At 35.8% G+C, this 72,089-nt stretch overlaps 6 protein-coding genes across 11 annotated transcripts; 3 read left to right on the forward strand and 3 right to left on the reverse strand.

Annotated features, from left to right (window-relative positions):
* Positions 1-201: 201 nt before the first annotated feature.
* LOC113359176 lies at positions 202-2,757 on the forward strand. The gene is made up of 4 exons (XM_026602851.1): positions 202-1,083; positions 1,183-1,413; positions 1,744-2,038; positions 2,120-2,757. Exons 1-4 carry the CDS (start codon positions 202-204, stop codon positions 2,755-2,757), a joined length of 2,046 nt encoding a protein of 681 aa, XP_026458636.1.
* Positions 2,758-4,988: 2,231 nt separating this feature from the next.
* On the forward strand, positions 4,989-5,465 carry LOC113359177 (monothiol glutaredoxin-S3-like). The gene has a single exon (XM_026602852.1). It carries the CDS (start codon positions 4,989-4,991, stop codon positions 5,463-5,465), a length of 477 nt encoding a protein of 158 aa, XP_026458637.1.
* Positions 5,466-17,682: 12,217 nt separating this feature from the next.
* Positions 17,683-22,760, forward strand: LOC113355602. Of its 6 annotated transcripts, XM_026598503.1 has the most exons (14): positions 17,684-17,773; positions 17,939-18,041; positions 18,764-18,800; positions 19,122-19,396; positions 19,484-19,558; positions 19,670-19,728; positions 19,814-19,949; positions 20,161-20,260; positions 20,457-20,523; positions 20,829-20,927; positions 21,242-21,331; positions 21,548-21,702; positions 21,962-22,063; positions 22,328-22,760. In XM_026598503.1, exons 4-14 carry the CDS (start codon positions 19,138-19,140, stop codon positions 22,476-22,478), a joined length of 1,293 nt encoding a protein of 430 aa, XP_026454288.1. In that variant the 5' UTR covers positions 17,684-17,773; positions 17,939-18,041; positions 18,764-18,800; positions 19,122-19,137; the 3' UTR covers positions 22,479-22,760. The 6 variants fall into 6 exon arrangements, with proteins under 6 accessions (XP_026454290.1, XP_026454288.1, XP_026454285.1 ...); XM_026598505.1 differs by lacking the exon at positions 18,764-18,800 and having other exon boundaries at positions 17,683-17,773; XM_026598502.1 differs by lacking the exon at positions 17,684-17,773 and having other exon boundaries at positions 17,907-18,041.
* A 472-nt stretch (positions 22,761-23,232) lies between these two features.
* On the reverse strand, positions 23,233-28,275 carry LOC113355603 (protease 2-like). Its single transcript, XM_026598506.1, has 11 exons — positions 27,663-28,275; positions 27,268-27,554; positions 26,951-27,145; positions 26,442-26,788; positions 25,616-25,907; positions 25,334-25,492; positions 24,534-24,899; positions 24,296-24,361; positions 24,160-24,208; positions 23,849-23,972; positions 23,233-23,656 (listed from the first exon to the last, which is right to left on the reverse strand). Exons 1-11 carry the CDS (start codon positions 28,027-28,029, stop codon positions 23,572-23,574), a joined length of 2,337 nt encoding a protein of 778 aa, XP_026454291.1. The 5' UTR covers positions 28,030-28,275; the 3' UTR covers positions 23,233-23,571.
* Positions 28,276-29,045: 770 nt separating this feature from the next.
* Positions 29,046-32,037, reverse strand: LOC113355604 (SUN domain-containing protein 2-like). Its single transcript, XM_026598507.1, has 2 exons — positions 30,868-32,037; positions 29,046-29,581 (listed from the first exon to the last, which is right to left on the reverse strand). The coding sequence occupies exons 1-2, from the start codon at positions 31,900-31,902 to the stop codon at positions 29,264-29,266; spliced, it is 1,353 nt and encodes a 450-aa protein (XP_026454292.1). The 5' UTR covers positions 31,903-32,037; the 3' UTR covers positions 29,046-29,263.
* Positions 32,038-51,241: 19,204 nt separating this feature from the next.
* Positions 51,242-57,964, reverse strand: LOC113355606 (transcriptional corepressor LEUNIG-like). The gene is made up of 19 exons (XM_026598508.1): positions 57,880-57,964; positions 57,385-57,757; positions 57,087-57,184; positions 56,887-56,996; positions 55,679-56,071; positions 55,508-55,593; positions 55,326-55,413; positions 55,161-55,236; positions 54,728-54,777; positions 54,131-54,451; positions 53,826-54,020; positions 53,463-53,699; positions 53,280-53,367; positions 52,979-53,088; positions 52,725-52,874; positions 52,477-52,632; positions 52,133-52,249; positions 51,764-51,970; positions 51,242-51,629 (listed from the first exon to the last, which is right to left on the reverse strand). The coding sequence occupies exons 2-19, from the start codon at positions 57,414-57,416 to the stop codon at positions 51,486-51,488; spliced, it is 2,658 nt and encodes an 885-aa protein (XP_026454293.1). The 5' UTR covers positions 57,417-57,757; positions 57,880-57,964; the 3' UTR covers positions 51,242-51,485.
* Positions 57,965-72,089: the final 14,125 nt, after the last annotated feature.

Here is a 72,089-nt window from a genome sequence, read left to right on the forward strand (position 1 = left end):
AAACTAGAGTTTTTCTCTAAAGCCTTGCATTGATTTGATTCTGTCATCAATTCGATAGCCTTGCATCGAATCTGATTCAATTCTTCGATTCAAGAAGTCAGGTCTCTGGAAATTTTAACCTAAATTTCTAGATTGAGCTGAGTTACCGTTGATACGCTGCGCCAGGTTGGTATCAGAGACAGGCAACATTCTGTTACTACAATGCCAAGACCTCGTCGAGCACCAGTACGTACTGAAGCAGAAATCACTCGTGACGCTATTGCTGAGCTACAAGCCCAGATGGCTTCCATCACAACCGCGCTCCAAGCCCTTCTTGTTCAGCAACCAACACCCGCAGTGCGCGAACATGTTGAACACGCTAACAGTAACAGGGATGAAGTTGATGACGAAGAAAACCCGTTTGCAGACGACGTTAACCCCTTTGCTACTCTACACAACAACCGTACCCTAGCACCAGATAACGTACAAAATGCAACAGCGCTTATTCATTGGGAATCGGGTTTCAAAACCGAGATACCAGAGTTTCATGGAAATTCTTCAGCTGAAGAACTGCTCGATTGGATAGTCACGGTAGAAGAAATTCTAGAGTTCAAACGAGCTCCAATGGATCGATGTGTTCCTGTTTTAACAATGCGTTTTCGTGGAAGAGCAGCTGCATGGTGGACACAATTGAAGACAACTCGTGCACATCTCGGAAAACCAAAGATCATGTCCTGGGATAAGCTTTTGTCGAAACTTAAGAAAACATTTTTTCCTTACAATTATGATCAGCTTATGTTTCAACGTCTCCATACCATCCGCCAAGGCACCCGTTCTGTAGCTGATTACTCTACCGAATTTTTTTTACTTCTTCATCGTGTTGATGTACAAGATTCTGAGCGTCAGTTGGTAGCACGATTTACAGCAGGGTTACGGCAACAGATTCAACACACCATCAATCTTTTCAACCCTCTGACACTTTCCGAAGCACACCAACAAGCTTTGACCATTGAAGCACAAACAAAATCATCATTCTCCTCTTGGTCTAGTATTCGTTCTTTGCGTCCAAATACACCTCAGACAGTACCAGACGATGCTGCACCTGTCAAAACAGATTCTTCCATTGTTCCTGCTCTTGACCAGCGACAAACTCGACCAAACTCAATTTGTTGATTTTCTTGTGGAGATATAGGTCATCGACAGTCTAATTGCCCCACTAGAAACAGAAGAGGCCTCCTCCTTGACACTGCTGGTAATGACGTTAAAGTAACTTACGATGAGGAAACTGCGGAGCCACAAGATGAAGTGGAGGTTCTTACAGCTGATAGTGGACCAGCATTAATGTTAATACGTGTGTGTTTATCTCCGCGTGGAACAGATATTAACCCTCAACGACATAATCTTTTTCATTCAAAGTGTACTATTGGAGGCAAGGTGTGCAACTTCATAATTGATTCTGGAAGTAGCGAAAACGTCATTGGTGAGGAAGTTGTAAACAAACTTCAATTATCAACAGAACTACATCCTAACCCCTACAAGTTGGCATGGTTGGATCGGAAAACCGATGTACTCATAACTCGACGAGCATTAATTTCTTTCTCGGTGGGTGATTCATATAAGGATCAGATTCATTGTGATATTGCTCCAATGGATGTTTTCCATCTACTCTTAGGACGCCCTTGGTTATTTGATCTTCGAGTACAACACGATGGCTATCATAATACCTACAGTTTTCGTTACAATAATCACAATTTCACCCTATAGCCTTCTTTGCCCGAGAAACAACATACACCATCAGCTCCAGTCCTCCTCTTGCAGCAAAAGGCTTTTGAACAAACACTTCGAGAGGAAGGATATGTTCTAATATTGATCAATTCGGTTGTCAGAGAGTCTTTACCATCACCTCCAGAACATTTTCAAAGACTATTGGAGGAGTTTCAGGATGTTTTTCCCAATGAGTTACCACCCGGCCTTCCTCCCCTCAGAGACATCCAACACCATATTGATCTAATTCTAGATACTGTTCTTCCTAATCGAGATCATTATCGTATGAGTCCGAGTGAGCATGAAGAACTTAGACGTCAAGTTTAGGATATTGTGTTGAAAGGATATTTACGTGAAAGTCTGAGTCTGTGTGCAGTCCCAACTTTTCTTATACCAAAGAAGGATGGATCGTGGAGGATGTGTGTCGATAGCCGTGCTATAAATAAAATTACAGTACGCTATAGATTTCCCATTCCCCGTCTCGACGATCTATTAGATCAAATTGGAGCTGCAACGATTTTCTCTAAACTAGATCTTCGAAGTGGTTATTATCAGATACGAATCCGTCCAGGAGATGAATGGAAGACGGCTTTTAAAACTCGAGAAGGACTTTTTGAATGGCTTGTCATGCCCTTTGGCTTGTCCAATGCACCAAGCACTTTCATGCGCGTTATGAATCAATCTCTTCGGCCCTTCATAGGTAAGTTTGTAGGCGTTTATTTTGATGATATTATCATATTTAGTAAGTCTTTCACAGAACATCTTGAACACTTGAGAGAAGTACTTCTTGTTCTCCGTCGAGATCAACTATTTTCCACACTAAAGAAGTGTGAGTTCGGCTCTCCTGAGGTTCACTTCCTTGGATACATCGTCTCATCAGAAGGGCTAGCCGTCGACCCAGGCAAAGTAGAAGCAATCAAATCTTGGCCTACTCCTACTACTTTATCTGAAACTCGAAGTTTTCATGGTCTAGCATCTTTTATCGAAGATTTGTGCCGCAATTTAGCAGTTTGATGGCACTTATCACTGATTGTATTCGTCATGATAGTGTCTTCACTTGGACTACCGAAGCAACTACAGCTTTTGAGATCATTAAAACAAAATTGTTATCAGCACCTATACTAGCTCTTCCAGATTTTACTCAAGTTTTTGAGCTACATAGTGATGCTTCTAAGTTGGGCATTGGTGCTGTCTTGAGCCAACGCAACAGGCCTATCTCCTTCTTCAGTGAAAAGCTGGTTGGAGCTCGACTACGTTATAGTACTTACGATGTGGAATTTTATGCAGTGGTTCAAGCAATCAAACACTGGAGACATTATCTTTTCCATAAAGAATTTGTTCTCTACACAGATCATGATGCCTTAAAGCACCTGAACAGTCAAGATAAAGTCTCAGCTCGTCATGCATCCTGGATATCTTACTTGCAACAATTTACGTTTGTTATCAAACACACGTCAGGTGTTTCCAATCGATTTTCTGATGCCCTGAGTCGTCGCCATTCTTTGCTGAGTGTTCTTCATGTCTCAGTTCCGGGATTTTCTACCTTTGCTAATTTGTATGAGTCTGATGACTTCTTTGGTCGAGTTCTTCTTGACGTTCAGAATGGTCTTTCTCGAGATTTCACTATGCATGATGGCTTTTTGTTTCGAGACAGTCGTCTTTGCATTCCAGACTGCAGCCTCCGTCTTAAACTTGTTGCTGAAACACATAATGAAGGTCACATTGGTCGCGACCGGACGTTGCATTTACTTTCTCAGTCTTATTTTTGGCCTGCATTGAGACGTGAGGTTGAGCGTTTTGTCGAACGTTGTACAGTTTGTCAGACATCAAAAGGTCATGCCACGAATGCCGGTCTCTACCTTCCTCTCCCTATTCCAACACAACCATGGACGGACATCAGTATGGACTTTGTGATGGGTCTTCCTCGTACACAAAAGGGTTTCGATTCAATCTTTGTCATTGTTGATCGTTTCTCCAAGATGGTACACTTCATTCCATGTAAAAAGACATCAGATGCAGTCCAAGTCGCAACACTTTTCTTTCGAGAGGTTTACAGACTCCATGGATTGCCAACTTTCATCGTTTCTGATCGGGATTCTCGGTTCTTAAGTCATTTTTGGAGGTCTTTATGGAAATTACTAGGAACCAGCCTTGACATGAGCTCCGCTTATCATCCTCAAACGGACGGTCAAACAGAAGTGACCAACAGATCTTTGGGGAATTTGCTTCACTGCCTTGTGGGTGATTCTATTGAAACTTGGGATTCAAAACTTCCTCAAGCAGAGTTTGCTCATAATCATTCACTAAATAGAAGTTCAGGGTTCAGTCCATTTCAGGTCATTTATGGTCTTCTCCCTCATGGTCCTTTGGATTTATCTACTCTTCCAGACCGTACATGTCTTCATGGTGTAGCTGATGATTTTGCAGACAACATTCATAAGGTTCATACGCAGGTTATTTCCAATCTCGAATCATCCTCCTCAAAGTACAAAGCTGCGTCTAATTCTCGTCGCCGTCGTGTTCTCTTCAAAGTAGGTGATCAAGTTTGGGTATTTCTCATTAAAGATCGAATGCCGGCTCATGCTTATAATAAACTCAAGGCAAAAAAAATAGGTCCTCTCACAGTCGTGGAACGAATTAATGACAATGCTTATCGCCTACAACTTCCAGCAAACATCAACACTTCGGATGTCTTCAATGTTCGTTATTTATCATATTTTGTTCCACCGGACCCAGTTCCAGATTCGTGGTCGAATCCTTCTAACCCGGCGGGACCTGATGCAGCATCTTGATACCTTTCCTAATTTTGGCCTTTTTTTTAGATTTACTTTTCTTTTATGATTTCCTTTTTTTAGATGCTCGATTTTTAGGAAAGTTAGGTTATTATAAATAAGGGATTGTAAGATAGTTTTTAAGAGATATTAAACTAGAGTTTTTCTCTAAAGCCTTGCATTGATTTGATTCTGTCATCAATTCGAGAGCCTTGCATCGAATCTGATTCAATTCTTCGATTCAAGAAGTCAGGTCTCTGGAAATTTTAACCTAAATTTCTAGATTGAGCTGAGTTACCGTTGATACGCTGCGCCAGGTAGGTAAATCTTTATCTAACGAATGACATGACCACACTATTAATTTGGGGGCTAAATTCCATCCCAAATGTCTAAAAGAATATTTTTCAGTTCACCGGCCTTCTCACACGTACGCACACACTTGTAGTTGTTCTTCAGAACAATGCAGCACCCAGCATGTACCTCAACAATGCTACTTTGTCATCTATAAATAACTCAACATTCAAACTTCATTCTCACCATCGATCATCTGAAACACTTCCAAGCTTCTTGTACTACAGTTACATTCAAATCAAACTTCCTATAACGAGACGCTTCATATCATACATTTCGAAACAACCTAATGAGAGAGTAACAAGATTAGCATCACAAAGAGCTGTAGTTATCTTTAGCAAGACTACATGTTGTATGAGTCATACTGTCAAGACCCTTTTCTATGATCTCGGAGTAAACCCATCAGTTCATGAACTCGACCAAGAACCCAGAGCAGGAAAAGAAATCGAGAAAGCGCTTATAAGTCTAGGATGTAATCCGTCGGTACCTGCCATATTTATCGGTGGTAAGCTAGTTGGTGGAGTTAGTGAAGTTATGACTCTTCATCTCAGTTGCTCTCTCGTTCCATTGCTAAAGCAAGCAGGAGCTATCTGGCTTTGATTACTATACTATTTAGTATTTACTAAAGACTTTGATGAGTACATATACTATATAGTATATATTAAATGTTGACCTAGCTAATATATAATTAAGTTGGTCAGTTAATTTCATGCTAATAGCTTTGATAATTGATGATCACATTATTAGTATAAGAAACGCCTTTTTGTGTTTCTAAATAGCAAGAGGCACCTATTATGTATTCTCTTATCTATTTCATGTTTTTCTTCCTAATATCAGTACTACTTTTGATATATTGTTTTGGTCCGGTCACCTTTTATGGCATTCGTTTTTTTGGTACATAAACATGGATTTTAAGATTCTAATACTGTAGATTTCAAATCAAAACCTATGAGTAGGATACAAAATTATGTCCAGGCAATCACGTTCAAAAGTATTGCCAAAATACAAATCTTATTATTTGTGTCCAAATAAACTTGGGGTCATTAATTTAAGCTACAACAACAGCAAAAAGGAGAATTGCAGATGTGATACAAGTTGGAGCGGAATTTTCACTGCCCCCAAATCAAAATACACTTCAGCGTACAGATTTTTCTCAGCTTTCCTTAAAAGCTGAAAAGACACTTGCGGCTTGCCCATTGTTTAAGGTGCTCTTTTGGTATTACCTTTCTTGGTAAATTTTTTGGAGTACATGTTTATGGTTTTTGTTTGTTGGTCTTATTGGATGTCATTTGATTAGGTTCCATTGTGTTGTGTTGCATAGTTCTGCTGCTTGTTTGGAGGCTTAGGTGGTTAAATTGCATGACTTTAAGGTAAAGCTGGTACATCGAAATAAACTATTTAGTTGTCATCGAGCTGGAATAGGTGCGATATGAGGCTTGACACTGACAGCATGAACATTCTTTTGTTGGTTGCGTCATTTATTCGGTTTGCTTTTCTGTTTACCGACTTGTCTTCAAGGTTATATGCTCTTCCTTGGTAGGGTGTAGCGGCCAAGAAGTGTAGTTTCATTTGTCAGATCTTGGCATATCGTTCTTAAACCAATTTAAGCCCAGTCCATAACTTTGTGATATCGGGCTCGAGAAACTAACAGCTCCTCACGCTATTTCTTTTCTCAAAAGCTGAGCAGTGAGCACAGACACTTCAAAATTATTATCGTATGTTCCTCCTCTCTCTTGGGATGTATGGCTGATGCATAGATGCGCACACACAGACCTTTAATACATAGTGTCAGTCATCACTTGCATATGGCGCGCACAAGTTTAATTTTATTTTTTCGAAGCAGCACAAATTTAATATAAACATACACAAGTGATGACGAATGCACAAATTTAATATAAACATACACAAGTGATGACGAATGCACAAATTTAATATAAACATACACAAGTGATGACGTATGCTTGAATATAAATAAGTTTTTGCAGTAATAAAGTAACCAGTTATAGGAGCGGCATGGTTTATTAGAGTGACGGCATTTTAATAGGACAAAAATGGTCATTACATGATCAATCAAAATGTCCCTTATAAAAAAAATAGAAATGACAAATTTATCCTCATAATTGATAACTTAGTTTAATGATGATGATCAAGTTTAGTGTTAATGACTAATTTCACTTATATTAACTCAAAATCAAAACCAAAATCAGATTTTTAGAGTTTAAAAAAAAGTGTAGAGGAGAAAGTCAATCTCAATCAATTGAAGAAATTAACCAACAAAATGAAGAACCAGAACCTGAAAATGATCGGGTATACTTCTAAATTAGTCCCAACTAGCTTTTTGTTGCTCAAAGTTATCTAAAATACGTAAAAAAACTCATTTTTTTTACATTTTCAGAGCTAATTACGGTTGGAATTTTGCTCATAACCAACCGTAAATCGAAGTTACGGTTCGTAAAATATGAACTACCAAGCGTAACTGGTTAAATTTGAAGAAAACGCAATCGTAAAACTAGTTACGGTTGGTAACTAAATGTTCGATACCAACCGTAACTCAATTACGGTTGGTAACCAAATACTCGATACCAACCGTAACTGAGTTATGGTTGGTAACTAAATGCTCGATACCAACCGTAACTGAAGAAAATTCTCAGATATAAGAACATACGGTTGGTAATTGAACTATTACCAACCGTAAAAACATCAAAATATCCAGTTACGGTTCGTAATTGAGTTAAAATCAACCGTAACTCACATAAACCCAGAAATTTCAATTTCAATTTTCATCTAAAACCCTAATTTTTGATAGAAATTAAACTTAAATCGAACAAAATAAACCGAATTTCGAATCGTCGATTAATCGAAGACGATGAAATTTTGAGTTTTAATGGAGGTTACGGTTGATGGGAGGAGGAGAAGAGAAGAAGAAAGAAAACAAATTTTCAATTTAGCTTTGATTTAGGTTAAAAAATGGAGAGGGTAATCTAGTTAATTGACACCCCCTATAGGACATCCCCTAACCAACTAGAGGGACATTAACTGCCGCCCCTCTAATAAACCATGCCGCCCCTATAACAAGTTACATAATAAATATCAATTTTTCACAAAAAAAATTTGATCAAAAATGCTTGCACTATTTAGTATCTACATTCATACGCTCAGAAAGTATTTCCTAATTATTTTTTTTAATAAGATTGATGCAAATCGTTATTTAAGGCATGCTTCGCCCATGTCACATTTCATGTCAACATGGTAATGTCATTTTGCACAAGGCTGCTAATGAGGATACCGATTTGTTTGGAATGTACTAACCCAAAAACAATTGCTTTTTTTATCTTATATGTATATTGCTACACCCTCAAGAAATTAGGTACCTCTATTAGCAATCTTAAATTTGCAAATTACCTTGGTTTTCTTGTTTCCTCGATAGCCTCGACAACTACAACTACGATCACTACTTGGGAATGGTTCCATCTTGTACAAATATAAAATAAACTGAATTTCTGATGGTAGAAATATGGGCTGAGGTAAACTAAAAATATGGGCCTTTCTATATTCAAAATGATAACTTGGATCTGCCCAAATCTTTTAGACCATTTCTTAGTCATGGTTCGGGGTTTAAACTCCTTAATTTGGCATAAAATACCGCATTTTTTTTATAAAGATTTTAAATCAAAACATTAGTGACACTTATAGCGAAAATCGTTAAATCATGAATCGTTTTTCATTTTTAAGAACCGAATCATATGTTGAATTTAGATCGAAGATTCATGGTAAATCTCTAAATACATATATACATGTTGGAGTTGTAAATTAATAACTTTAAACATATGTAATTAGTGTTATAGATATGAATAATGAAAAACACACAACACAACTTAGTGTTCAGATCAGTGGTTGGGCACCTAATTAGGTGGATATGGCTCTTAAATTCGAATCTTATGCTCTAAGGCGAGTCAAAATGTCTCAAAAATATTATTTTTAACAAAAATCACATGGAAAGAACATATTTAGACTTGTTTGACTTATGAATCAGTGCAAATCGCACGAGTCAAACTGTGAATCATAAGATTCACAGTATAATCGAGTCATAGTTGGGATTTGAATCGTTTTGGGAAATTTTGAAGCGAATCGAAAGATTTTAAAAACTATGATTATAGCAGTTACAAAACAAATCAATAACAATTTTAACTGACATATATTCTGTGCTATAAATACATGTGACCAGACGCTTCAATAACACTTTGAAAAATAATAATAATAATAATAATAATGGGCCCAAGGATTTAGGGCTCTAGGCAATGGCCTAGACTGCATACCTCTTAAGACGACCCTGACCATAAGGAGGAAATCTGTTTTGAGGCATACTCAAATATTTTGAGGCATACATCTGTCTAAGTTCGGCTGAAAGTTATCAGCCGAATCTCGGCAAAAATATAGGTTATCAGCCGAACCTTGAATATGCCTCAAAAGATGTTTCATAAGGAGGCTCGTGATGTTATATCATTAAACATTATAAGCGATTGGAATGTATAAACTAATTACGAACACATAGATAGTGTCAATCGGTCGTCAAATCGGCCCCAACTAAGAATCATTTAAGCTTCATCCTACCTAGATTCTTCTCTGTTCTTGTTTGCATGTTTTAAATCTCTTTTTTCCCTCTTTCATTTTTTTGTTTTCTTTTTGTCCTGTTTTCAGATTTTTCGATATTTGGTTTCCAATTTCGTGATTTATAGCTTTTTAAATGTTTTGCTAAAATTATCATTGGATAAGTTTGTTTGTTTTAATTTTCTTAATCCTCTCATTTAATGAAATCGTTTGTTTCTGCCATGTTTAGCATGTTTATGGTCTACGGCACCTCGTAGGTAACTACTACTGTTGATCCACACTCTATCAGTCCGTCGTTACGGCTGTAAGTGGTTACAAGCCATTTGCAGGTTCAACTTTCAAAAGATGCCTGCAACTCTCTAGAAAATCTTATGGTCAAAATCTATGTCAATGAGGATGTGGTCTTAAATTTAGCGAAAATGAGAAATTTGGTGAAGATTCTCTGAAGAGAATTAGACATTTCGGAATTAGTTGAGATATCTGGATGAGGGTATACTCTTAAAATTTAGGTTCTTGTATTATTTGGAATATCTTTGTTTTCAGAAATACAAGATTTATAGAGAGCAGCATCTAGTCCTACAGGATTTCAAATTGTTTGATGTTCAGAAATCAAACTTCAATTTCTGTAGATTACAATGAGCCGGTGGTTAATTGAGAAACACCTCATTCTCTCTTTGTGAAAGGTGTGGCATTTTTTAATAAGAAAGGTGCAGTAAGAGCAGTTCTTTTGGAGCTTATTTGGGTTGTGGGGATCACTATGCTTTGATTCTCCATATGCAACAGTGGTGGAAGCTAAGGCATTTAAGTGAGGTTATAAGAAGAGTTATTATTATTAGGTGTCCTAAAATCAATCTGACCAAGGGTATCAGGAAATGGGGAAAAGTCTCTATCATTGAGGTGCTGAGTGAATCCCCTTTGTCTTTTTGGTAAGGTGGAGCAATAGATAACCATGGCTTTCGGTCATGGACATTCATTATCCATGATTGGGAATAATACAATGCAGTTACAGTTGGAGATCCCTAGAACGTAGATGGCAATTTCATTGTTCTAAAGGAATAGAATCTAACCAAGGATTTTAGTATGCAACAGTATTGGGTTTATATCAAGAAGTTGCCTCCAGAGATTCTCAACACTGAAGTGGAAAACCAAATTACTAGCATTCTGGGAAATATCCTGAAGCTGAATCCAAAAGATGGAAGCCAGAATAATTTTAATAATATGATGACTGCTCTAATTGAATTTAATGGTAATAAAATTCATAGTACTATTTCTTATCTTGATCATCAGAAAAAACCTTCATATTGGACATATGTTCATTTTTCTTGGCAATTTAAATCTTGGACATTCCAAGCAAGAACTTTCATTTCATGAGTCATTTTTTTCTTGTTTTATTTGTTAGTAGTTTTAAGAAGACTATTGAAAAAATGATGAATATTAAGAGCAGGGTATTGAAAGCGTGAAGCGGAGCATGAATCGTTTTTCATTTTTAGGAAGCGATGCGTATGTCGAAGCGTGAAGCGTCGCTTCATGGTTGATGTTTGAAGCGGGTGTTTTCTTATAAATAAATTAGTCGTAACTAGTAATAGGAAGACAATATCTATATATATTTTATATAAGTCTAATTTTTATAAAAAAACAAAACGTGTGTACACCAGTTCAACCTACTCCAGACGTGTGGGAGGTGGGGTGTTCAATTCCCCTTTAAAATATTCATATTTTTCTTTTAAAAATTTTAAAAATTAGGCGAAATTTTTAAAGCTTCACATAACCGCTTCGGAGCGAAATGCTGAAATTTGAAGCGAAACGTACTCTCTGAAGCGTGAAGCGTGCGCTTTTAAAAACCATGACTAAGAGGCCAGAAAGTGACAGTGGGACTTCATCAATAATCTAGGTCAGAACATAAGTATACCATGGGTCATTATTAGACTTAGTCTAATGGTACTCCAAGATCCAGGATTTGGAGGAAAAAGTGTGGTCTAATGTGTCACTGTTACGGAGATTCCCAATTGATCCAAGCGATTGCTTGGATCTAATCTGGGTGCAATCAAGGCACGCCATTAGAAATGGCGCACCCAAAAAGTGATATACGCCATTACAAAAGGCGTGCTGTAGCATATTCGAAAATTTTGTTCCCTCGTACGTCGTTAGAAAAGGCGCGGCATGGTAATTCAAAAGGCGTCCACGGGCAACGCCATTACAAATGGCGCGTCGTATTTATACTTATTTGACCTTTTTTCTCTAACATCATGTTTACACCCGCAGGTTATACGACAAACTATGGGCGTATACTTTCTACCAGGTTCCTACACCGGTTTACACTGTAATGTTAAACGACGAGTTATTTACGTATACTTTCTCATATCCCAATTTAGAACGATGCAGTTTCATAAAAAACCTACATCAAGTGATTCGAGTCACCATTGACAAGCTCCGTCTGATTAGACACCGTATCCAGACTAGAGGGATTACATGGGATAACTATTACCCCTGCAACCTTCCTCATACATCTCTCATCCAAATAAGCAGTAACTCTTGTTCCGTCCTTAACATCCTTGAAAACAAATCTCCTCTTAGACATCTTAAGTGCTATCTGAAAGTGTTCAGTTTGTTGGTGTGAGCTATCCCCGAACCAAGGATCCCAAATTACCGCGTCTCCCATCCTCATGTCTATCTGAGCGCGTGAATCAGACACGGAGTGCTTGTGAAGATCTACGTGTCCCCCCACTTAAGGTTCGTGCCACAAAATAAAGAAATGGCTGAGTGTGCATCAAGTTTATCATCTTCTAGGTCGTCTTTTAGAACAGGCTGACAATTACGAAAATAAAAATAATACCAGAATTCTAAGATCATCCACATCCCACCCATATCTGATCGTACGCACGAACTCCATTCATCCATATGTGTATACAAATTATCCAAAATTGGAGTACCCCAATCATAAGAACCTACCTCTTCCAAATCATCCAACACTGAACACCACCGTTTATCTACTGTACCGGTACAGTTGGGAATCAAAAAAGACCCAATACACCAAAGCAAGAATATCCTAGCCAAATCATCAAAAATATCGGTGTTATCAGCAGGAGGTTTCCTACTTACAATGTAATTAGCCAAGTGAGAAAGACGGATGGTAAGTGCCTTTGACTCAAAGTCGCCACTTTTCTTCTCAAAATGTTTTCTAACTGCTAAATGATCTAACACACCCCGGAAATATTTATCATCCATAGCTATAATTTCTTCAGACATGGGTGTTTCGATTGGTAATTGTGGGATTGGTTTACCTCCTCCGATTGGAATATTGGTCAACCGATAGAAATCTAGAGGGGTCAAACCTATCTCAAACTCACGGAAATGAAAGGTTCTAGTCTTCTTCCACCACCTCTCAAGTAAAGCTTCAATTAATCCATTATCCGCATACTTAAATTTAAATTGAAACACGGAAGAAAAGCCACACATATGAAGCAAGAGCAGTGCACGAGGTTATTAGCAACCACAATCTGGTAAAAATCATTTACCGTGGTCCATCTACTCCTAAATTTAAAACGTCTATGCTTCAAGTTCTCACATTTATGCTGTAAACGGACATTATTCTGAGATATTTTAGATAACTTCTCAAACCTAGACAAATCGATATGCTCCATAATTGCCTAAAACAAACAATAACCACAATCAAAATTTTAATAACAAACAAACATCCACCGGTATTATCTATGCACAATCAAATTCACATTACGTATGAACAACCCCCATATGAAAACATCAAACAAAATCATATTGTCAACATCATATTCACCCATGTAATCTTCCACACATTATATATGCCCAATTCAACCACAATCAATCAAATAACGCCATTGGAGGATTCAACTTCAATCAATCAAATAATTTGTGTTTCACCTAAATTAACCCCAAATATCCAAAACCCTAATTTCAAAGGAATAATTTTCAAATCAATTAAAACTTTGTGCTACTATTCCATGACAATATAAGCAATTCAATGATCCGATTATGAGTAACTATCATGAACAACAAATAAAGAAAATCAATCAAAATTAAAATTTGTTACCTAGTTTTGATTTGTTGATGAAAATCAACAAAAATACCACCCAAAGCTTCCCCTTACCGACTGGAAAAAACCCTATTGAGATTATACCTAAACACCCACCAATTTGTTACGACACACCATTGAATCTTCTTAACCCGTTTCTTATTTTTTGTTGAAAGAACTAAACATACAAAAGAGAAGAGGAGAAGAGAAGAAGAGTCGTTGCGTGTTTCAGGATTTAACCCTGACACGCCATTACAAATGGCATGTAGACCGGTCAACGAAGTCAATACGCCATTCCTAATGGAGCGTGCTCTTATTTCAATGATACACCCTTTCTAATGGCGTGTCGCGCCAATTCTAAAGGCGTTCCAATGCCGGATCCTGGGTTACCACTGCGGCTAGGTAAAGCGTTTTGCTAATGTGGTTCCAGAATTCAGCTTGAATTCTGGAGGACCATTAGACCCAGTCTTAGGGTTCACCCCCTTGTGTTGTTATCTGCTCCCAAATGAGTTAAAGATCTTAGTTTTAGTAATTTTATTATTAAAAGAAGATAATTTAGGATTTGCTAAGGGTTGCAATGGTATCTTGTCTGATGCTGGAAAGTTTAGAGAATGTCAAAATGTTATTAGTTCTCTATAAGCATCTCTAATAGAGAGTCAACGTCTTAGTTACTCCTATAAACAATATGACACATCACCCTATATTAGTGAGCTCTAAGAGAAAATCCTACAGGTAGTCTCACTCTTTCAAACGAAGAAGTGCACTATCAATTAGACCAAATTAGAGATTTTTATGGGTAGTGTTTAGTCCCCTTTTAACCCAAACACGTTCATGCACTCGTTCGTTTGAACGAGTGGTTGGGAGTGGAACACTAGACGGCGGACTGTCCCCCGTCATGCCAAATAACAACAAACGGGAAACAATGTCCCGTTAGTAGAACAAAATCTGGGTTGGACGGGAAACAGTCCCCCGTCTATAACATTTTTCACTATCTCACGGGGGACTGTCCCCCGTAAATGTTTAATTTCTATTTTTTGAATGTTAAGGTTTCCCTCCCATTCTTATGTTATTATTAAATTTTGAATTTTCTTTTGTTAATGGTGGACTGTCCCCCATTTTGCTTCAATCTTTTTTTTTTCCTCACGGGAGACCGTTTTTCGGGTAGTGCTCTTTTTTCTTTTGTCCATAATGGGTTCACTCTTTTATATGAGCGAGGGGTCCTTCGTATGGGCGAGTTAGTCTCCAAATGGCCATAGGATATGCTCTAATAAAGTTATAAAAAATGTAGAAATCATCGGAATCACATGCACGGTAATAGAAATTAACACGCTTTAACACTTGGGTGGGCTTGGATTTCTACAAGGAAGGAGATATTTGGATTTCTATGACCGGATCGCAAATTGGACCCGAAAAGGCAAAAACCCTCCCTTGACATCATTGTAATGGAATATAGATTTTCGGTATAGGTGTGGAAAGGCTCGTATGAAGGAAATTGTTGTGGCCAATCATCAAGTGGTCTGGTGGTAGGTATGCTCCGTCTCACTGTAGAGGTAGGGGTTCAAATCCTATAATTGCTGAAATCCACTCCAATATAAAGAGTTTGGATGTAGTTTATGAACCGCTAGTCTAGAATAAAAAAAATAAAAAATATAAAAAACGGAAATTGTTGTGCGAAATGATACATAGCTTTAAAAAAATATAAGCTCAGTCAGCAGCATATCAAGGATAGAATTGCAAATCAATGAGAACGAGTGAAGTGTTGTAAGATTGACAACAACCGGTTGGTTTTTGCTTTGACACTATTGATACTTAATGACAAAATATTAGCTATCATTTAGATCATTGACACTGTAGTAACATGCGTTGAAACACTAGTTCTCGTATGATACGTTAAAACATCAAAAAGTTGATTTTTGAACTATTCATTGACAAATACCGATACTAATAAATTGGGGTTAGCAGTCACCATGAAAACACGATATTCATGGACCCTGTTTATACACGTACGTGGCAATATTCAATAAGATCGAATTCAAATCATAAAACAGATCCAAGAAGGCAAAAGACTTGTGCATGGGATTTTCTTTGAACCTTGAATCCAAACTGCGTGGAACCAATGAACCCCATTTCATGCATGTGCCTATAGTTCCGTTAGAGACTGTTAACCTAAAGAAGGTTCACGAGATTCGCCCGGTGTTTTCTCCGGTTGGTGTAGCAGTGGTCTAAATCGTAGTTCTTGCGTGTCGTCTTGTAGGTGTTATCAAATCCAGTTTGTGCCACATCAGCGGAGGGTAACCCCAAAATAGCACATCACGTGCCACCGAAAGAAAGGATTTTTGGTACGGTGTACCGACCATTCCAATTATGTAAACATATTAAATGAGTCCACCTCATCTCACATGACTTCTACACCTCTACCTCCCAACCAATAATGAGGTGGTGATGACGTCTTTATGACGTAAAACGCCACGTGGTTCAAATCTCTAAAACGTGGACGGTCGGAAATGCTGCAGTTATGTAACACGCCACGTGGTATGAATCTTTGAAACGTGGATGGCTGAGAATGTATAGACGGTGGGTCGTTGCTGCAGGCTGCTGGTCATTGTTCTTGTTGGTTAGTCCGTTGTAAACCCTACTACACAAGACAAAGTCGTCCCAAAATTTAAAACCTCTATTATCATAAAACTATGATTATAATTTTTGGTTTAAAATGTTAATCATTAAATAATTTGAATATTCTTTTGTTTAAGTTTTTTGGATTTGAATGTAAGAACAAAAGAGTTGGAAAAAAGAAAAGAAAATCTAATTCAATAATGATGAGTGTTTGTTTATTCAATAATTTTGTAAAGATATTATGTTCGATTTGGTTTTTATAGAGCTGTGTGGATGATAACTAATCTTAATAAACTAGTCACTAATGTTTTGTGTGTGTTTTTGATATTATAAGTCTAATTAAGTTGACTAAAGTAGGTGGTAGTCTTGAAAGAGTTGAATTTGCTAGGCTCTGCGGCAAGGGCAACTTCATTGTAGGCCGGCCAGCTCTCTAAATCGAGCTAGGAAAGATGGAATATCGACCATATTTATCATGTTAAAGTGCTCTCTAAAGCAAAACTGAATTTATTACACACAAGCTAATTCATTATTATTATTATTAATTAATATATACGATGAATTGGTGATAGTGGTGCAAGCAACATCCCATATTCCTATTGTATTGTAATAGGAAGTGAAGTGGTTAGCTAGTTAGGTTATAGCTCTAAATCTAATCTTATTGCCCTATAAGCTAATGCATCACGGTCCCATCTCTTTAAAAGCATACCCAGTGGTTTGTTAGATATCTGAAAACACAATTGTTTATACACACACACTACGCATTACCCAGCAGATATATGATTGGATCTCAGCAGTTATCTTCATAGCCAGCCAGCCAGCCAGCCAGCCAGGGATCGATAATGTCGTGCAAAGACAATTGACGGTTCATGCAACAATGTACACGACGCAACAGTAATTGACTACAACATTTCACTGATTCCCAGCAGAGACGATGATATATCGGGCTGGACATTAATGAACGGACGTACATGTAAAAAAGGAACACACAAACTGATACTTCTCTGTCCGTCGAAAGTGGAAGAGGAGAGTAGTACGTACTCTTTTGTATGACTCTGAGATCTCAAAGTGACGTCCACATCTGCAATTCCCTGGAACATAAGGCAGCCAATATTGCTAACGCAAATCTAATAAGAGATCTCAGGTCATAATCTCTTTTGTATTTCAGAATGGTTTCGATTGACGCCTCAGTTCCTTTAAGAGAATCCAAAGTGATTTTTCGAAAAAGAATCCATTTTATGTGCACACTATTTCAAAAATGATTTAATTTAATACTGGTTAAGCAGTTAACGATTGTAGTTATGTTAACGTAATGTCAAAAAATTTGTTACATAACTCGGATGACTATAGAATCTCACGAAAATACTAGTTCCTAGTGCACAAAATCGGACTCGGCGAGCAGGAAGTCTTGCGCATTTTAAATGGGCTAATGACAATGGTCGATTATTTACCACCGGCCAGGCGGTAATGTTTTTTTTGCTTTAGCAAACAGTGATTTGGGACCCACTTTGAAGCCATAAAATACAATCATGGAGAACTGGAAACAAATTTTATTTCCAACACTTCTTCTCAACACGACAAGAATGAGGCGTTCTTTAAAAAGCTGAATTAAGGCGCCACTCAGACGCTATTTATACAACTAGTAAATTCCTTTGCTTCCTTAATATGTTACTCTCTCTCAGCTCTGAAATAACAACACTCTGTAAAAACTCCCAAGGGTTTCAGAGAGACAAACAATTGGATTCTTTTAGGTTTTCTGCACTCTTTCGTTCATTCAGTAGTTTGATTTGGGATTTTATTTTATTAGGGGAAAAAGGAAATTTGAGGGAGAAAGAAGGAAGAAATCCATTTGAATGGAATCGAGAATTCTGCGAAGAAGATTTGATTCCAGAGTTATTATTAGTTAAAAGGTAAGGAATCATGATTGAATTGAATGGTGTTTGATTACAATAAAGGAAGGAACTGAATTATAATACTACTAGTAGAATTTCTGCCCATTCATTAAACCTTAATTTTGACTGTTAGTTTCCTCTGAAATTTTGTTTTTATTATTCTTCTTCTCACAAGATATATCTGGTGTGAAATACTGAAGTTTCAGAATTTATTCCAATTTTCAAGTGCTGTAGAATATCCATTTCTTTGTTGACAAGAAGCAAGACCTATTATTCTTCTTCATTGCTTTTTCAACTTTGAAGAAGAACCCAATTCTTAAATGCATCCTTTGTCTGTCCATCTAGATCTCGGTAATCAATCATCTTCTGTTTCAGACTTCCATCCAATTACAGTTCAATCCGTCAAAAAAAAAATGACGAAGAATTCTGAATATTCTTCTGATGAAAATAAACCCTCTATGTAATCCATGTTTTTGGTTATTGAATTGTTTATTCTTAGGTAAACGCTTTAAGCTACTTCTACTTTCTAGTCTTTGGTTATTGAGTTTCTTTTCTGCTTCAACTTGTCTTTGTTGTTACGTTTTTCACCTTCCCAAATTTCCTCTCTTTACGCATTTTAGATGTCCACAAAGCTAAGAAACTGTAATCCAAAAGGGGATATCATGTGATTCTCTTTGCAGTTTGCACTGCTTTTTTTCTCTTGTTGTCTTCTGACACTGTTAAGAGTTTACTTTATGCAGGGAACTAAAACAATACAAGTTTCTTCTTCTAGTCCAGGTTAGGCTTCTTTGTTTCTTTCTTTCCATTCATTGTGTCGTTTTTCGATTAGTATGTAATTTCATTTCTATTAATTGCTTTGAGATGGTACTCGTGAATTGCTGACTGACCTTAACAATTGGTTGGCATTTAAGTGACCAATCCTTTTATGGGTCGTTTTTATCTGTAAAAGTAATCTTCTCATGTGAATTCAGTGCCTACTTTGTCACAATTTTTGGACTTTTCAATTCTCATTTCTCTTCATTTAGTTGATGATATTCGTCTGTATTAGTCCTGTAAGGAGTGCCTGGAGTTTTATGTGTTCTTGAATTGTTTTGACAGATATAAGCTCCAGGATATGGGATGCCTGGTATCAACACCTCAGGATACTGGTGCTGGTGGGAATAGAAAAAGGCAAGGAAATGTTGGGGAAGTGGCTGTTTTTGTACCTGGATTCAGGATACCAAAGCCCGTAGATTTCTCTCAGTCACTTGGTGATAGTTTGTCTAAGAGTCTTGTGGAGCGTCTTTCTGCTCTTAGAACTCGTGTAGTTGTTATGGCTGCACAAGAAGCACCCACGGCATCGAAATCAAGAAAAAGAACAGCTACTCAACATGGTTTGTTGTGTATTTGATGCATACTTTTTTGTTCTTGTTATTCAGTTTAACGTCATTTGATGCTAAACTAAATCTCTTTATGCGCAGGTGGCTCAACAGCGTCTGATCTTCAGCAGGCTCTTGAAGATTACTTACCAGTTTTGTTGGGATTACTTAAAGAAGGTAACTAAAACCTCCAATTCCTGAAAGACGGTTTGAGGCTTAGTTCACCGTGTATGGGCTCAATGTTGTACTTTCTTCTTTGTTTAAATTGTGGTGGTTCCTTAATTTCAGGTAGCAATCTACAATATATGGTACACTTTATATGGGTTAATCAGGAGGACGAAGCGGAGGTGAGCATCAATACAGATATGTCAGATTTTAGACATATATGAACTTTATGAGAACTGATCCATATACTCTCTGTAATGTCGGCAGGAAACAGCCTTACCAAATGCTTGGTATGAGGTATTGTCAGTTTTACACTTGATGGCCATGCTATCGTTATCACAAGCAAATATGCTGCTCCTTCCTAAAACAGCTGCTGACGGTTATCAGCCAAAAGTATCAGAAGGTATTTACTGAAATTTTATTTCATCTACCACCAACAATGGTTCTAAGAGCCTTCATCATTGTTGCTGTTTCTCTAGTTTGGCCAAAAAGCTTTCCTATCAGCTTGTTTATTTATTTTCTACCTGTTATTTTTTAATGCTCGGTGAAGCTTTCTCGTTGTTTCTTTTGTCATTCCTCCTACCACAAGTAATTCTGCACTTCTTTTTTTGTAGCAGAAAGCAGGCGAATGTCCGTAGATATTTTTTTAAGGGCGGCAGGATATTTGGATTGTGCTCTTAAGCATGTTTTCCCCCAGCTATCCCCAGATCTTAGGTTTGTGTCGACTTGCTTTTTCTTAGCTGTGGCCTGTAAACCTGTAACCATGTTGATCATTTGAGTTTACACTAACACATGCTGTTAGATGTAGTTGATGTCCCATGATTGTAAATGTTTTACATTTTCATGCTTTACTACTTTATATTGACCAATACTGTTGGACTGACATCATTACTCGTGATGTTAATTGTAGGAGAGATCTTCCTGTAGACCTAGCAGAAGGGGCGCTCCGATCACTTTCCTTGCAAGCATTAGGCCAGGTACTAAATTGCACCCCAAATAGTTTATCTGTGTATCTGGTTTTGTTTTTATGTGTATTCCATCCATTCATTGATTAATTAAGCACTAGAAGGATTAGGAAGCATACATGATATATCATGATAATTTGTTCATCTAGTAATGCTTCTGCATTCTGCACGTTCAGAGTTTATGTCTTAACAATGTTTTGTACCTTCCTAGTTTGCCATGAGTTGTCCACCAATCTAAGTCTAGATAGGGAAATTAGTGACCTGTTAGAGATTCTTCACTGTCTGATTAATGGTTTCTTTAACTCCATATGATGAAGGGTGTCGAAATTCAGCTTGGCATGGCAATTGATAGTGTTAAGGCCACACTGGCAGTGAAAAGGCGGCTTGCTTGCGAGATGGTTAAATACTGGCAGCAGGTATTGTCTCAATTATCTATTTGTTGGTTTGATCAGGCATTGAAGTTTAGAGTGTTTCTCTTCAAATATTTCATTTTCCACTATCCTTCGTATGGTGGGGTTAGCAAACGTTCTATTATTAGCTATGTCTATACTCACAAGATACCAGTTAGATGCAAGAAATTTTTGTACTGAGAAAAGAATCTTAACGGCATAGTTGTGCACGTTTGTGGATTTCTCTTATTCAATGTTTGTAATAGGTTAGGATACCCAGGATCATATGGCTCCATATTTCTTGACGAGGAGAGATTCTCACTATTACTAATTTATTGCAGGCTCAAGAAAATGTTATGCGCCTACCATTAACAAATGGGTGGGGTGAAAAACATAAGCTTTTTGTCAAGTGGAAGCATATTGAAGCAAAGGTATCTCACTCTTTTGTTCATGCAAATTTCGTATTCCATTATAGAAACTTTCAAGCTTTAACCCGCTGGCGGTCCTTTGATTTGCTACGTTCTTCAAGGGTCTCTTAAATACTACATAATCAACTGTTGTAAACCTTGAGTAGTAACTAGTTCTGTGTGTATATTTATAGTTGAGTTGACACATTTAAGTGTTCTTTTGTTGTATTTCCTTGGCAGGCAGCAGCATATTATTACCACGGTTTAATCCTTGACGAGGGTAACACCGAGAAATCTCATGGGATGGCTGTGGCTGCTCTTCAAGCAGCAGAAGAGTTTCTCAAAGAAAGTAAAAAGGTCTCTGACACTTTCAACAAATCGTCTCCTATTTCCAGGTTAGCCGTTCATAAATCTCTCTTTACTTTTTTTACTTTGATTACATTATCTGTTTAGGCTTGTTACCAGCGATACTCTAAAGCATGATAAAGACACCGTGTTAGTCTATAATCAAGATATGGACATTCCTACCGAAAAATGTTATAGTTTTTAAAGTGTAAAACCATTGCCATTACGCTCTCCAAGTTTAGTTCTGTCCCCGTGTACCATCAAATTTTGAGGATTCTTCACAATGCTAAGACCTCGATTTCCTTGCAGGAATCCACCTCTTTGGGGAACAATGAAGTATCTCTCTGAGAAAATCCCAAAAGACACATCAAGCAAGGTTCGGATCAACCGGGATCTCTACACTTCTGAAAAGTATGTACATTCTAAATCTGGATTTTATGTTCAAGTCAGATATTTTATTTTCTTTTCAAGCTCAGTAACATCCCAGGGATCCGTTTCAAATTGCCTGGTGAAGCACATTACGGATGATTATAGTTCTAGGCATTTGCATAATTACATATGGATAGTTTCAATAGGTTCGAGTCTTCACGGACTAAATTCAAGACATTTTATCCTCAAACTATTACGAGTTCTGTTGCTTATGGTTTTCTGGACTGGTTTTTGTGTGGATTGCAGGATAATGGAGACAGCTCCAGCATTGCCAGATTTTGCGTTGGCATTGAAACCAGATGATTATCAGCTCCCACCGGTGGATCCCTCATGGAATGATCACGAGACGACAAAGGCTCAACCTGTTGCCAGCCAGCACACCCCTGGGAGAATGTAAAGTTGCTTTATGAATGTTCACACTTAGCATTGGGCACTATACGAGCTCAATGCACCACACAAGGTCCAAGTCTTTTGGTCCCCAAAATTTTTCATACATCTCAACACACTTCGATACACCTTGCCTGTAGAGGCATCAAGTAGAACAACTTAGGTCTGAAATTTATGTAAGGAATCATGGTACCGTAGGTCAACCTTGTAAGAAAATCACATCGCTCTGAAGCTTTTAACCTTATAAAATTGAATGAATGGCAATTGAAATTTTAAGCTTTTGAAATTGCTACCCTGTCCAAGTTTCTTATAATGCCTTTTGCTGCCTTTTAAATTTCCAAATTCCAATAGTATGTAATTCTTTCTTATAATAGAGCAGAGAAATTACCTAGTGTCCACTTATTCTACATTCTTAAGTCCAGTTTTCAATATGTATATTTAGAATAATCACAGCCTGAGGTGCATCAGAGCAAGTGAAGCCCATGCTGAAGGTGAGATCCCACTCTAAGACTCCTTGGACCATTACAATAAAGAATCTATGAATTTCTCGACGACAAACTGTTTGCCTAGAGAAAATATGCACCATCACAGGCAGCAAACAGTTTGTCGTCTACATTATAATATGAGATTTATCTCTCGAGTTCTCCTTCAGATTGACAGAAAACTCAGAAGAGTTGTGGAGCTCCTCCTATAGTGGGAGGATGGAGCTCCTCCTAAAGCATTGTAATCCACAGAAGCCAAGAATTGTAAGTAAAAAGAGTAACTGGAGAGGAAGCTACAGATCATTATTAGAATTGTCATGTCATAGAGATGGATGCACTCCACAACTGCATGTAAATATCGCTCGTTTACTACTATTGAACTTAAGAGGTGGTTGTGGTAAATGGTAATCCACCACTACATTATTCATAATGGTTAACAATTTAACCATAAATCCATAAATTGTCAAATGCCATCCATATACCACTGAGAAGGATTAGTAAAATAAGATGATTCTGGGTATACCTTAATTGGTATGTCAACTCCAGAGGATTAACTTTTTAAATGTGCTATTACTGTTTTCTACTGCTTGCTACTATGCTAGGTACCATAATTTTTCGTTTCTAGAGCTTTGGTGCAGGAGGAATCATGTCTAATGCCTTGAGTATGAAAGTAAAGATAAAAGCGTCTTCTTGGAGCTTCTCAAACCTGCAACAAAATAAAATTTTATGTTACATAATACAAAAATGAATAGAGACTTTTCATAAAGAAAAAAGAAGTGTTTGATTCATTCAGAGGGAAAAATGAATGCATTATGTGGTTCATTCTAAGTGCAGAGAGTATATAAGTATATCGTCTCTCGAAATAAGGACATAGAAAGCTCTCCAAGTAGCAAATTACCTTCCCGATTTTGAGGAGTGTCCAGCACCGAATTCACACTTGAAAAGCAGTGTGTTAAGATCCGTTTTCATTTCCCTTAACTTAGCCACAAACTTGGCTGGTTCAGAATACAAAACTCTGGTATCTGTAGCAAAAATCAAGAATAAGGCGACAAATTTTCTTTTATGAAAAAGAGGGAGCAGATAGATGAGACCTTGCATTCACAAACATTTACGGCTTTCATGATAGAATTTTTATGCCTTAGATATAAAGCAGGAAGAACTCTATTAGTTTAGTTTACTCGTAGCACCAAAGAGAAGTGTTGAACTTACCATGTAGACCGGCAGTAATGAGAATGTTTGGGTAATTTTGTGCCTTGATCTGTAAAACAAAATAGTACTTAGGCTAAATATAACAAGATATAAAAAGAAGTACAAAGAAAGCAATGAAAACTCAGTTAGTTTTTACATTATCCACAGGAGAATAGGATTTCATGTAGTGATAAAATTCTTCTTTACGAGGATCACCCCATTCCTGCAAAAATAAAGCCAAGATAAATCATCATTAAAAGTCTGAAATCTGACAAAGGATAAAGTGGAAAAGCCGAAAACCGGTGTCATCTATTCAAATTCAAGCATTCGATATGAGAGGCATCTTTATTCAAATTCAAGCATTCCTTTAAAGTCTTAAGGAATAAGAAAATGACCTCATATTCTGAAGTTGTAAGAGGAATAGTTGCATCTAGCATTGTCGTCACAACATCTACAAATGGAACTCCAGCTACCGCTGCCTTGAACAAATCAGGACGCATATTGAGAACAGCACCCATAAGCAAACCTCCAGCACTCCTTCCATTGATGCACAACTTTTCTTGGGCGCAGTACTTGTTCTCTATTAGATACTCGGCACAAGCAATAAAATCTGTAAAGGTGTTCATCTTCTTTAGGAATTTTCCATTTTCATACCACTGCCTTCCCATTTCACCTCCTCCACGAATATGAGCTATTACATAAATGAACCCTCTGTCTAACAAAGACAGCCTTGATGCCTTGAAATATGGATCTATGCACACCTATTTATGTAAACAGTTTATAAAACATCAATTACATAAGACTTCCATCAACTCTAGAAAGCAACAAAAACGAAAAAGAAGAATAATAGTTTGACACCCGCCTTATACCATCTATGGGCATAGTCCTTTAGATGCATATGATAACAATAGTGACATGCCATGAGCCCATGACTGATTTCCCGTCAGATTTTTTGGTTTTTTAACCAACTGAACATGTAACTTTTTTGGTTTAAATTTGTAGTCATTTAAGAGTTTGAACTCTGAATCTCTGATTGGCGCACTTTTATGCAGAGCGCCAACCAGAAGTCCTGATGATGCTCTCTTTATGTTTACGAGTATAGAAGCTAGTTATATACAGGACACTGACAGTAAGTGAAAATCACGAGCTAGTAATACAGGCGAATATTAGTAAGTGGTGAACACGTCCTTCATACCTCATATGAGCCATAGCCATATAGGAGTAAAGGATCAGTCCCATCAAGCTTTACAAGATTCTTATTATAAACGATTGACATAGGAACTTGAGTGTCATCTGAAGCAGTTGCCCATTTTCTTTCCGTGGCATAATTTGATGAGTCAAAACCTCCTAAAACCTGGTAAAATTGTGGACAGTTAAACAAACTGTTGCCTTGAGAACATACACATAACAAGAATGGTTATGAACGAAACATAATTGACAAGTATATAAGAAGAAAGGAGCAGTTGAGGTCACTTACAGTATCAATTTTCTTCAACACAGATACGCCAGTGTTCATATCATAATCATATACAGATTCTGGTGTCTTCAGTGAACTGTATGAAAATCTTAAAATGCTTGAAGTAAATTCTGCCTCAGAAGGATCCACAGAGTAGACAGGATCTATAAAATCCACAGCTCGACCTCCAGATAGAGATTCAATTGGTTGGTCTTTGGCCGGAAGTCCATAAACAGTCACTTTAGGCAAACCATTTTCACGCTCAAATACAACAAGATTGTCGACAAAAAGTTGAATGTCTTGAATCTTCACACTGCATAAAATTCAAGCGTTAGTTAGCCTTTTAATTAACTGAAATTGGCAGTTCCAAATGAATCCTTAAGAGTTTCAATGGATGACTGAACCCCTTTGGAGGTGCATAACAGTGGGTGACTACACGACACGACTTCACCCCAGTGGTTAAATTTTGGTTATGTCTCTTTAAGCAACTGATTGGACTTTAAGAGTAAGAGAGAAACCTTCAAACATTTTAATATATTGTCGGCTTAATAATGGAAATTCCTATCATTAAAATTCCTTGCTAATTTGGGTTTTCAGTTTCAAATTTCGTTAAGGAATAAGGTTACTTCCTGTTTAGCATGAACTATGCAATAGCTGTTTCTGATTCTTTAAAAAAAAAACATATGTAAGTTGTAACCTATCATGAAATTGCAAATTGCCAGTCATGGTCAATCAATGGCACATCAAACAGGAAGATTACACAGCCAATAGCATACAATTGTACAATTATCAAGGACGAAACATTTAAGTTGACAATCAGTAAAGGCAAGTTGAATATTAGTGTTACCTTTCCCTGTGAGGAAGTATCAATGTTGTCGCAGATGTATTATCTATTGGGCACACAAGTAACTCTGAATTGTAAATCTCATCGCTTCTTCTCTTAATGAAGAAATGACTTCCACGATGGCTGACTGACGTGTCAATGCCATTCAAACGAGGTGTCAAAACAACAAGTGCATCTTCTTGCTTAGAAACGTCAAAGTAAAAGACAAACCGTGTAGTTTTACTTTCGGATGCAACAAACAAAAATTTCTTGCTCTCAGAAAGTTGAAGATCAATAGAGAACATATCATCCTTTTCATGATAAAGACAAGTATCACTAGATTGGTCAGAGCCCAGCTTATGCAGCCAAACCTGTTAAATTGTAAGAATGGTAAAGTCATAAGCGTCAAACTAAACTCAAACCCTAGTTGGCAAAACACGCTGAACATTCACTTTCCAAGAACATAGCAGCACGGAATGGACGACTAATTCTCAAAGCAAACTACGGTGTAGAAAATTCCAAACATAAGTTACCTTGTCTGGGCGAAGGGTCTCGTCCATTGTAACATAAGCTAGCGCCTCATCACCAGCCCATTCAAGGTATGATGTGACACCTACCAAGGGCTTCCCAACTAGAGCTTGAGACTCTGCGTCAATGACATAAACAGTATAAATCTCATTTCCTACAGTGTCTTCTGCATACGCCACCAACTTATTATTCGGACTAACCTGTATAAAAAAATAACGAACAAAGCAATCAATTAGCGGCATCCACTAAAAGAAGATAAGTAAACCATAATACATTATCAAAAACAAAACACAAAACACAAAACCACCCAATAGGTGCATACTCTGAAAGCTCCAATCCTATAGTAATCATGTTCCTTGGCCTTGACATTTTCATCCAGGATAACATGCTCTTGAGGATCGTTTGGTCCCATCGGCATTGTATCATGCACAGTAGCAGCTCGTTCTCCATTATCGCCTATAAGACGTCTACAATACTGAACATACTCCTTCCCCTCCAATGTCCTCTCATAGTAGTAATAAGGTCCTTTGCGGATAGGAGCAGTTATATCATCTTCCTTAATCCTCCCTCTTATCTCAGCAAATAGCTTATCTTCCATGTATTTTGTCCCTAACAAAAATTGAAAACACGAATGTAACCTAAATTTCAATTGATGTTATCATGATAATTTTGATTTTTTCAAATGAGATCTAATTAAGATGATAAGATTAAAAATACCTTCCATGACGGAATCAACATATGAATTTTCTTCATTGAGGTAAGAAATAACCTCAGGATTAGAACGAGAATCATCACGAAGCCAGTAATAATTGTCGATTCTAACATCTCCAAACATTTCCATTTCATGTTTAACCTTCTTTGCTACCGGAGCTGCTCTCATGGTGACTGGTGGTGATGACAACGATGAAGATGATGATATTCCTGCTGCTGTAGATTTTATTACAGAGGAAGAAGAAGAAGGTAATGAGACGGAGAGAAGAAGTGGGAAACCAAAATAAACCAGGCCGCTTATACCAGCGGCAGCGATACTTCTTCTTCTGAGAAGAGGAGGTAAGGTATTACGAACAATACAACCGACTACCATTTTAATTTTCGAAAAATATGAGGGTGATGAGTCTCGAAGTCGAGATCTCTATAATGCACCAATGGTACTACTACGAGTATACTGCGACTGCGACTGCGACTGCTCGGCTGTCTAAATTTGCCTCGAGCACTGTGACTGCCGCGAACTGCAGCCGATGCTGGCCTCCAAGTAGAGTGTGGATGCTTTCAAGAAGCTGTTTCTGGAGCACGGAAATATAATCTAGATGGGTGTGTGTGGATCTCTTATAGGTTTTAGTCATGCAATTATGCAATTGCGATAAATGAAACTTTTGTTTTTCTGGTTTCCATAACAATAAGGTGAATGTATCACTGTTCCTGAAAAAGAGGGAGTACTGCAAAACAAACACGCAGGTCTCTTCTTGACAGTATTTTGAGTACAAAATATTGATCCTAATAAGAAAATAATGATCATGATAAGATATCAACAGGTAATCTCAATGAGATAAGGTAAGTGTAGGGTTGGATTTTTCCTTTCTTTGTATAGAAGATGTTGATGGGGTTCCTACCTGTAGTTTGATCAATAGTTAGAGAACTATTCCTTGTTTTCAAAATTTATGTATTTTTAGTTTGATTTTTGTTTTGTTGCTTTTTCCTGGTGCGTTTTGCTCTCTTTCAGATGTACTCGCCTACACACGTCTTGTGTGCCTTTTAGTTTAAGTACTTTTGCCAATTTAAAAAACGTATCATCATGAAGTTGCAGCATAAATTATACCTAACATTCAATTGCATTCAAAGCTTTATCCTATACCTTAGTCTAGTAAAATTAGCTAGACACCGAACAAAAACAACAACTATCACAAGATCTTACATCAAAAATAATAGTTCTACTTGCAAAAACTCTCACGCGAAAATTTACCAATGCTCCTCGGCTTTTCTCCCGTCTCTGGTGTTATATGCAGTAAATTTTTTCTTGAATGTTCACAAAGGCATTATGTAGGCAGGGATCCGCACGTTCCCGGGTCCCACTTCTTTGGACCTTGGAAAGAATAATGGGCCTGGTTAGAAAAGAAACCATAATACAATGTTTATAACGAATATTTAGTACAAATGTTTTTGACCCGTATTTTCCTTAAGCAAATAATCACAAGCACTACTAATAAAAAACCTGCACAAAAGCTTCTAACAAGTTTCCCATAAGGAAGATACAGACTAATACATATGGATAATGGAGTTGTAGTTCAGTTTATCGTCTTCCTTGTGAATGGACAAGCAGATTAAAGTTCAGATTTCACGGCTGAGACAGGGACGTGGCCGTGAACCCTCAGGCGGTAAATGCATGTGTGAGAAGCTCCATGGTTTGAAAAGAAATCGAATCTGACCATATTAACGACTTGCTTTTCTCCTGACTCCACTTTGAAGGTCTGCGCATTACTTTTGTCGAGATGATAAGCAAACTCAGACAGTGTAAACATATTCTCACCCTGATGAGATAGATCAGCGTCGCCAGCAGCAGTACCGATTGTCCCAATCTTTTGATACCAACCAGAGACCCGACAGTCCTTTGGAGCACTTGCTCTGTCGTAGGCTACACTCTGTTTATGTGCCACCATTACAATACAAGACAAATTAGAAAGAAACATAAACAAAACAATAACGACAGAGAATATCCAGCATATTTGTTCATCATATCATGTAACTATAGAGGAGACGTGCAAAGCTATGGTTACTGTTACCCTTATAGTGTGGCCAAAATGATTAGAGCTGATTGAACAGTAAAAGCTCATAACCAATTAGTTTCGTAAGGAGTTTCATGCAACACTACCTACTTAACAGCAAAGACTATGGTTCAATAAACTCCTTCGGCCAAGCAACTATTTTTCAAGGAAGAAAATCTGAGGAGCATCATTTAAATACCCCTTAATTTCCTTCCACAGTCCTAAGTTTCATAGGTTACAGAATTCATCCAGTTAAAACTTGCTGAAACAGTTATTTAAGAATTTATGTAAAAAGACTCTACTTATTCAGTTCTAGTGTTATAGAGCATAAAATTCGAAAGAATGTATGGTCTTCAACCAGTTCCAAACTCATTAAATAAACTCTATGACAAAGGTGAAAGCAGAGTCAACTACCTCAGTGAAGAAGTAGGTGCAGCAACGGAAATATATGCGTCAAGTAAGGAGGATTTATGATTTCTAATGCAAACGTATTTCATATTCTACAGCCTTTGGAGCAGACAGACTATTAGCATCACATATGTACCTGGCTTTACTCAGTGACTCATTTGTCGATTATCAGTCTATAATCAACCAAATTCAATACATGCTTAACTTGCCAGACCTTATTGTGATACTAGTTCAAAATCTACCTGAGGCCAAAGAGAGGTGAAGGATATGGTTTCAGCATCCTCCTTAACCAATGAACAATTTATTAGGTCCTATGACTTCCAATACAGGATAATAAAAAAAAAAAAGTATGTTTCGTTTAAACAGCAGCAACTATGGTAAAAGATCTCATTGTGTGGCTTGATAATGACAGAATACGTGCATGAGATGCAGTGCTGGTCCGTCTACTATATTTCTTTATCATACTCATCCATCTAGGAGGCATGTGAGCAAACCAGGAGGAAGTTACCAAATACAATTATTCACGAAGCTAGGAGGTTAATGGACAGTGCAAACTATTTAGATAAAACATGCTAATTTGCAACGAAGATCCATAAATGAAACAGATGAAAAAAAACTAAATATACTTCTTTATCTAAAATGATGCCCTTCCAAGTTCCAACAAACTTAAATCATAAAGTTCATACCTACTTTTCTACAACATGCATAAAAGATGTAAAATTGAATGTTGAACAATGTGGGGTTAGTCACAATACCTTAGAAACATGCTCGACAGTCACAGCCTCCGGAATAATCCCCGTCCTAAGCTTAATTATCACATACCCACTCTTTCCTTGCAGAGGAAAGCATTGACCAGGTTCCCCAAAACTCGGTTTCAATATAATCTGTGCATCCTTCTGAATCCCAAACTGCTTCTTAAAAGGAATCCAAGCCAAACCCTTCTTATATATAAAAGGTTCTGAATGATCAAGCACAATACCTCCTCCAGAACCCAATGCATAATCAACCATTCCAAGTCCATCAGCAGCATGTTTCTCAATTTCTTTTTCAACAATCTCTTTAGCCAAACCTCTAATATCATCCAAACTCCATTCATTTCCCTCCTTACCCTTCCCATCACCCTTCCCCTTCTCAAATTCCTCCAAAAAATTATCGAAATCTTGTTTGGTAAAGAAACCCTTCTCTTTCAATTCACCAAAACCTTTCTCCAATTCATCAGTCTTGACACCCAATTTCATCAATTCAGACTCATACAAACTCCCTTTCTCATCAATCTTTTTCCCAATTTCCCTCCTTAACCCACTAATTTCACTCTCAACTTTCTTATCCATAATCTCAACTTGAACTTGCATCATCTTAGTAGTCGTCTTCAAAAACGCTTCCACTTCTGCAATCCTACCCTCAAATTCAGTAACCCCACCATCACCAACAACCCCATCATCCTTGAAAGCCGATTTCCTTATCATTTGAACAAGACCCAAAAGGACAAGAATAAGTATAAAATTCTTTGCTAATACACTGATCACTGTCTTCCATAAAGGTACTCTCTTTGTAACCATCACTGTCTTCTTCTTCACTAAACCGCCTTTCTTCAAAGAAGATGATGACACATTTCTATCTCTATCTCCACCGATTGAAGTGGTTTCTCCTGCTTTTCTGATCTGTTCAGATACAATTGAAGTTCCTCCTTCTCCTGCCATTTCGAAATTGGATGATTTCTTCTCTGTAACTACTGTTGTTCTTCTCCTTGATGCAGGATTTGGATCGATTGGGTTTGACGATGTAGACATTGATTTAAATAAAATTTGAATTTCTTGATGGAAACCCTAGATTTGATTATTATTTAAAATAAAGTGGCTTTTCCTTTTTTGACTTTCTCTGTTTTTCTTGAACAGTCGTTTCGATTGGGAATTGCGGTTATGCAGTTGGGGTTGGGGAGGGGATATTCTATCTAGACGGTGGGTGTAATAATTTTTCACACCTTTTTTACACTTATCTAAACATACACCGTTTATTGTCAAAGCTGCTGGCGCTTCATGTTGCCAAAGGGAATGCCGAAACCTGGCTTAATGTTGCGAAGGTGAATGTACCAAATACAGATGTGTTGGAGAGATAAATTAAAAACTTGGAGGGAAATTTCAACAGTTATCTTCGCCCAGCAGATGAAGAGCAAGTTTTACGACGGAAGAATTCCATGTTACGAATTACATGTCACGTCACCATTATGAATAGATCTTGGATATGCAGGTTCAATGGTGGATTCCAGCAAAATGCATTTTAACGTTTTTCGATTTATGTGTATCACAGTAAAATACGCGTATTCTTTTACCAACTGGTGACATCTTTTTTTTCTTTTAAGGAACAAATTTTTATTAATAATAATAATTGAGATACATCTAGTTTCTCCTGGATCAGAGAAGATAACCACATTGGTAAGTTCTCAGACCAGTATATAGCGTTACTTAGAAATTTTGCATCTTTAAATAAAACATGAGCTACTTCATTTGTTTCTCTTGGGACATAATGACATTCCCATTTATTAAATAACTTAAGCAATTCTAAACAATCATTTATAATACTATTGGTAGTCCATTGAACAGATCATTTTTTTCTATTGATTGCATTCACCACATTTGCAGAGTCTCCTTCTAGAATGAGATTTGCAACGTTGTGCTCCACTTCCCATTTAATTCCTTCTAATGCAGCTAGGGCTTCTGCTTTTTCTGCATCTTCGGCTAAGCCCGGTATGCACACTGCTCCCCTTGGATTACCTATATCATCGAAAATAATTAGTCCTACTCCCATCAAATTTGTTTCAGTAGAATATACTGCATCAAAATTGACTTTTATAAAAGAGAGAGGTGGTTTTACCCATTGCACTGCATTTCTAATAATACCGCTTGTTTGTCTATTCAAGACATGTTTTTGAGTACTAGTAGTCCACTCCAACCTGCTTTGGTTGATGTGACCTACAACATTCTCCACATTCATTTGTGTATTATCAAAAACAAAAGAACACCTCATTTTCCAGATACCCCACAACTTAAAGGCTGCATTACTTATAAAATTGTCTTGTACAACAACATTCCTGTCACTGTTTTGAAACCAGCATGCTATAGGTAATATTGGATATTCTAGTGAGCATACCTGCAATATTATTATCCACAACACTCCAAATTTGTGCAACAAAAGTACATTCAATTAACAGGTGATAAGCAGATTCATTTTCTCTTTCACATAGAGGACATTTTTGACATATGTTATTAACATGTCTTCCTAGTATTTCTCTGACAGGTAAGCAGTCATATATACACTTCCACAGGAAATGCAAGATTTTTGGTGGTAGCGCCATACCCCAAAATATTTTCCAGGGAAAGTTTACAACAACGTAATTACTGTTTGCACTATCCACAATCCTACAGGCAGTTCTGACATAAAAAATACCATTGAAAGATGGTGTCCATCTCAATTGGTCCTTACCAGTTTTTGGAATTCTAATTCTCATGATATCCCTAACAGTACTTTCATCAAAAAAGATAATGTAAGATATCAAGTTTCCAAGTTTTTGTGTTTTGATCAATTAGTTGGTCTACTGTCTCCATGTAAGGTGAAGCATATTGAGATGGTGGTGGGTTTTTCCATCCTGGAATCCAAACGTCCTTCCAGATGAAGATGTTTCTACCATCTCCAACTTCCCAACAATAATTTTCTCTAAGAATGTCGAGACCTCTATAAACACCCTTCCATATCCAAGAACCATGTTTATCATTAGCATAATGAAGAGGATTATGGTTAGGGAAGTACTTACTTTTCATAGTGATGGAAAATTTAGTGTTGGTTTCAGTAATCATTCTCCAAGATAACTTACAAAGTAAAGCAATATTCATGACTTCAGTCTTCTTTATGTTCAACCCTCCCAGAGATTTAGACTGACTTACAGTATCCCACTTAATCATCTTCATGCTTATACCATTTTGTTTCTTATTTAGCAAAAAATTTCTTTGTATTCTATCAATCTTATCGGTTATGGTTTTAGGCATGGGAAAATAGCTAAGTGATGTGAAGCTAGAGAGCCTAAGGTCGATTGAGTAAGCATTGTTCTACCTGGTTGGTTTACGTGCTTTCTTTGTCTTATGGCTAGCCTGCTGTCAAATCTATCTAGTAGATGTCTAAAAGTTTCTTCCTTATTTTTCTGGATTAACAGTGGGACTCCTAAATATGTAAGGCCATCTTTCTAATATTTAGAATACTAACAATTTGGTTTTTAGTATGTGGACTAATTTTAGGGCCGAAGGCTAAACCTGATTTTTCAAAATTGATGGATTCTCCAGAAAACTTACTGAATTCCTTTATCACCTGCTCCAATTGTTTTGCTCCATTAATAGTAGCTCTAGTGAATACTAAGCAGTCATCTGCAAAAAAACAAATGACTAATGTATGGACTATTTTTAGTAACTTTGATTTGTTGAACCATTACTTTCAACATGAACAAGTAGACGAGAAAATGATTCCATGCATATGATAAACAAATATGGGGACAAGGGGTCTCCCTATCTAAGACCCCTTGTAGGATAGAAAACCTCTCCAGGACTTCCATTAAGAAGTATAGATGCAGACACAGTTGAAACACCTTCAAAAATCATATCACACCAATGTTCGTGAAAACCTAAAAGCCTAAGAGTGGAAATTAGGAAGAAAGAAAAGCCGCTTGGAAAAGGCTTATAAATTTATCCATAACTTTTTGCAGTCTGCTAGCTACTAATTTTGAGATTATTTTACAAGTCACATTGCTAAGACTTAATGGCATGTAGTCTGACGCTTGCTTAGGTGTATTTGTTTTGGGGATGAGACTAATGAAACTATGATTCATTTGTTTCAGTAAGTGCCTAGAATGGAAAAAGCTCTTACCATACTAATGATACTTTCTCCAACAACATGCCACATCTGTTGGTAGAAACCAGGAGGGTACCCATCAGGTCCCGGAGAAGTCCAGGGATGTATTTGAAACAATACATTCTTGATCTCCTCATCACTAGGGATAGAAATAAGTTGATCATTTTGTTCATCAGTTATACATGGTTCAGGATTCATTAAGAATTCATCAGCGTTATCAGGATTAGTCATCCTACTGATTTTAGAGAAATGATCTTTTAGCTCATTTGCTATGCTAGCTCTATCAGATAACCAAACTCCTATATTTGACTGGATAGTATCTATCGGTGTTCTCCTTTTCCTATATTTCATTTTTCATTAAAGTATTTAGTGCTTCTATCTTGGAGAGGAAGGTCATCTTTGGCTCTCTGCCTATAAAAATCTTGTTGAACATCATAACAATATTTAAGTTGAGTTTCAAGATTATGAATTTCAGCTGAATTATCAACACTACTTCCATTCTGGACAGTACGAGCTAGCTTATCATGTATTACAGTGAGTTGAGTCTGAATGTTACCAAAGGTGTTCCTATTCCATTCACTTAACACATGCTTAACATTTTTAAGAGACCTAATTTATCTAAAAGCATGAGAGCCATTACTACCTGGATTCCAGTTATTTTGGATTAAGGATTTACAGTTCTGATCAAGGAACCAACATTTATTAAACCTATAAGGTTTTCGGGTAGAGTTTTCTTCTCTAGAACTAACCAACAAAATGGGAAGATGGTCACTTCCTAGACTAACCAGATGATAAACTATAGCATTAGGGAACAGATCAAACCAGTTATAACTAACAAGAGTTCTATCAAGTCTCTCTAAGATAATATTATCTCCTGACCTTCTATTAGTCCAAGTAAAAGGACTGCCTATGTAATTCACATCAGTAATATCAAGAGAATCAAGGTGGCCTTTAACAAATTCAAGTTGGGATTGGGAGACAGGTTGCCCCCCTTGTTTCTCACATTGTTTGGTCACAAAATTCAGGTCTCCAAAAATTACCAAGGGTAAATTATATTTATTTTCCATATTATGCAAGAAGTCCCTTTGATTAGCTATATCCTGATCATCTAATGCTCCATACATTCAAACTAGAAGAGATTTCTCATTCCTAGCATCAAAACAGGTAATACAAATAATAAATCTCATATTCATTTCAACTACTTCAAACTTCTTTCCACATCAGAAATAAACCACCAGACAATCCAATTGGGTTGATAAAGTAATATTTCGAGAAATTCAAACACTTGTGAAATGTGAAGTAATAATTAAATTAATAATTAAATAACAAGTAATAAATGATATCCCACCATGTCTAGATCCTTTTATGTGCACGTAGTAAAAGTATTTGACACGTGTTAAGTAGCTAGAGTAGTACCTGATTGTATATATATAATCGTTATTCGATTATTTGGATTAGCGTTAGGCGCGATTCCAATTCGCGTTTTCTGTCTTTTTGGACACTATTTTGAATCGCATTTTACGCAATTTGGAATACCATTTGTTTCAGATTCCCCGCACCATTCCACGAAACTATGGAATATGGCTTAGAAAAAGTGTGGATGCTACTAACTTGGAGGCCATTAGACTTGACATCCCACAGTTTTTCCACATTTGAAGTAGCTTAGGTTCCACTATAATACTTGCTCTAAAGAAGGCTTTACGATCGTCTTAATGTTACGATGTGCTGCGGAGATGAAGAAAAAACTTGGAGCTAAATGTCATATATTATCGCTTCATTTAGCAGATGGAGAATATTTTTTTATTTTTTCTTCGCAAATTAGACATTCATTAAAAAGAGCTATTTTGAAGTGTTAGTAGCCATCTAACATGGAGGGTATAGAGCCGCTACTAATGTTCGATTTTATCTACTGATAGTTTCTGATAAATGGAAAGAGGAGAGATATAATCTCAATTAAAATTACAAGTAAAGTGTTTTGCTTGTTTTGGTAATGTATCTGCCATTGCATTACCTGATTTGTTAACAAAGTAAAAAAAAACAAGGATGATCGATATTTCTTGTTTCTTCCAAAATAGCCTTGCATTGTCAAAAGGTAGGAGTTGTGACCCAATTTCAGATTATTTATCAAGCTCTTGTAGTCTCCTACTATGATGAAGCTATTGAAGTTCTTCTCTTTTGCCCGTTGCGATGCCAGTAAAAGTCCTACAACTTTTGCTTTTCGGGATTTGATGTTGTATGGTCCTGGTCTTCTATTTACAAAGTTTCATGTATCATATCTTAGTTTTAGAGCAAAACCAGAGGGTTTATTTTTAGATACCCAAGCTATGTCTACATTTATATGTCCTTCTATTTGGTGGTTATCATGGTTCATTTAAGGTCCGGGCTATTGCTATTTATTTTGTTCCAAAAGTGCATGTGTCTCTGTATAGCTAATGCAACCTTTATTGGTGAGTTCTTTTTCCCTGGAAAACTTTTGTACATCTTTCTTTCCAAATGAACCACATTTTGGCGAGAGTTAATTTATAGGAATTGAACTATTGGGTTTCCACATCCACATTTTACATATATCAAGAAATTTTGTGGAATTGTTAAGATGAATATAATAGGATTTGCTGGTAGATCCCATATTGATTCAACAAAGTGATAAAGAAAGAAGAGATATTTTGTTGTTTCCTCTGCATCATACCTAAATGAGCAGTGGGACATTCTCGTACATCAGGAAGTAACATCAAACATACTTATTGCACACTTCTCATGGATACTACATGAAATAGGGGTTAAAATCACACTGTCATCGAATAGGGGTCGAAATTAAGAAAGCAACATAAAAGATTACTGACAAAAAACTGGATGAGAATAATCAAAACTATGGTTGTAACTATACGTAATTCAAATGCATTTCCATGTGTGGAGAAAGTAAGATTACCTCAAAATTACATAAACATTGTCTCCTTTAGTATAATCGTACGCTAATGAATTTTATAAAAAACGTAAATTTGAGCAACGATACCAATACAATAAGTACATCTTTCAGAGAAGAGAACGTACTGTATTTAGTGAAATTTCACAATGATATGACCCTAATGGGTATATGTCGAACTCGGTTTACTGACCATATACCCTGACTCATCAATAACTATTTCCTTTATTCATGGTTATTAAAACTCTAAAAGCGGTATAATAAATCTCTTAACCAACGGTGGGAATGATATTATATACTAAAGTTGTTCATACAAAAACCAATCAGGTTAAATATTTCATTTTCAAAGTCTATTCTCATCCCAAAGCAAACAGTTTAATAGAGAATTGTAACTAATTATAGGTCACTCGTAATGTACCAGATATACCAAACGACAGGCTAAAAAGTCTGATACGACTATGTATATGCACATATAAATCTATGCATATATCTTAAATAAAATTATGGATGAAATCATCTCGATCAAACAGTCTTTATAAAACAGAACCAGGGAACTTATCGAAGCAAAACTTTAAAAGTTCTGACACATATGAACTCCATTCATAGCATGGTAAGCTAAACAATGTTGGCTAGGGTATAGTTCCGTTGGAGGGATCCATTATGTTGATTTATGAGAGCTAAAGAGAAAGTTTGTTTGTATTCTCTTTGGTTTTGCACATGGGATCTTTGTTCGAACATCATCTTTCTTTACTTGTAGATTTTTTCTTTTGATTGTCATTGATAAACAGAAGAACAAGTTTTTGAAAAAAAAGTTAAATATGTCGACTGTTTTTCATCTTTTGTTTTATTTGTTAACGAGTAGCTCAGTAATTAAGCCAATGACTTCCATGAGTGATGAGTTTCTGACATTATTTTTCTTTGTTTTTTTGAGGAGAAATAGGTTAATGATTAATTCAGTTAGATATATAAGTTTCTGACGTCCACACTAAATTTTGAAATATTTTATCTTTACATCATGTGGAAAAAAAAATACATTGAATCAACGATGGTTACAACGGAAACAAATCTATTCCGATGGAAGAATCCAAGCATTATGATGAGAAAGTGCTGACAATTGAATTGACAGACTTATGAAAAGAAGGAAACATTATTTTCACGCTACGAGAAATAGTAACAAAAAGTTAACGAGGTCATCCTCAAAACAATAATTGAATTCCTCACGCACAAAGCTTTCTGAATAAGATCAGATGAAATCTAACATTTGTGATCTGTAATAAGAGTTTTTGTCTTTATTTTTTTACCAGATGTTATAAATTAGAGAAAATAATAAAATAAAAGAAATCAATCCTTAAATTATGATGGGAGAGATCATATATAGACTAGTTAGGTATCACCCTAGCCTACATCCGGATCTCAACCTCTTCGATTTTACAAAATATTATTAAATTAAATATATTATAAAATATAATACCCAAATACCATTCTTTTTGGCGGGAATCTTGACGGGAAGTATAAGAGAAACAGTCGAGCAGGATTTACAGCAGTGAATTTGGAAAATTAATTGAATAAGAAATATAATCAGAATGGCTTATTGAAAGCTCGGATCTGTCCCAAAAAACAAACTCAATGATTGGTCGATCCTGACGGTCCGCGACCTATTTTTAAAAGTCTAATTTGTCATATAGACAGACACCAGTTCTTTTTAAGTGTTTGATCGTGACGGTTCGTGACCCGGTCATATTTAGTTCCGAAACAAAACTAAATGGACTCTAGTTCATGGTACATAAGCCGCACAAGAGAAGAACAAGGGTGTTATACACAATATATATATATACAAAAAACAAAGTGCACATCATGACGTAGCATACAGACTTTTTTGAACCTCTAGAATTAGATAACATATTTTCTATATACAAAAAAAAAAGTTTACCAAGTAAGCAATCATTTACAAATTGATGACTTGTACCCTTAACCTTATAGAGCTTCTCGACATTTACTTCAGGCATAACATATGTTCAATAAAAAGATAAACTAATGGAAGAGAAAAATATTGTACAAAGAGTCCTCAAAACTGCACTAATGAAACCAAATAGTGAACATACTTCACCACACAAATGTATTGAAAGAATACTGCAAATAATAATCTGGGTTTTACAGACAAGAAACTGAATCTTGATTAGCTTACGAACTACATTTATAATGTAGCACGAAAGAAAAATACATAAATATATTAACTCGAAATGAAAAGTTTTTAGGCTTTTTTTGCTAGGTAATTAAACTAGGCTAGCCGGCATTCCAAAAAAGATTTCGAATAATTAAAAATTACAGACAAATTGAGGTGGCAGAAGAACTCTTCAACAAATTGTAGTCCCAAAAAACATACAATTTCCACTAAAATAGTGCAACTTTTCTCGCACCAAAATAAACTCAATAAGTAAAACATAACATACTAGATTTGTTTGTGCATCGACTATTGTTCTTATACCTTCTGGTGTGCATGATGCGCTTTGTGCATAACTGCATGTACGGTGTTGGTCTACCGTGGTGCATGCAAGTGGTTCCATAATTACATACAAAACTTGCATTAATTGTTGGGTAGTTGATCTAGGATGCTATAATTTATATTGAGTATTGTTCTTATACCTTTTATGCGCAGTATTGGTCTAGCGGGGGTGCATGCAAGTGATTCCATGATTATCTACAAAACTTAGGTTAACTGTGAGATATAATTTGATTATACGCATAAATGATAATTGATTAAACTTTTATGTTGGTTTCCGATTACGGAAATCGAACCCACATCCTCGTGGAGGAATGCCACACACTCTACCAACTGGTCTAGGACGGCAAATGATGGTATGGGGAGTCGTGTCCTTGTCAAAAATAATGAAAACCAAAAAAAATAAAAACCTTGTGAACTCCACCATTATACTCGTGTCGAGGAAACTACACTCTATGAGCTTATTGACTGCATATAACCAAGCCCTCCTCTGCTCCTAGGCTGCATATGAATATGAGAGTTGAGACATAGTCATATTACTGTGAAACGAAAGCAGTACAAATGATTAAGATGAAGAGAAACATACAAACGTACATGATAATAACAACATATATTAACGTTTGGATAAGAAACATGCAGAAGCAAAAATTGGGATATTGGATTACTCAAACTAATTAGAGCCTTAATTCCAAAAATTGATGTTTCTCAATTAACTAAAGAAACCTAATTTACGATGATGTTTACTAATGGGAAACTCAAAAATTGGTAATGAGGAGATTCAAAAGTAACTTTTTGAGACAAAAACTTTTACATCTTCTCCGACAATAAAAAAAAATCTGAATCCTAATTAAGGATTTTTCAAGTCATACCTCCAAAACAAAATTAGGGTTTCCATTAAGTTATTTATAATCAAACTGCATAGTGTTATTAAAAAATATGGAGGATCCCTTCACACTTTTATTCTCGCACACTCTCACACTTTAGACGTCATTTTTGTGAATAAAAACCATATGGTTTTCGATTTGAAGCTAATATGTTCCTCTTACAAAACTTTACGTTCCTACAAAAAAATGAGTGCATCCGAAATACTAAATCTCACAATCTATCGGTTTTAAATTCAATAGTTATCCGTTGGTTTTCAATGTTTCATATTCAAAGTTGTGGATGGTGGTCTTATATATCTCGTAATACGCTCATTTTCTATGGGAACGTAAAGATGTCAAGTTCTTAACTTATACCAAATATCATAAAACAACTGTAAAGTGAAATAAAATTCCACCACTAAAGACTTTTTTTAATGATGTTTTAATAGGAGTTTTAGTTTCAATTGCCATTTCATGCATCCGAGAACGTTGACCATTTGGTGTTTTGATCTCTTGAGGAGTGTCCACATAGGTGAGGATGCATGACAGATTTTACAATATCACGTTTTACTGTTAGCTATTACTTTTTTTATTATTATTTTAAATTTTGTTTTTCTTTTTTTTCTTTAGTAGTTAAACCTTCTTTAAGTGCAACGTGGCTTCATTTTTTTATTCCACGTGCAAACAAGGTAGTTTCTATTGTGAATACGACGTCCTTTCCCCAACATGAAAATAAATTTGAGCTTGACTACATAAGTAGGAGCTTACCACGGCATGTCATTTAGGTTATAATATAGACAACATTCCAACAACAGCTTCATACTCCTTCTATAAACTAATTTAACCACTCCAACAATACCTTCTTACTCGTATGATAAATATGATGGACATGGATTCACTTGAAGCTATCTTCAAAGGCTTGGTTTGCACTGAACCTTGAACACACGTATACAGATTAACATTGAACACAATGAATATGGCAATGATGGTCAAATAAGTTTGGAGACTGGTAACCCAGCCAAATGCCATTTGGTCCTCTATTCTCAGTGATAAATACTTCCGTAATACCTCTATATTTCATGCAAAAACATAATATAATGAATCATGGATATGGAGATTCACTCTTCGGGGAGTTTTTATCTCACCCGTATATTCACTCTGCATGGAGTTTTTATCTCATCCATAGACATCCGACGGATGGAGAATTTGCATAGGAATGCAAGTTCTCCTCATTATGAACTTGCATTAATTGGATATCCACTCATAACTAAATGCTAAAAAAAGTTATGAGTGGAAGCCCAATTAACACAAATTAATGGTAAAAGTGATATAAGCATGATGTATACATTTGTGAAGAATTTTATTTATTAATCAAGTGGGAAAAAAAAACTTTTAAATCCTACACAAAAAATCAGTCTCAGAAACTTTATCTATTAACTCCAACAATGATATAAAAATATTATAATAATATTAAACTCTAATATATTAAAGAATTATGCATAAAAAATAGTTATATTTTTAAAAGCTTCATCAACAAGACAAGTAAACCCAAAAAAAAAATTGCTTACTTTAGCTTAAATATGAACCAAACAAAAAAACAAACCATAACAAGCTTATTATTTTATTTTATATAAGTCATCAAAAAACCAACTATACCCTAAAGAATCAAAAATTTCTCCAAAATATTATCTATAAACAACAAAAAATTAAAAAAGTTTACTGAAATTACCTTAGTCATATGGATACATTTGGTGCGCGTCAAGGCCTCCTTCATAGTTTTGTAACCGTTAGCAGCATTTCATATGGATGACTCGGAAAAGGGGGGTCGAATTAATTTAGTGGGAAGATTGGAAATCAGAGATTGAATTCAAAACCTATTCAGCTGAATGCATCTCTTTATTTTTTTTTGAAAAAGAAATATATCCCTTTAGAATTTAAACGGTTTGACCAACAAAAAGAAATAAAGACGCGTTGGGCATGAAAATTAGGAAAGTTCTTAGTTTTGAGAAACTTGGTGATGTTAGGAGAAGAAAAATAACGACCCGCACAAATTGTGGTCTGAAATATCGCTCACCATTTTAATATTGGAATGAAGAGTCTCTTTCAAAAGAAACGGGTGATGAAAAAATCATTAAAAACTCATGCATGGTGAAAAGTCCAAATAAAAGAGCTATTGACATGATTATTACTCTCAAAATAGATATTTTTTTTTCTTTCATTCTTCACGAAAACGTATTTTGTTGGATGCAAAATATGAAGAGTCTTCGAATTTAAAATGAGAAAAATAAATATCCAAGACACGTCTCTAACATCTGTCATTCGTGTGCATCAAATCAGGAAGCCTTTGAATATTTGAAGTTTTATAGAAGTCAATGGTTATTCTAAAGGTGAGTAACTTTTACTTGAGGGATTCGTATTATTGATTCATTTGATAGTATATCTATATGTAACTTTTTTTTGTTCTCAGTGATTATCTGTTATGATCACCATATAGTTATCTTTAAAAATCTATAGAAATCTCAATCCACTTATCCCGATAAAGATTCCAATCCATTAATATCTGGTAAGATTTTTCATTGGGTTTTGATAATGAATAAAATTGATTGGCATACATTATTGCTTGAGTCATGGGTTTATATGTTTAGTTATAATCTTGAACTGATTTGAAGTATGATACAACTATTATTTCGTTGCCTATTGAAAATGGATGATTATTTCATGGTAATAGGCGATTTATGCTTCTTCATCCATGACTGTATTTGGTTGAATTCTCTATCAACGGGTTCTTTTTTATTTTTTTCTTTCTATAATGAATTTTTTACCCGGGTAGGTAACTTTGTCAGACATTTGACGGATTGTATTTTGTTTATAATCCATTTCACAAGCTGTGTATGGATTTTTATTTAGGCTATGTTATGGAGTAAGGTTTTGAAAAAAAAATTATTACCTATTTGTGTTTAAGGCTAATGCAAGACTTAACTCTGATTAAGAGAGAAATCAGTTTCATGCATCCCTTTTGTTTTTCTTCACATTGTAATATTTTCCATCTATTCCAGCTAATTAAAGCTCTCTTATTTTCTTCCTATATAATTTCCTAAGTTTGATTGGATTGATTATGTTTTTGCAGGTTCCAAGATATCACGATATTTTTGTGGAACGGTACAAAATGGTGAAACTTTTGTTTAACTGTCTCTTTGCATCAAACTATTACAAGAACTTCAAAATGGAGTTTTTTTCTTTTTGATTTATTAGTTTTGGTTTTCGTTTCTTTTTGAATCATATTAGTTTTGTTGATAGCTTCTTAGGTATTAATGAAAGTGTGTTCTTAATTAAAACGAAATAAGACCAACTTCTTTTTTTGTTTTTCTCAATCAATGATACCAAAAGTTGGTTTCATATGATTTGAAATTAACATTTAAAATAAATGAAGATATAAAGTTTTAGATAGTAATCTTCTATCATTTGAAAAATAAATTATGTATATTTTTTTTCCATTAATTTCTTTTCATTTTAGCATCCATCCTCCTTTGCTGAAAACTTGGATTATGCATCAGACTCTACCAACCTATAGATTAAAAAAAATAGATGCGGTGAAAAGCATCCACTAGATTGCAATTTCAAATTTTTGTTCAGAAATATCAAAGGTTTTGCTCGTTTTGTGTCTCTATACATCTTAGGGTCTGTAATAATTGCATTGTATTAACTTTGTCTATTGTTTGTGGCATTTATTGGCTAATTATAATGTTTGCGTCATATTTTACCGCTATTGGTGATTTGGAAGTAAGATCATGCAAAAAAATTAGCAATCCGAGCATGAATAATTGGTGATTTGGAAGTCAGATCATGCAAAAAAACAAAAAAAATTGATGGTAAAAGTAATTTTATTAACTAGCAAATATAATATAAGAGATTTACAATTTCATTGTTATCAAAAACATTAGAGAGAATGCTAGTTTTCTGGATTTTTTGTTGCAATTTGGAAGACACATGATGGAGGTTTTTTATCCTTGCTTCTTTAGCTATGTAGTTCACTGATGAGTTGTGCTTCCGTATTATAAACTTTACATGTGCTTGAGGGAGGTCTTTCAAAATTACCCTGGTCTCTTGTAAAGTGTTTTCGGCTGGCCAAGAGAAGCTTGTGCTCACCATGTTTATAGTGTCAACTAGAGCTTTGCAATCAGAGACTATTGAAACGCTTGACAATATATTTTCATTTAGCCAAGTAACTGCCTTTAACAAGGCTATCGATTCCGCATGTAGAGCCGATGACGCCTTCTCCTAACCCGCTAAAATGTGCATAAATGACTCGTGGTCTACTGAGTAAAGAATAAAAGCATAACCCATAGACAGGTCTTCTTTCTTAAAGGAAGCATCTATAAATATTAATTATCCAATATGTATTTAAATCATACCATGTATAACTGACCAGCTTTACCTTTTGGTTGCTAATTCCCTTTTGAATTGTTTTTGAGGGAATAGAGTGCAGAAATCTGTTTATCTGGCCGATCAGTTTAATTGGGTCAGGAGATATTTTCTCGAAGACTACCGAGCATCTGTATTTCCATATGAACCCAAGAATTGAGGTTATTTTTTCCACTAGGTTAATTGAATATTTTTCCGAAATTCACCCTTTAATCCAATGATCCATTGCGTCAGTGTTTCCTGACGAACTGATCCTGTCAAGCGAGAACCCAAACCAGATAGTTCTAGTGAATGGGCATCATACAAAAAGATGATTGTCCATTTCATGAACTTGTGCATCACACATATGACAGTGAGGATCAATATTTGTGTTATGGACTCCAAGTCTCGTAAAGGTAGGTAGAGCTTTCTGAATTAATTTCCAAATAAATAATTTGATTCTTGGAAATTTTATCCCATGGTAAATCAATTGGGGTATTGTTATCTTGAACTTGATTTATTAAGAAATAATAGATGTTTTTGGCAGAGAGATTTCCAGAATGATGATGTTTCCATCTCATTTTATCTTGTTCCTGTATCCTTGGAGTTATGGCTTGTATTTTTATTTTGTCTTCTGGGTTGAAGAATTTATTCAGTTTTTCCTGATCCCATTTATTGTCTTTCGTTATCAACTCTTGAACCATTTTTGGGGTCTGTTCTTGAAGGTTGGTTGGTTGAGGGATTATTTGCTCATTTAGAATCCACCAGTATTCCCAGATTTTTACAGATTTACCATCTTTAACTTGCCAGGCAAAATTTCCTTTAATTAGGTCTAAGCCTTTTTGTATGCTTGTCTAGATTCACGATAAATTTGAGATTCTAGAGGCTTCTAAATGGTGAGAATTTGGAAAGTATTTCGCCCTAAGGAGTTTGACCCATAATTGATCTTGATCTGAGATAAGGCGACTAGCAAGTTTGGTGAGGAGAGCTATGTTGAATTTATGAGGATTTTTTATTCCTAATCCTCTTTGCGAGATAGGCTTGCATATGCTGGCCCAAGCTCTGATGTACCCTCCATGTCTTTTTTGCCCTTCTTTTTTCCACCAGAAGTTTCTATGGATTCGATCCATTTGATCTAAGGTATCTTTTGGAAGAGAAATCACTTGCATTTGATACGTTGGGAAAGCTTTCAGAATAGATTTTATTAAGACTGTCCTACCTGCTTGGGAAAGGAGTTTCGATTTCCTACCTTAGTACCTTATAGAGTGGAGTAGTATTTTCGAAAAAGCAGATCAAAATTTGCTTTTCTATTTTTGTCGAAAAACAGGGGGTACCGAGATATCTATCATTTTTAGTCATCAAAGGGACTTTAAGAATTTTAGCTATGATTTTTTCCATGTTTGAGGTGTATCTGAGGACTAAAATAGACACTAAATTTTTGGAGGTTTATCATTTGACCGGTGATATCTCCAAATAAGGATAAAATATCTAGCAGATTTTTTGCTTCTCCTAAATTGGCTCTTGTGAACAGAAAACAGTCGTCAGCAAAGAAAATGTGGGAAATGTTTGGCGTGTTTTTGTTGATTTTGAGACCAAAAAATTTCCTATCTGAAAAGACGAGGGTACCCAAATACACCACAATCTTTTATTTTGATCACAACCTATACAATACCCACTGTGTATAAAACTCTTGGAGCAACAATCACTCAAGGAATATTGCAACACAGTGTCCACTTGAAATAGGGTTAGTCCGAACTGGCATAACACGTGAATAATTATATCAGACAAGTGGAGAAATCCAATACACTTTGTGTGATCGTCTATGGATATGAAATCGAAACAATACTACAACAAAGTGTTCACTTGATAATAGTACGGTATAACCGAAACCTTACAAGATAAATATCAAGTGCCTAGTTAACATACAAGTGTAATTACTTTAATTATAATATAAAAACAATTATAATGCGGAAATAAAGTAAAGCACACACTAAAATTTTGTTAACGAGGAAAACTACAATCTTGTAGAAAAACCTTGGGACCTAGTCCAGATTTGAATACTCAATGAATTAAGACGCTGCAAAAAGTAAACCTGCAACTTCGTGTAGACAATACTAAGTAAACTAAAATCCTATTTACTCAGCTTCAGCAGTATTCTTTTTTTGATAATATCTAGCAGAAACGAAGTTCTCTAAAGATATTTGCTTTGATAATATCTAGCAGAACTGAAGTTCTCAATAGATATTTGATACTAGATATCCTAGCAGAACAGGCGTTCTCTTTAGGACTTAAATCTAATATATCTTCTTAATGGTTCAATCTTTCAAGACAAGATTACTTTGGATCGTATTCCAAACAGTAAAGGATAAACTGTTTGGTAACAAAACTCACTTTATAATCACAATACCGAAATTTTTGATATAAGCACAGTTAAGGATCTTCTATTTTTAAGACATATTACCAGATCCGAAGTTCCTCGGTTACAATATCAAACAAAACAATTATTACCGAAATAATCATTCTTGATTACAAGGTTTATGATAAAATCACAAACTACTTGTTGATCTTAAAAAGGGTTATGTTTATTGAAAATAAACAACCTCTTTAATCCCGAAAAATAAAGTCACATAAAGTTATACCAAGATCAAAACACAAGAACAAAAATCTTCAAAGTCTTCAATCTTCGATTTAATCTTCAAAGTAACAACCTGCAACAACAAACTTGATTCCTTATTGATTTGTCACACAGAACAGAGTCTGTTAATAATGTCAAATCAATGAATCTATCTTACGGATGTAGAAAAACTTAGATCCGTAGAAACGTTAAATCCTTGATTTAGTTTGAGTGAGCCTTATATCAGAAGAGAAGGTTCCCAAGAATAAATAAAATAGGTGCAATCAAAGATTCAACAACCGTTAGTCAATCAAATCAATAATCGAAAAGTAAAATAATAATGCAATCATATAGTTTCCCACCAACGGTACTAATAGAGCTTCTCAATCCCAAAGAAGTCTTTAAACCGAGCGGCCGTAAGAGATTTCGCCTAATTAGGTTACTTTCCTCTCCGAATAGGCGGCTCCACCAGTAACAACACAACTAGGTAGTTTTGCTGGCTTTGAGGATTAGTTTGCTTGAAATGCAAACTTCAATATTTATATACCAAGGAAGTTTGGACACTAAGGAATTTCCAAAACCGAATATTCTCAAAGATATGCAATAAGGGCAAAAATGGTTTTCATACTTCCTGGAAATAAGATGCTCAAATCTTAATGTTGACATTATTCACGTTTCCATATTAACCAAATATAGTTTCGGTATCTCTAATATTTATAGAATAATAGAAAATTCGAAAAGATATTTCTGGATAAATTTTTGTATTAAAAACACAAAACATGCTTAGATTGGGTTGAGACTTCTTGTGGCCGATTGCACAAATCATATGATCGGTTCCCCACTTGTTGCACCTCTTACTAGGATCGGTTCCCACATATTTATGGTATAAACTTGTATTTGTTGCATATGTGCACAGGATCGGTTCCCAATATCTAAAAACGTGTTGCACATGTTCATAGGATCGGTTCCCAATAACTAGAAACTTGCTGCACCTCTTACAAGGATCGATTCCCCTCTTGTGATCGGTTGCACATCTTACTAGGATCGGTTCCCCTTTTCCTAGAGTTTGTCATACCAATTACAACAAATCGATCATACCATCTCAGGTGATTACTTAAGATCGGGTTCACAAATAAAAGTCATACCAATACAAAAGTCAGGCCATGTGAATAGTTTTACCAAGAAGATAAACAAGTTTATGAATGGTTATACTCAATCACACATATTGGTAATTCAAAAGATTTGCAATGAATAATGATAATCAAGCGAGTCTTTAAAACAATTCAATTTACATAGTCATAATAGCATCCAAAAGATTATGTCGATGTCATATCTACGAAGTTCAAAAGATAAACATTATACTTCGGAATTCAATAAATTCCTTGACACTTTGATCATCAAAATATAATTTTGCATGTTATGTTTTCAATCTAAAATATTTGAAAGACACAAGATAGATATGGAACAAGTCAAGTCATAGTTACTAACCTCAAGCTGAAGGATGATGTCTTTGTTGTCTTCAATCCATTTTCAGATATTTATGAGTAACTGGAGCACAATACTTCTATCATTTCTAGTCTAACCTATCGAAGTTGACTGTAGTTTACATATTAAGCGACTCGAGTTTTGGAACTAAATATGACAACCAATCTTGACATACCAACGCTTGGTGGGTTCAACCGAGAAGTGCTCTAACACTATCAACAATCGGTTTGTCAAGGAGGCTGGATAAGATTTCCATGCAGATGAGAAAAAGGTAAAGGGAAAGGGGGTCTCCTTGTCTTAAACCTCTCGAGGTATGGAATTTTGGACCGGGAGAACCGTTAAGGAGAATATAAAAGGATGTTGTAGATATGCGTTGCAAGATGAGGTTTACCCATTTTTCATTAAATCCAAAACTAAGAAGGGGTTTTGTAATGAAGGTCCACTCCACTCTGTCAAACGCCTTAGAGATATCTAATTTAAGTGCCAAATATCTTTGTTTCGCTTTAGAAGTTTTTATAAAGTAGATAAGTTCATGTACGATTATGATATTATTTGTGGTTTGTCTCCCTGGCAGAAAAGCAAATTGATTTGGAGAAATTAATTTGTTGAGGTTGGGTTTTGGTCTATTCGCCAGGATTTTTGAGATTAATTTATAGACCGTATTGCTTAAGCTAATGTGCCTAAAGTCACTCGGAGTTTGCGGGGTGGATAATTTCGGTATGAGGGTGATAAATTAAGGAATAATTAAGATTTGTATTGAGAGTACTGGATTTAAAAAAAAAACTGGACTATGCTGATAATGTCGGGCCCAAATGTTTTTCAGTTGGCTTTGAAGAATCCTGGTTGGTAGCCATCAGGACCCGGAACTCCCCATTGGTTCATATTTGATAAGGTAAGCCAAATTTCATCTTTTGTGGGGATTTGTATTAGAGTATGATTTTCTACTTCGGAAATACAAGGCTCAATGATGCTGGAAAAATCAAAACTGCTATTGTTGATTTGGGTGTACCAATTTGGATAAAATGATTGACTAAGAAAGAGTTGATTTGATCCCATCAAAAAGCCAAAGGGCAGATGGTTCTCTAAGAGAGTTGATGAAATTTGTTCTTTTTTTATTGAAAGCAGTGGCATGGAAATACTCTGTGTTCTAATCATATTATTTGAAAAATTTATCTCTAGAAAGTTGATGATAAAAATTATTTTTTAATTTCGTACCACTTTCATAATTCGGCTTGAAGAATTTTCAACTTCTCCATGTCGAAATGTTTCCAGTTCTTTGAATAATATCTATTTTATTATTTAAATTCCTGACCACGCAAAAAAAAAATAGTAATCCGAACATGAATAGTCCTAGATAGTTGATGTTGTCATAAATTTTCCATCCAAGTCTTTTTGGTTAATTTTGCAAAATGTAACGGTCTCACAATTAGGTGGCTACAGGACAATTACTTTCTTTAACACGAAGAAAACACGATCAAAACCAGTGCCGTTATGGCACAAGTTATTTCTAGTACCAACTAAAAGGCATCCTAAAAGGCATCTTCTTTTTATATTAGAGATTTACAATCAAGTTATGTCAGAACTTAGAAAGAACCAACAAAGTAATTAACCTAACAAGAAAGGCCTAACAGAAATTAGTCATTTGTTAGTTACTAGCCTATTATATAGTACTCCACATAGATCATCCCAATACAAAATCACTTCCAAAGCTTGACAAACTTGTCATGACTAGCAGAAGCCACCAAATTCGTCACATTTGAAACAGCAAGACCAGCAATTAGTCCTTCATGCGCAGACAGAGTCATTGTTTTGTTCTCACTCATGTTCCATAGCTCCAAAGACTGAAAAAACATAAAAGTCTTGACAAATTGGAATCATCTCGAAGCTGAAGTTCAAAAGATAACTCGAACTCACTAATATTACGCATAGACACATAATGGATCGGAAATAGTGAAAGCATGAAACAGAGACTTGCCTGGTAGCAACCAATGACTAATAAATTAGGATATGATGGATGGAAAACGCAAGAATGAAACTTGTTGCCGTTGCAATTCAACTCGTGCACACACTCGCCTTCATTTCCTGATCCAAGTGTCCAGACCCTGACAGAGTCCTCACTTACTGATGCCAGTAACTCACCAGAAGGATCCCAGCACACAGAGTGAACTGGACCCGTATGTCCCTGCAGATATAAAAACATTCAACAAATATAGTCACCTCACTAAGACCGTAACACAGGATGTACAAAACAAAAAAGGGCAAGCACCCAAAACATGCAAATTAGATACAAGTGGTTTCACATCCATCAGTTTCACAAAATTGTGTGGCCCACTTGTACACGAACCTGTAATGAATGGCGGCAAACATTAGTCTCAACATCAAGGATCGAAATGACATTCTCCGCAGCAGCAGCAAGGTACCTCCCTAGACGAGGTTGGAATCTAATCTGGGTCGTTCCACCCTGGATAAGCAAAAGGATTAGAAACCAATGCACCTAGACCAGCAGAAAATCACATATGTAGTTTACCGAATCCAGCAATACAGAGCAGCTTGATCAATAAAAAATTTCTTGTGCAAGACGAAAAATTTGAACGAACTATCAGCTTTAGGGAGGAGTGCTAGACCATGGAGACGTTCTAAAAGGAACATCCAAGATTTCTAAAAAGAACATTCAAGATGATTGTATACCTTAAAGACCCGAGAACAGCTACCATTGTTGACACTCCAGTATCGTAATTCGCTGTCCCCATCACATGAACATAAGAGATCATCTTTATTTGGGTGAAAGTCTAGTGACATGACAGGAGCAGAATGCCCCGTAAAAGTACGCAGTGAATAGCCTGGCTGCACATGGTGGACCCACAATTACAGTCAATATGATATATATTACTATATATATATATATATGGAAGAAAGGCGAAAAGGGATATACTAACATTGTCAGCATCCCAGACCCTGACAGTTTTGTCGAATGAGGAAGTAGCCAAGCGTGGCATACTTGGACTGAAGCGAACATCAGTGATCAGCAAGGAATGTTCTTCCAGGGTTGTTTTAGGCTTGAAGGAATCTGTGTGCCAAAGTACAGCCTGCAATTGCAAATTCACGGAACAAGTCCATGTTAACATTAAAACCTAGCATGTTACATCTGGCACTACCACATACTAATAATTCCAAATACACAAGCCTACACCTTTTTATCATGCCCACCACTGGCGAGTAGCTTCCCATCCGATGAAAAATGGCAACATACCACTTTACTTGTACTTGCTCGGAAAAAACCAACCTCGGTAAATGTGAAACCTGATAAAAACCAAGAGGGCATCCATCAATTGAGCTCAAATTAATAAGAATGACTAAAAAACAATATAATCAACAACAGAAACTCATTACTAACTACTAGCTACTCTGCTCTGTGACAGTTTCTTAGAAAAGAATGCTCATGCCAGTGTTTAACAAAAAACGAATTTTTTTTCCTTGACTGATATCCATACCACGGCTTACAGGATCTCTAGCATCATTGTCATCACGTAGGAACGACTCAACATTATCATCAAGGGATCCATCCTCCACAAAATCAGCCTGCACATAAGGGTCGTTATCATCCCACTGCTAAAATGGAGTGCTCCCAAAATTCACTTTGCGAACTTAAGGGAAGGCAAGAGAGATCTGTTTACCAGCTGATTTGATGGTGAGGCTAGAGGTCCAGTTCCATCGGCTCCAAACATTATTAACGCCTTTGAGGAATTAGCACCAGGTTGTACTGAAGGCACATCTCCTGGCGTGTGAGTTGAAGGTGTGGAGGGTGCAGAACCGGGAGAAGGGCCAGCTGTGTTTGCAGTTCCTGAACTGTTGGCAGGACCAGAAGATGACACTGGTTGCTTCCTCTTTCGCCCAGTCGGATTTTTTGAAGTCTTAAAAGACGCCAAAATAATCATTATTAAGAACAGTGGCCACAAAGAGAAGAACATACTAGAAATTTCGACCAGGTAAAAAAGTAACAGATTTATAATAGAAATTTAGATGAAGAAAAGGAAAACCTGATCATTTCCTCGGAAAGAGTTTGACATGCTACCATCCAATGATATGCTGCCTACACCCGCAACTTTATCTTGCTGGAGGAGGTGATGATTTGAACCCTGGGATTGACTAAGAAGTGCCTGTTGCTGGAGCTGAAGCTGTTGCTGATTACTGTTCTGCTGCTGCTGCTGTTGTTGCTGTAACTGGGCTATTTTCTACTACATATAAACAAATATAGTCAAAATAGCTGGAAGAATTTCCATATCTATCGAAGACATCAACGAAACCCTTGTAGACATCAGACTGCGATTAGCTAAATGGATACCTTGATTAGCAATAAATCTGTATCTCCGCGAGGCATCACTGGGCATGGAGCTTGCATTGGTGATCCAACATTTGCAATTATATCACCAACAGAGCTGGATTGACCATCCTTTGATAGACCCATATTCCGACTGTTTAGAAGCATTCTCATTCTTCTACTGTCTACATCGTTGGCTGAAGGGGAATTTAAATTTTGCTGTGCCTGAAGTAGAACTTGCTGCTGCTGCGGAGTCAACATTGGGAGTTGATGAAAAGGTGGAGGGGAGTGTATATATGGCTTTTGCGGCTGAAGGAGCCCTGAACGAAGTTGATCAAGCCCTTGCTGAAAAAGAAAGAATGTGCACATATAAGATGAGAAAATAGTGCAAATGTGCAAAACTGAATGTAACCTCTCGCAGTTATGGTGTTTGTTGACAAACATATCTAGTATCGAAATATGCATCTCTTTTTGTAGTCACTGTTCAGAACATTGTGTGGTACAACTGGAAGTGCGTTAGTCATCAAAAACTAAGAATATGGATGGTTAAAGAACAGGCTAAATCTATATGTGTTCAACAATCAAGTAAGGAAAAGAAAAGCTAAACAACAGAAAACTTACTGTGAGTGGCCATCCTTTCAAAGTCAAATTGTTGTTGCCTTGATTTGAACCTGAACAGACAAGAACAATCAGCCACAAATGTAAATTTCAGTGAAGCTCATACTCAATCAGGGAAGGAATTCATACAAGTACTTGAACATAATGCTATCTAGAATTTTGATTTTTGAAACTCAAGTCATCTATGTTAGTTGAACTGCTTGTGCAATGAGTGTGCTAAACCTGGCTTCAGCCATAAATTTTGCTCAGTATCTTTACTTTCTTATTTTCTCAAACATAGATAATTTTAATTCTACATACATGTGTCACAGTTTGGTATTACAATAAGAAACTGAATTGCTTAAGCCACTTCCAACCAAACAAATTCAATTGCATATCATATAGCTAACAATAGATGAGCACAGAACATAAAACAGTAACAAGAAGAAAATCTTACCAGGAATACCAATGAGTGAACCATCTGGACCTGCACCTCTGGGGGTTAATATTGGATTCATCTCACTTTTTATTTCCTGTTTCAAAAGCACGGTAATAAGAGAAAGAAAACTAGTAGCTCCACTAGTAACAACCCATGAAACCTGCATTAAGAAAAAAGCTATACCTGTGTAGATCCAGGAAGCTGCTGGTTTCGGGCTTGCACTTGATGCAGATTTCCTGACATACCACCAGCAGTACCATGCAATACTTGCCTGAAAAAAGTACGTTTGCAATCCAATAAATAAACATATGAAGCCAAATTCGAAAATATCAAATGTTAAAACATCAGTGATATCGTGATCATACCCAGAGGACTGGCCAGCAGGGGATGACTTCAACATTGACGCATGGTTTGCTTCCAAAAGCTGGCCCACGTTATCACCAAACCTTTGCTGTAGGAGAATTTTCAGAGGGTTAACCAATGTATTTTAGATGGGTTACAACCATTAAGTTGTGAAACAAATAGAGATGTATTACCTTAATGGTAGCATCATCCAACGAATCCCTTTGATTTGGCAACTTTAATCTCTCCTCGTACATTTTCGTAGCCAAGGCGTTTGCAGTTCCAGGATTCTGCCTCATAAGGGGGTCATTTCCAACAAGCCCGTTTGCAGTTCCGTTAAGAAGGTGGGCTCCATCTCGTCGCTGTTGCTGTTGTTGCTGCTGCTGTTGCTGCTGCTGATGGTGTTGTTGTTGCTGCTGCTGATGGTGCTGTTGCTGTTGTTGTTGTTGCTGCTGCTGCTGTTGTGCGTGCCTCTGCAATAAAAGCTGTTGCATCTGCATGTGCTGTTGCTGTTGTTGTGGTTGCTGTTGTTGTTGATGCTGCTGCTGATGTTGTATTTGTTGCTCTCGAGCTTTAATCAATTGTGTCTGTAATGTAAGATGAAAATACTGTAAGTCTATGCACACCTGTCTAATTCAATCCCAGTTACTTTGGTCACTGTTTTAACCAAATGTTTTGCGATCCAAGGGTTGCCTCCACACAAGTGAGCGGCCAGAACAGCATGTTATCTCACATTTACCAACCCAACAGCACCTAGACCAGGAGTTCTCGACGTACAAAAACTAAGACAATCTTTTAGTCGGTCATAACATATCCATGCACCCTCAACTATGTTATACAGAAATCGAGACTTCATACTATCATTAACATGTTTCCCTTTTCATAGCACCCTTAAAGTTGCAAGTCCTACAGCATTCTGAGTTTCACCTAAATTGATGAACCATTACATTAACTTTCTGAATTCTGCAATTATATACATAACGTCTTATGCTTATACAAAACGCCTTAACACCAGTATGATGCTTCCTCAAGTTTCTGATTACCCAAAACTTTTCTGGCCTAATATTAGCCTAACGTAGACATATGGTTCCATCCTAACTCAAAAGCAACAGAAATCCCAAGTGATACAAGATTTTGGACTATCGTCATCCGAAGTGTGTATTAAACTCAACATGTCACGAGAAAAACATTAAAATCAGAACAACCAAAGAATTGTATCCATACTTCTTTATTCACCTTTTGATAATCAAGTTTAAATGTCTATATTCACCTTTTGATAATCGAGTTTAAATATCTTCTAATGCATAACAAATACTTTAACACAATCAGTAGGTTTCAAAGAACAAAAATAAATAAATAATCGAAAACTCCCAAAAGCTTTAACATTCAAAACAAAACCCACCTCAATGTAAGAAGCTGCAACTTCAGAATGCTTCTCATTTGTTCTAGCAATAAAAATATCCCAAAAAACCGACCACCATTCGAACAGAAACCCACCAGGAGCATCAATAGCTACAAAAAAAGCCCCAAAACCACCATCAGAATTGCTTTAATCTTCAAAATACAATACTCCATTTTCTAATTAAAAAAAAAAATTCTTACCAACTGGATCAGATGAGACTTTCCCTTCAGCTTGAAATGCCTTAGCTGAAGCTTGTAAGTTCCTTTTCACCAAGTAATCATAAATATACACATCTAACCTGTAAACATCAGTCAACAAAAGTCAAAATAGGGTCAAACCTTAAACAGCCCTAAACAACTAAACAAGAACTAAGAATACTAAAAGCTAGAAAGAATAAATCTTCTTCTATAAAAAAAAGGGGGTTTTAAAAGATGAAAAAAGAACTAAACCCTAGAAATCAAAACCAAAAAGGAGAGATTTTATTAGTATTATTATTACATTTTATCAGCTTCCCAGTTAGTTTGAGACATGGTGTTGTTGTTGTTTGGTGAACACCCTTTCACCACCACTGTCTCCTCTTCCTGCTTCTCTTCTTCAATGACTGGTTATCTCTTTGTTCTTCTTCTTCCTTTTCTTCTTACAAAGTTCGATCTTTTTCTTGTCTCCTCCTCCTTTGAGTATAATAAACAACATCATATACTCATTCCATTACATCTTCATTAGAGAAATTTCTTCACAAACCCAATCTTCTTCGTCTTTTCTTTGATTTTTTTTGTTAAAGCAAAACCCAACACAGAGAAAATAGAGACAGAAGACAAGAACTACTCTTTGAGGAGCTTGGGGAGAAGAGAAACAACGCCTCTATTTCTGGCTACACAAACAAAGAAGAAGAAAAAAAAAACTTTTTTTTAATTATTATTTAAATATACGTATTTTTGAGATAATAATTTATTTATTTTCCGGAAATTAGAGAGAAATTGGGACATAAATTACCTGAAAAGAAAATGGGTTTTTCTTTTTATTTAGAAAATTTGGATTATTTATTTATTTTTATTTGGGTGAGTCTGACAAATTTTTCTTTCTGATGGACTGTGTTTACAGCAGCAGAATACACAGCAGATTATCATTATTGCTCTTTATGGAAAATGACATCAGTTACCCTTGTCTTTTGACTAAATTACAACTTTTACGCGGTTGACTAATATACCCTTATAGTGAGAGGTGTTTCTGGGTTGGTTTTGGATGTTAATGAGGGTATTTTTGGTTTTACGTCCTGACCTAATCAATGACATGCTAACGAAAGTACACGTGGTTGGAGATGAGTATATTTAAATTCTTTTAAGTTGTTGTTTAATTAATGGTGGAACCCACTGCACAAATCTAGGGGCAAACGAGTTCTTCTAAATTCTCATCTGACGTCGTATTTGTTTTTTATAATTATGTACTACTGGATTTACTTTAGGGTGTTTGTGGACATTGTGTTTGGATAATGACTCGTTTTTGAGTGTTCATTGAATTTCTTTTGAAAGAAAAAAATAATTAGTATTTGACTGCTATTGCATCCCAAGATCTGCGCCGATGCATGCTCCGGTCGACCTCATGACCTATATGTTGAATGTATATCCGTGACTTTATATGTTTATAGTATGTTTAGATACCGGGAGTAGAGTTTATTTTTAGATATCAGATGGTCAAAGTGAAGACTGTTGCTTTCGCAAACAATTAATTTCTTTATATTTGAAATTTATTCTGAAATTATACGGTAAAACTAAATTCTCAATTATCTTTTCGAAATAATTTTTCAAGGTGTACCTAACGACCTTACGTACCTTCAAAGTTTTAATTTAAACATTTATCATTACCATCTTTTAAGGTTGGTTGAATTTTGCACATACTAAAGGAATATGTAAGAATCACAGGAAGACTAAATACGGACGAAGATAAAAAAAAAATTGTATGTATTGGTGTGTGTGAAGGATTGACTCAGTCTCACAAGTATGCCCGCGACTGGCACCATGAGTCTGAGCCATACAAATACGTGACAAAACTATACGCAAACCCCTCGAGAATCTACACGCGTTTCAAAGGGACCCACAAGTTCGGCCCCGCAAGTCATTCATGAACGACCACATATGGTTGATGCTCAACCCCAACTTCTCTCTTGCCTCAAACACGATCCTCATGTTATATGAAGTTATCTCGTGCTCTTCACATGACTCGAACAAGTCATAACGCACAAACTATGGAATACTCGATCTCCTCCACCTCAGTTAACATCAATACGGAGATTATTACCAACCTATAGATCATGCATGAAGGCTGACTCAAATACATAAATGGGTTGATATCAGTTAGGGTTTTGGTCTAGTAGTACTCTACGACACGCATAAGGATATTCAACTATATTCCTCATTGTAAAACAGAATAGTATGGTGGTAGAGTATATAGTATCCTCCATCCTTTTACAACTAAGAACACTAAATATCTTTTTCTTTTTGTTTGCCTCCCTGAGACCAACCATGTTCCCTCCTTGGACTGAAGCAGTATTCAAACGACCATTATCCTGGTTTAACCGAAGATTGTTCGTTATCAATCTTCTGCAACTCATACTAAAACCTAAACCTCACCTGAATGTCCTTACCCATTTTTAGGTATCTACATTATGGCAACAACAATGGGAGGTTGATCATTTAGTTACACCCGTATTTCACAATCATGGTTGTTACCAAAAAGGAAACAAATTATTCAAGCACCAATTTCAATAACAAACGTCCCAGTGATCCCATCCCTCAAAAACTAAAACCATGCTAAGCACTAGGAAGAGATTTTGAAAATTTAACAAAACTCTATTATTAAAATTCATACAAATATTCTGACTCATCTGAAAGCACTCGTTAGATGATCAGTAATGTTTCACTCACTATTTACCGAGCCAATATGTGTTTACCATAAAATGAGTGTTGAAACTTCATGGAACAACACTGATAGAAGTCCTTTTATAATCGATCTCACTTAAAATACCTAAAAATGCGTCCTTGAGGAACGTGAACAAAAATGAGAAAATAACCAAAAGAGTTCATAACCCTCAATAATGGTTACTGTAATCTTGCTTTTATGTTATCGAGGTTATTGTAATCTCTTTCAAGCAAGATAGATAGTAATTGCAAAGTTTTCTTGGTCTCATACTTTGTGATACCCCAAGATAGATATCTGAAAACTATTCTTAATTGATAAGTTGAAGATTGTTTTTTGGAGGTGGTAAACAATCCATGTTTCTCATCTAAGTGAGTGTACGTGTTCCAGATTTGTGAGGTTTGCTAGCTTTATCTATTGCAAACAGATTTCCAAGCTTTGATCTTTGATCTAAAGGGAAATCAAATAGGCTTATCTGTTAGAGGAAGATTTGTATCAAAATTCTTCACCGAGGTTGAAACAACTCTATTGGTCTGTAAAGGACGATATCTAAGGGAATCAATTGCATAGAGTCTTGCGAGGTTCAAGAGACGTAAGGAGCGCGAATGTAACTGAATGTTTGGAGGGTTAATTCAGTCTCAACTATATTCCAGTCTGAAGTCTGATAGTATGCTAGTGTATGTAGAAGCATAATACAGTTTGGTATTCAAATTTGGACGAGGTCCCAGGTTTTTCTATTATTGCGGTTTCCTAGTTAACATACCTTCTGGTGTCTTATATTTTCCCCTTTATGTTTTATATTGTTTGTTTTTATAATAGGATACACAATATTATGTATTCATTCTTAATAGATACGTCCATATAATTGCGATCATTTAAGAGACTTGTTTCTTGTAGAATTCATATCTTGAAAGATAGATAACAAGTTTATTACTTGTAATAATTCCGATTTGATTATTTGTATACGAATAGATTGATCTTAATTGGATATTGATTTTTAAGATCGTCCAAGTACTCTTCTTAGGTTTACGGACTCTTTAGTCTATACATATTGATTGAGAAGATATACAAATATAAACTCTACGTACATATTTTCAAGGATCATTAACTTGGTATACTTGTAATTATATTATATTTTGTCCATATAGGTTGCCGATCGAAGAAGTTGGTGGTGTACTTGGTACCCTCTCCTTTTCACTTATCAATTAATTTCAGTAAAGGATGAAACAATGTGGCGGATAATGGGTATTAAGTCATTTGATTTTAGTGCTAGACAAGTACATGCTAATAAAACTCTAAAAGTCACCTTGACGAACAATCCACTATTTGTTGTCTCTCTGTCCTTCCGTTTGAGCGTCGTAGACTTTTCAGGGGCAGGCCTCATTTACCATTTTTAGGAATATGCATTTCTTGCAATATGTCTGTCACATGCGGATGTTTTTCTTATCCTGAAAAGTTTTATATATTTTTCTCAACTTCATAATAAAAGTCTTCTTTCTGACCATTGAGGCACGTCTCATATTTCTATTACAAATCAGGAATATGAGGTCGTTTTCTTATTTTATAAGAATGCGTATCAACACAACCCAAAAATCAATTTTATTTTTCTATTTTTTCGCTTGTCATGGTTCAATGATCCTCGTAAAGAAGAATTTTATCACCATATGAAATCTTATTCTCTCGTGAGTAATAGAAGAACTAACTGAATTCTCGTTGCATTTGAAAAATAAAATAACACTTCATTTTATTTCTTTGTCGCTATTTAGATTGAAAATTATTTCATTTTACAGTTAAGGCGCAAAACCATCTCAACGGTATCATCACTAGCGGTAAGTTCAACACTTATGGTGGATGTGTATGAGAATCTAATAAAGTACTTCATGCATTATACCTGAACGCATAAGGTACTATATCCCAATATAGACGTAAAAATATATAAACTTCTTAGTAAATTGAAATTGATGCTAGATGAGACTCTACCCTCTTATCTAGTATTTATAGGGCCTTAGATGATAAAGTGAGGGACTCTAAATGGAACATGCTTCCGAATGATGCTCAGATCCTCTAGGAGATCTTAATTTCATTTGTGCAAAGAGGAAAAACAAGGCATTGTGACTTTCACCCAAAGTCTGTTAGATATTTTTGTGAATTTGGTTGGTAATGTTGGCCATTCTGATATTACTTATTCATGGAATCCCTTAACTTGGTCTAATAAAAGGCAGAGTAGTGGATCGATTTTAGAAATATTAGATATAGGTATTGAAAACGCATGAGATACCAAATACACCAAACTTTTTCGTTCGGAAACCTGTATAGACAAAAGTTAATACAATTGCAAGTAGACCAACTGAATGATCCTTGAAAATATGTAATAAAGTAAATATCTCAGTCTTTACTCAATCATTATGTATATAGACACAAGGTCGGTGAACCTGATTGTTAAGCATAGTACTTGGAAGACCTCAAAAATCGATATCCAAGATCAATCTTGTCGTACCCAAATAATTCAATCGGAATTCTGCCAAGTGATTAAACTTAAGTTTATCTTTCAAGATACGAATTCTACAAGAAACAAGTCTCGTAATCGATTACAATTAAGCAGACGTTTCTACTTATATTGAATACGTACAAACATGTTGTTAGAGCACTGCTCGGTCGAACTCGCAAGTGTTGCTATCTCAAGCTTGTTGTCAAGTTTAGTTGCCAAAACTATAAGTCTTGATTTCTAGTCTACTTATAACTAAGTCTCGGATTAGTATAATAAGTGTAGTTAAGCATTAGACTTCATGGCGTTCATCGATTGAAGACGAAGAACTACTAAGGGGAGCTTGTGGAGCTTCATCAACAAAAGGTATGTGAAGACTTGAACTCATATATCACTCAAAAGTCTATCTACTCTATCTCCTATGTGAGACAAAAGGCGTATAGCTATATAGACTTCGATTATACACATTTGGTATTTTGAGTTGAGTTTAACTCGCTTACATATTTCTCGAAATATGTGTTGGTAAGCTTTCGCTTTAACCAAGTTCATCTTATATTCTTGACGAAAGTCAAAAGATGATCATGTGAAAATCACCTGGTAACATCTTACATGATTTGTGTGAGAGAGTCATTTGATGTAGACTCGGAATATTTCGTATTTATCATTCGCTCACTTGAAAATTGCTTTAAAGATAATAGTTTGTGTGAGACAGTTATTATCGTCTTCTAAGAATGTTCCAATGATTGAAATGGGAGTTTAGAACAATTAACCATGATCGGGTATAACACAGTATGTGTACTTGTATGTTAACTGTTGCAAGTTATTCCAAGTACGGGAACCATAGTATGCATGCCCGTGTGCGTACTGGTTAGTTTAATGAAAGTCCGAGAACTTAGTATGCATACTAGCGTAAAGTTCATGTCCGAAATTTTTAACTGAGTTTGGAAGGTATGCGTACCCTTTCATATACTGGCGAACCCAAACTTAGTTCGGCCAGTTAGGTATGCGTACCCGTTTGCATACTTGAGTAGGTTATGTTCTAAAATCGGTTTGTTCATGAACTAATACATTTATATATTAAGGAATGCAATCTTTTGCAAACCGTGGCTATAACGTTCACGAATTGATTCGAATGAATCAAAATCGATTTTTCTTCGATTGTATCTTGTATACTTCTATGAGAATATAAACAATTGAACAAATCTAGAACTAGTTTCATTTGAGTCATTTGAACTAGTTATGGTTAAGATGAATAAGGTTCATATGAAAATGTTCATACGGCTAACTTCGGTTAACTATTGTTGAGCCAACAAGGTGTACACGTTTAGGTATGGTTACCCATATCTAAATGAAGTCACTTTTCATTTGTGTGTAACAAGCTAAGTTCGATCTAACGGTTAAAAGATATTAGCTTGAGTCTAATCAGGATTTGATCTAACGGTGAATATTGAATGCCTTGTTACCAAGATAACATTGATTGAAACCCTGATTTGAAGACTATATAAGGGAGAACTCTAGCAACTGGGAAACCTAATCCCCACACCTCCTGTATGACATTAGTTGCGACTAGAGTCGATTCTCTTGTAACCTTAGGTTTTTTCCAAAACCCTGTAGGTTAACGACTTGAAGACTTCATTGAGATTGTGAAGCCAGACCCAACTATTTTCTCTGTAGTTGCGTGTTGTGATGTTGCTGTTTTTTATCGTGATTGAGTACTATCTTCTCTAAGATTTGCTCGAGATTTTATCTCCGATGGGCAAGATTAAAAGTAGTCACAAACATCTTCATCACATCGTTTGTGATTCCACAATATCTTGTTTCGCTAACATACGATTAAGATTATTGTGAGGTGATTGATATTACTAGGCTGTTCTTCGAGAATATAAGTCTGATGTTCACCCTGATTTATCAAAAGACGGAACAAAACTTCTAGGTATTTCTGTGGAAGACAGTTTTATTTATTCAATAGACTTTTATGTGTGAAACATATTGGTTTATCAAGTCTTCGACTTTGGGTCCTAGAAACTCTTAGTTGTGGGTGAGATCAGCTAAGGGAATCAAGTGCGCAGAGTCCTGCTGGGATTCAGAGGCGTAAGGAACACGATTGTACCTTGATCAGTGTGAGATTGGTTAGGGCTCAACTACATTCCAGTCAGAGGTTAACTTGGAGTAGGCTGGTGTCTGTAGTGGCTTCATACAGTGTGGTGTTCAAATATGGACTAGGTCCCAGGGTTTTTCTGCATTTGCGGTTTCCTCGTTAACAAAATTTCTAGTGTCTGTGTTATTTCTTTTCCACATTATATTATCTATATAACTGAAATATCACAGGTTGTGCGTAAGTTCAATCAATTAGATAACCCAACCTTTGGTTGTTGATATAAATTGATTAACACTTGAACATTGGTCTTTGGTACAGTTCAAGTTGTTTCTTATAATAATCAAGCTCACGGATTTTCATCTGTTTGATTTGATGATTACATTAATAAACAAAGATATAACTCTTGGATATATTTCGTGATTGAGCTCTCTTTATTAGTTGATTCTCTCAGAATTATATTGGAGTTAATCCATACAGATTGCCTAAACGAAATATTGGGTGAGGTTGTTAGACCCCCGCTTTTTCACATGTGTAAATCCAATTATAAAGATAAACAATATAATACGGAAAAGGAAAATACAAGACACAATAAGTTTGGTTAATGAGGAAACCGCAATAGTAGAAAAACCATGGAACCTCGTCTAGATTGAACACCGTACTGTATTAAGCCGCTACAGACACTAGCCTATTATCAGACTTTGGACTGTAATGTAGTTGAGACTGAATCCACCCTCCAAACGATTCAGTTACTGTTAGAGAATTGCTCGGTTGACCCCACCAAACATTGGTATGTCAAGTTTGGTTGTCATATTTTAGTATCAAAACTCAATTAGAGTCTCTTGATTAAATGTCCTAGAGTTAACTTTGTTTAGGTTAGACTAGAAAGTCTAAGAATGTTGAGACATAAAGTATTACCTTGAATACCTGAAGATCGTGAAGACGCATCGACTATAATGAGGACATCATCCTTCCACTTGAGGTTAATGATACTGACTTGGCTTGTTTCCATTCCTATCGTTGGTTCAATCCATTTAAGATTGAAAACATAACATGCGAGGTTATATTTAATACTCTATTATTAAACTTAATCATTTTATTATGATCAAAATGTCAAGGAAGAATATTTGATTACGAAGTGTAATGTTTATCTTTTTAACTTCGTAAATGAGGCATCGACATAATCTATGTCACTCGTTACTTGATTGTGTATTGGATATAGGTCTGATTTAATCCTAGGAAACTATGTTTGTTTACATACGTTTAAAGGAAGTACATATATGAAACTTGTTTCGTTATCGAAAAGAAATCAATAGGCGTTTTGATCCGGTTTTATATGAAAATCTATTGGATGACCAATTCGAACCTATGTAAGAACTAATTTGGTAGAACCGATCTTGACTTATGTTGAGTGATATGGTATAACTGATATTTACCTAGTTTAGGATACATGGTAGAACCGATTTTAACTTATGTTGAGAGTCTTGGTAGAATCGATCCCTACCTATATAAGGATACATGGTGGAACCGATCCTAGCTATTGTTGGGAGTCATGGTAGAACTCATCCTTACCTATATTGGGAGTCATGGTAGAACATATCCTAAATATTGTTGGGAGTCATGGTAGAACCGACCCCTACCTATATTTGGTGACTTAGCAGAAACGATCCCTACCTATCTTAGGAGTCATGGTAGAACCGGTCCCAAGAGCAAAACCGATTTCCAAGATTCACATATTACTTACGGTTTTGTGTGAGTTTGGAATTAGGGTTTGCTAAATAAGAAAATTCCATATGTCGACATAATTTTAACATGAATATAATTCATATCTTTTGTTGTTCAAAGATATTCCTTGATACTCAAAATGATCCCAAACCGAAATATTGAGAATCTTTTAAATAAGATTTTCGATTATATTTTTTTGATTATCCAGCAATCAAAACATATCTCTTGGAAATCTATATTAGTTAAGTGCTAAACTAATAGATACTTTCTAATGAGAAGTTTCATAATTATAGGTCGGATATTAATTGGAAATATGAAAATCGAATTTAGGTACTTATTGCATATCTTGAGAATATTTTCGCTTTTGGAATTTCCTTGTTGTCCAAACAACCCTGGTTTATAAATAGTTGAGTTTACATTTATTGCAAACTATCCAAGGAGCCAGGCAAACTTCATTCGTGTTGTTTCTGGTGAATCCGTCTACCCGGAGAGGAAAGTACCCTAATTAGGCGAAATCTCTTACGACTACTCATTTAAAGACTTATGTGGGATCAAGAAGCTCTACGAGTACCACTAGCGGGAAACTAGATAATTACATTGTTATTTTATTTTTCTATTATTGATTTGATTGACTAATGGTTGATGAAACATTTATTGCACCTAGTTTGATTATTCTTGAGAGTCTTCTCTTCTGACATAAGGGTCACTCAAACTAGATCACAGTACTGACGAGATCTTTAGAACTGTTTTTGGATATAAATAAAACTTGTGATCATCCATTGTTAACAGACTTTTTCTGTGTGTTATCGATCATCAGTAGATTCAAGTTTGTGTTGTGCGTGTACAAAAGAAGGCAATTGAAGATTTGAAGACAACAAGATTTTTTCTTATTGGTTTTCAGATCTCGTGATTTGTGTACGTATACATCTTGATCGGCTGAGATGTGACTTAGATCCAATTTATCTTTGATATATTTAATCATATAGTCGTTTTGATTGGCAACTATCAATTGGTGGTATTCTTCAATATCTGAATCTGATAGTTGTGAGTCTAAATCTAATTTGCTGATTTAGACTGATCTTACCCGACAAAGGAGTTTACTAGTTTAAACGGAAGAGCCTTTGTCAAAACTCAATGAGTCTTTTCTTAAATATTATTGGAGTAGATACCAAATAGATTTGTTCCTTTACTATTTGGAAGACGATCAAAAGGAGTTGAGTGCTTAAGATTTCACAGCGGTAAAGCAACTCAAGATGGTGATTTCTGTCTTGGGATTCACGTGCGTGACCATTAGGTCGTAGACGAGGGGATACTGAGGGAACTAAGTAACTATGGGTAGATTACTTGGTCTAAAATATACGAAGTTGGCTTTGTTTTTTTGTATAGCGGCTTAATTATGAGAGTATTCAAAACTGGACTAGGTCCCGGGGTTTTTCTGCATTTGCAGTTTCCTCGTTAACAAAATCTTGTTGTGCCATTTACTTTACTTCCGCATTATAATTATTTTATTATAATAAAGTAATAAATAACACTTGTACATCAAATCTTGATCACTTGACATAGATCTTATAGTCAATCGGTCTTGTACCGTAACTATTATCAAGTGCATATCTTGAAGTTGTATTGTCTCGACTTTGTCCATATACTATCACTTATCGGACGCATAGGTTGAAATGAAAAGATTGTGGTGTATTTGGGTCCCCTCGTCATTTTAATTGGTATCAGAGCAGGGAAACACGCAAAGATCTAACAATTTGTGTTTGGTGTCATCCAACCTGTAAAATTGTACATACGATCAAGATTTCTGAGTCTTTTCTGAAATGGAAAAAACAGACAATGAAATTGTTGAGTCTTGTCTGAAATAGAAAAACATACAAGGAAATTTTTCGCGAACCGGCTTCGCCAATGCTAGCCCAATTAATCTAACTTATAAAATCAGTTCACCATGGTTCGCCAACCGGGTTCGTGAACTGTTCCCAACTGAACTCTTGGTTTGCGAACAGGTTCGCTAACCTTCTTGTATTTTTGTATCTCAAATATTTATGGTTTGCGAACTGAATTTTCCAACCTACCCTGAGCAGAAATTCCAGTAAGTTTATATTTCTCTCTTATGATGTTTAAACATTCCCAAGTGATATAATCATTTTCATGGAAATTTGTAATCGATCCACAAATTAAATCATAGAACTAATATTGTTAAGGACCTTTGAACATCTAATCGCTAAATCATATTTCAAAAATTTTCACAAAACAAGCTTGACTTGAAACATCATTTTTGTTAATCTACTGTAAGTCATACGATATAGTCTCAATAGATAGCATGATGGTATAGTGAGTAAAATAGAATGGTTCAATATCCACATACCTGATACAGAATTTATCCAAATGTCTTCGTCGATCTTCAGTCTTCAAGGGTTATCTCTGGTACTCAACTACATTTCTAACCTATCAGAAACTTGACTTAGTAGACTAGAAATCAAGATATAGTTTTGATCACCTAACATTGACAACAAGCTTGAGATATCAAAACTTGTGGGTTCAACCGAGCAATACTCTAACAATCTCCCCCTTTGTAAATTTTAGTGACAAAATTATTCAATACATATGGATACAATAAATAAATCTTTTAGCTCAATCCACTATGCTTGATTTTCTTGGTTCTTCAACACGCATCTTGAATTATTCGTACTTCAAGTTCTTATAATGTTCTTCATGTGTTCTTTCAGAACTTTATTGTTGAAGATCCGTAGCGATAACAACTTAAGACAATACTCGCTAGAACTTTTATAGAATAAGGTAAACACACTCTACTCATTAGTCGCTATACAGAAACATAACATTGTTACCTTCCTCGAAATTAAATTTCACCAAAATTTTGAAGAAATACTATGGTGATATGTTCTTCATCTTGGTCAATACATACTACTTTTGCAAAATAGGTAAAACTTATTGAAAATAATTCACCCCCTTATACTTTTGCAAAATAGGTAACCCCCCCCCCTTCCTGTCAACAAAATTGGCAAAGGTGAAAATTTGGGATAATCATGAACTAAACAGAAAAGTTTCAAGACCATTGAACACATACCAACCTTTAGTTTAGACGATTTCAACCAAGAAATCTGGGTTTGTGTCTAGGAGACATAAAGCACAAGCATCTCCTACAATTCCACATCCGCACTCCCCACAAAGATATTACCATTAAGAACAAGTTCAAAAAGAACTCTCCCCCATTAATTGCATTCCTGAAAGAACGACATGAGAGACATTGCTCTAGTCACAAGAGAAGGATTTTCTTGGACATTAAAATTAATAGGACAGTTACGAACAAATAATATTTGTATCCAATATTTTTCTCTCTTCTCTCCAGTTACGAACAAAGAAGTTAAAAATAATGATCTTAATATTAGAGGCATTAAGATACCATATTTTCGTGAGAAAAATCATCAACACAAACTATTCTCTATATAAGAATAAGAGAAAAAGAATTAGTGCGATATGACTCAACATAAGAATTATAACTTTCCTAGCCATGTACGAACGTAGAGATTAAAGTTCACCATTTATTCCCTGGTGGTGGTGACACAATCAAGGAAGTAAGTCGATCCTTAAATAACATCTTACGGATTCCTGTAGAATAGTTTATTCCTATTTTTCAAGAGTGAAAAAGCTTAACCTATGAGAAAATATAAGATATATGTTCTAATCGCCAAAAAGTATAGCAAAGAACAAATCTTACAAAATAGTCTTTACCTTTTACTAAACACTAGATAGAAAACATCAGAAAGCATGTTTCATATAATATCTTGGTAGGATGATGTGCAAAACAATTATTTTCATCATGCATGTTTTCAGATTTATTTATTTAAATTTTAGAGTTTTTGGAAGATGAACTTGCAGTATTTAGTCATTATTAATTTTATGTATGCAAAGTCTTATGAGATATGTGTGTCCTTTACTTTATGTGAATTGAAATGATATCTCATATATGATCAAAAGTTAAATCTATTAAGTTTTATGAACTAAAAATAGAACAAGCTTTGTGAGAATTTTTCACAGTATTGATCTATTAGTGATCACACTCTTGTGTAATTACTGCATTATCTACTCCATAATTTTTACTTATGTTGCATAATCCAATATATTATCTCTTTGTTCGTAACTACCATTAAGATTAATTCATTTCGATGTTTAGGATACAAATCCATGTGATTTTTTAATGTCCAACAAAATTCTTCTTTTTATGAAAGTAAGGTCACTCATGTTGTTTTCTTTGGAATGACATCAAATGGGAGAGAGTTCTTAAGTGAACTTATGATTAATTGTTATATCTTTGTGGGGTATGTGGCTGTGGAACTTACAGGGGATGCTTGTATCTTAAATCTCCTAAATGAGACACTAAGTATATTTTATTCTGTGATATCATCTAAACTAAAGTTGATGTTTTTTTAAGTCTTGAAACATTTTTTGGTTGAATTCATTACGATCTCATAGTTTTTGTACCTTTGTGCCAATTTTTGTTGACAAAAAGGGGGAGAATTAATTAGTAGTTTCACACTACATACATATGGTTTACGGATCATTATGTAAGGGGAGTGAATCAACATCTATAGGTTTCACCTATTATGCAGAAGATGTAAGTATTGATTAAGGGGGAGAAACATATCACCATAATATTACTTCGAAGTTGTGATACAATTGAACTTCAGAGAAGATAATAATACTATGTTTATGTATAACAACGGTTAAGAATATCTATTTTCAAAGTTGTTATCGGTGCGGATCGTCAACAACAATGATGCTGAGTTGCACACGTTCAGAATCATTGCAACTTGAAGTAATGAAGAATTCAAGGAGTTGAAGAAACCAAGGAAATCAAGCATGATTGATTTTGGAGTTTTGAAGCTTTATTTTTTAATCCATATGTACCAATAGTTTTGTCACTATAATTGACAAAGGGGGAGATTGTTAGAGCATTGCTCGGTCGAACTAACAAGTGTTGCTATCTCAAACTTGTTGTCAAATTTAGTTGATCAAAACTATATCTTGATTTTTAGTCTACATTTTTTTTCTAGCTATTTCTGAACTTATTTGTAATAAACTTCGCATTTTGGAGAAGCTTCCTCTTGTTATGAAGTTGTACAGACACCACCATAAGCAATAAACGCATTTGACATGGTAGGTGCGAACGTTGATGTCCTGCGATAATGTTACCATGACCCAGAACCGGGTATGTTGTGCTATATTTATATTTCTCCGCTCGGTTGTTGAAACAATAGCGCACATGGGCATCAAACAGCTGATTATCCTGTTTACACATTGAAAAATACCAATATGCTAGACAGTAATATACTCAAAACATAATAAAGAGCGGGGGGAACATTTGATAAGAGACGTTTGCCCAAGTTACTGAAGGTGAATTCGAGTAGAGTTGGACATAAATATAAAATTCCAATCCGGAATCAAGCAATGTAAATGGGTAGAAAAAGTCGTGAAGCGGGTGCGAGGCGGCTAAGTGGGGCCTATGGACTAAAAAGACTAGCTAGTTGGGGACTAGGCAGATTTACATCTAGTTTTATTCATGCAAAAAAAATCTTATTTTAGAATCCTATTATTGGGGCTTTAGAGTCAATGGGTTTTTGGGGCTTTTTGAGTTCTAACATCCTACTATGGATAGGGGAAAACCTAACTAATAGTAAAAGTCAAATATCCCTTTTCAATAAACATATTATAAAAAACAAAAACAAAAAATCTACTCTTATTTATTTTCTTCTTCTTTTCATCAAATGATGATCATAATTTCATCGTGATGAAATTATTAAAAAACTTAAATCTATAATTCAACTTTCTTTCTTCTACTTCTTCTTCTCCGTCACATCGTGATTTTTCCACCATAATGTCATCATAGTTTCATCATGATGAGAAGGATGATGAAAAAGAAAACCCAAAACTAGCATCTTCTTTTTCTCCTTCCCATTCATAGATCAC

Source organism: Papaver somniferum, chromosome 3 (assembly GCF_003573695.1).
Source record: "Papaver somniferum cultivar HN1 chromosome 3, ASM357369v1, whole genome shotgun sequence".
Lineage (NCBI taxonomy): Eukaryota > Viridiplantae > Streptophyta > Magnoliopsida > Ranunculales > Papaveraceae > Papaver > Papaver somniferum.

Coding starts and splice junctions, on each gene's coding strand:
- LOC113355606 (XM_026598508.1), bottom strand. CDS start 57,416: ATGTCTCAAACTAACTGGGAAGCTGATAAAAT. Junction 57,185..57,384: donor AACTGGGAAGCTGATAAAAT/GTAATAATAATA, acceptor TGATGTTTACAG/GTTAGATGTGTATATTTATG. Junction 52,250..52,476: donor GCTGTTCTCGGGTCTTTAAG/GTATACAATCAT, acceptor TTGCTTATCCAG/GGTGGAACGACCCAGATTAG.
- LOC113359176 (XM_026602851.1), top strand. CDS start 202: ATGCCAAGACCTCGTCGAGCACCAGTACGTACTGAAGCAGAAATCACT. Junction 1,414..1,743: donor AGTGTACTATTGGAGGCAAG/GTGTGCAACTTC, acceptor TTCACCCTATAG/CCTTCTTTGCCCGAGAAACA. Junction 2,039..2,119: donor TCATTATCGTATGAGTCCGA/GTGAGCATGAAG, acceptor GTCTGTGTGCAG/TCCCAACTTTTCTTATACCA.
- LOC113355603 (XM_026598506.1), bottom strand. CDS start 28,029: ATGGTAGTCGGTTGTATTGTTCGTAATACCTTACCTCCTCTTCTCAGA. Junction 27,146..27,267: donor ATAGGATTGGAGCTTTCAGA/GTATGCACCTAT, acceptor TTTTTTATACAG/GTTAGTCCGAATAATAAGTT. Junction 24,362..24,533: donor TTACAACTTCAGAATATGAG/GTCATTTTCTTA, acceptor TTATTTTTGCAG/GAATGGGGTGATCCTCGTAA.
- LOC113359177 (XM_026602852.1), top strand. CDS start 4,989: ATGTACCTCAACAATGCTACTTTGTCATCTATAAATAACTCAACATTC.
- LOC113355604 (XM_026598507.1), bottom strand. CDS start 31,902: ATGTCTACATCGTCAAACCCAATCGATCCAAATCCTGCATCAAGGAGA. Junction 29,582..30,867: donor CTGTCGAGCATGTTTCTAAG/GTATTGTGACTA, acceptor GCACATAAACAG/AGTGTAGCCTACGACAGAGC.
- LOC113355602 (XM_026598500.1), top strand. CDS start 17,797: ATGTTACTCTCTCTCAGCTCTGAAATAACAACACTCTGTAAAAACTCC. Junction 20,261..20,456: donor CAGCTATCCCCAGATCTTAG/GTTTGTGTCGAC, acceptor TGTTAATTGTAG/GAGAGATCTTCCTGTAGACC. Junction 20,928..21,241: donor TGGTTAAATACTGGCAGCAG/GTATTGTCTCAA, acceptor AATTTATTGCAG/GCTCAAGAAAATGTTATGCG.